The 63,324-nt window shown below is 48.1% G+C and overlaps 2 protein-coding genes across 2 annotated transcripts in view; one reads left to right on the top strand and one right to left on the bottom strand.

Annotated features, from left to right (window-relative positions):
- Nucleotides 1-2,692: 2,692 nt before the first annotated feature.
- Nucleotides 2,693-40,698, top strand: LOC311312184 (dynein axonemal heavy chain 11; the record flags this gene model as incomplete). Its single annotated transcript, XM_084442054.1, has 80 exons — nucleotides 2,693-2,749; nucleotides 3,297-3,493; nucleotides 3,603-3,813; nucleotides 3,914-4,013; nucleotides 4,113-4,324; nucleotides 4,726-4,947; nucleotides 5,076-5,243; nucleotides 5,768-5,884; nucleotides 5,983-6,233; nucleotides 6,384-6,579; nucleotides 6,673-6,777; nucleotides 6,873-7,268; nucleotides 7,367-7,699; nucleotides 7,798-8,052; nucleotides 8,151-8,320; nucleotides 8,428-8,650; nucleotides 8,815-8,931; nucleotides 9,051-9,137; nucleotides 10,060-10,218; nucleotides 10,440-10,523; nucleotides 10,657-10,815; nucleotides 10,951-11,073; nucleotides 11,171-11,293; nucleotides 12,003-12,227; nucleotides 12,316-12,407; nucleotides 12,495-12,621; nucleotides 13,027-13,173; nucleotides 13,377-13,610; nucleotides 14,496-14,627; nucleotides 14,784-14,944; nucleotides 15,115-15,271; nucleotides 15,413-15,558; nucleotides 15,950-16,066; nucleotides 16,169-16,307; nucleotides 16,381-16,473; nucleotides 16,557-16,751; nucleotides 17,293-17,370; nucleotides 17,473-17,605; nucleotides 18,299-18,426; nucleotides 18,653-18,801; nucleotides 18,896-19,046; nucleotides 19,204-19,335; nucleotides 19,766-19,939; nucleotides 20,532-20,736; nucleotides 20,913-21,078; nucleotides 21,177-21,279; nucleotides 21,371-21,610; nucleotides 21,746-21,907; nucleotides 21,996-22,189; nucleotides 22,297-22,459; nucleotides 23,105-23,228; nucleotides 23,420-23,562; nucleotides 24,109-24,270; nucleotides 25,828-26,061; nucleotides 26,335-26,481; nucleotides 26,633-26,746; nucleotides 26,834-26,977; nucleotides 27,411-27,593; nucleotides 27,961-28,062; nucleotides 28,186-28,320; nucleotides 29,776-29,949; nucleotides 30,122-30,357; nucleotides 30,573-30,695; nucleotides 32,445-32,649; nucleotides 32,758-32,922; nucleotides 33,236-33,376; nucleotides 34,070-34,240; nucleotides 34,640-34,762; nucleotides 35,009-35,202; nucleotides 35,300-35,448; nucleotides 35,561-35,688; nucleotides 36,109-36,336; nucleotides 36,485-36,676; nucleotides 37,534-37,653; nucleotides 39,131-39,373; nucleotides 39,471-39,653; nucleotides 39,768-39,883; nucleotides 39,975-40,087; nucleotides 40,190-40,330; nucleotides 40,451-40,698. 80 exons carry the CDS (start codon nucleotides 2,693-2,695, stop codon nucleotides 40,696-40,698), a joined length of 13,089 nt encoding a protein of 4,362 aa, XP_084298180.1.
- A 4,838-nt stretch (nucleotides 40,699-45,536) lies between these two features.
- The window catches only part of rapgef5b (Rap guanine nucleotide exchange factor (GEF) 5b), a gene marked incomplete at both ends in the record, with an annotated part of 23,121 nt that continues 5,333 nt past the window's right edge, over nucleotides 45,537-63,324 (bottom strand). Inside the window, 17 exons of the mRNA XM_084441903.1 lie at nucleotides 45,537-45,655; nucleotides 46,038-46,092; nucleotides 46,306-46,370; nucleotides 46,614-46,701; nucleotides 46,968-47,018; nucleotides 47,155-47,245; nucleotides 47,906-48,084; nucleotides 48,494-48,616; nucleotides 48,953-49,050; nucleotides 49,285-49,434; nucleotides 49,714-49,792; nucleotides 50,787-50,817; nucleotides 52,776-52,873; nucleotides 52,980-53,111; nucleotides 53,462-53,553; nucleotides 61,508-61,608; nucleotides 62,697-62,836. Of these exons, the coding sequence (XP_084298029.1) occupies nucleotides 45,537-45,655; nucleotides 46,038-46,092; nucleotides 46,306-46,370; nucleotides 46,614-46,701; nucleotides 46,968-47,018; nucleotides 47,155-47,245; nucleotides 47,906-48,084; nucleotides 48,494-48,616; nucleotides 48,953-49,050; nucleotides 49,285-49,434; nucleotides 49,714-49,792; nucleotides 50,787-50,817; nucleotides 52,776-52,873; nucleotides 52,980-53,111; nucleotides 53,462-53,553; nucleotides 61,508-61,608; nucleotides 62,697-62,836 (1,692 nt within the window). The remainder of the gene's footprint in view (nucleotides 45,656-46,037; nucleotides 46,093-46,305; nucleotides 46,371-46,613; nucleotides 46,702-46,967; nucleotides 47,019-47,154; nucleotides 47,246-47,905; nucleotides 48,085-48,493; nucleotides 48,617-48,952; nucleotides 49,051-49,284; nucleotides 49,435-49,713; nucleotides 49,793-50,786; nucleotides 50,818-52,775; nucleotides 52,874-52,979; nucleotides 53,112-53,461; nucleotides 53,554-61,507; nucleotides 61,609-62,696; nucleotides 62,837-63,324) is intronic.

Raw genomic sequence — 63,324 nt, 5'->3', positions numbered from 1 at the left:
TCCCAACGAGTACAAATTATGGTCCAAACCCAAGCGGAAGAGCCGGAGCTAATTGCAGGAAGCATTTTCAGGTGTCTTCATTATCTTGATGGTTTTGAGATGTTTATTTTCAGGGAAATGCTGCTATGATCAAACCTTTAGACATACTATATATTTCTCAGTATATTTCTGTATATCTTTCCACTGTAGTTTATTCATTAAAATTTCCAGTAAATAGCTCATGTCTATCATAACATGAGATATGATGTGGAGAGTAATTTTCTGTACAAAAATAGAGAAGTGGCTTAATAGTTTTTCTAAACAACATACTGTATGTATGCCATGTCCATCACAAGTTAGCGAGTGAATGTTGATTAGGGTAATGCAAATGCATGTTTCAAACATTGTCCTATGTTAGTCAAAACATTGGAGAGAATCATTTGCATTTATGGAGTGAATAATTACACAAGTACACTATATGAGGAATGAAGGGAGCAGCTCAGGTTAAGGCTGATTGACAGACGCATTGTCTGCTATGGCTTCACTTCATTTGGAGAAGCCCACAATGACCCCAGGCATTATGACCACAGGGGCAGTGCCAGTCTCTCAGGATGCTGATTAAGTGGGATAAACCATCCCCTCATACACAAGTGGCCTGGTCATCCTCAGGGGAGTCCCCCCGCCAACAGGTCTCTGTGGTCTGGTCCCAGCCTCCTACCACACCCCTGTCACAGCGACACACACACACACGCACGCACACACACACGCACACACACGCACACACACACACACACACCACGCACACACACGCACACACACCACGCACACACACCACGCACACACACTCACACGCACGCCGCACGCACACACACGCGCGCACACACGCGTACACAAAATGAGTACATGTTTTGTATCATAATAATCACTTATCACATTTATAACACTGGGAATCACTGCAATCTACTGTCATTAAGTCTAGTCCTATCTAGATAAGCCAAATATATTATAATAGAATATTCATACATGGATTTTCTCTGAAGTTGCTTAATCCCAAATAAAGCAGCGACACAAATACTCAGCATATGGTTGTAAAGCAGAATCCCATGGATTACACAGTTAGGCTATAAGGTAATGGTTGTCCTTAAATCTTTTGTATCTCAACAGAGGACCACTTAAAACAAGGCCTTTCAAGATAAGCGCCCCGGCTGTTGTAGGCTACTGCCGCTTACCCCGTCCCCCAGGACAACATATCCATCAACAGATGCCCTCGAGTGTGGGATAACACATTTGTTCGTTCTGAGGCTTACATAACACCGCGGGAGTCTCATAAGAGACCTGCATGGGGCCGGATCTGGAATGCTGATCTGCCCTACGAAATTCCAGCGGTATAAAAACTACCTGTTTGTTGTTTGTTTAGGCACGCTGTGGCTACAGGGGCAAACACAGAGCATTGGGGTTGATGGAGTGTAGTGGTGACTGGAGAAATGAACACAGGCTAATTTGCTGCAACTGTACGCTACACACTTTTCATCTGAGTGTAGGCTACCCTGTGCCCGTGGAAAGATGTTGGCCTACACCTTCAATAGGCTTACACGCGAGCCTATTCATAGGCGTACATTCAATCATAGGATATTTTCTTAATTTCCAATTACTTTAGTTTGGTAGGCTTTCAAAATAAATAAATAAATAAATAAACAGAAACCAAAACGGTATTGCCATATTATGCTTTGCAATGAGAGACCTACAGCCAGGCTATTGCTTATGGTCTATGAAATGAGCCTTGCTATGAGAAAGTAGGCTGCGATGCTGAATTTACATGAACAATAAGCACGTTTAGATTTTAAAACTCACCAACTTTATTTAACCCAGTGATGTAGCCGAGAAGATTTTGACGTTGGGTCTCAACTGTGGGGAATGTTTCTGAGGCAAGTTTCTTCTTGTGATGCAAAAGAGACAAGCCAGTGCCCTCTGCAGGTCGTGAGCGATATCGGGGTCCTCCTTTTCTCTGCCTGCTCTACTGCTTTCTTTTAAATTATAGCGTACGTTTTCAAGACATTTTAAAGCTCCCTTTTGTTTTCCCACGTGAAACGTTCCAATAAGCAAAATGTTTGAGCAATAGAAGAACTATCCCCTCACCCAAAACAGTAGGCTAGCCCTAGTGACCGAACCTGTAGAGGGCATCCTTGTAGTAGGCTAGGCTAGTAGGCCTTCCCTGCGTCCCAGTTGAGTCACACCACAATATTCTGAAGTATCTGCCTCGCCTCACTTCAGCCTACATCAAGCCATTTATTTTTGTGCCTGGAATATGTCTAAAAGTCACGTTTTCAAAAAAATCATAGTGTTATGGAATGGAGTTTTGTGGTGAATCTGCTCTGGAATGGCCTAGTTGTCTCATTTTATTATGTGTATGCTTCCTGATTTTCAGCAAATATAGAAATACAGCAAAACAATAGAAGTAGAAAACATATCAACACATAATTCCACTGTAACGCCTAATGTAACTGTAACATGTAGTTGTCTTTGAACTCCTACATATGAGCATGCTCGTCGCCATGGGAACGCGGCACCGCCCCCTAACATGTACAGCAGAGAAAAATCTTTGGTGCTCGTGCAGGAGACTTTACAAATTACCTCCAAATAATATCAAGCTACTTCCGAAATGATACACTGATGCACAAAGTGACACTGAAGTTGTGAGCTAAAAAGCTACAACATGTCTAGAGAGGGAACGTCAGACGAGGAAAATACCTCTTTTTCGGAGGACGACAGAGTAAAGTTTATAGGAGGGGAAGTTTGTCGAATATTGCAAGTGAAGCAGGAAACATGGGAGAAGTGTGTACAAATAGAAGAAAACCAGATAGTTCTTAAAAGCTTCTTTGAAATACAAAGTAATACTACGTGTTTTATCTCAACATCGACTTGTGGGCTAATTGCTTCCAAGGAGGTAAGACCGATAAAAATATCACTCTCAATTTTCGAAAATGTTATAGTGTCGAATGCTTAAGTAGGCTATTTGACATTTAAATTAATTAATTCTACTCTGTAGGTCCCACCTGCTCCAAAGAATAATGCATTCTATGTTCTTAAGAAGAAAGCTCTGCCCATTAATACTGAAAACTGCAGGAAACAACTTCTTTTTGGGCTCGTCTCTCCATCAACACTGCCACAGCTGTCAAACACACTCCAACAGGTGATTTTTCTCTCTTGACCTCTATTCATTAATTCCTATCTAACACAGTTGATAGTAGTGACATGAACTATGAAGGACATAAGATGTTGAGTTATCTTGTTGGTGAACGTATACAAATCTTGTCCAGGTGTGCGTGCCACTTCTGTCGAACAAGAGGAACCACCAGATGTGGCCTAATCTGATGTCTCAAGATATCAGTCAGCATGCAGAGAACATGAGGTGCAAAACATCAGTTGTGCTGGGCCACTTTCTGGGGAAAACCATCCTGCCAATTCCAACAGCAACAGCGAGTATAGAAGGGTCTCAGAGTCAAACTTTCAAAATGTAAGAAATACTCTCGCTCTCACAAATTCTGATTCTGATGTTGCCACAAACAGCTGCCATCTCATATCAACAGAACATGATGTCTTTGAGGAGGCACTCTAACACAAAGTGATTTTCCTATTTTTTTCTTTATAAATGGCTATGACAGGACAGTGGTCCACACCATTGAGTCTATGGTCATTAGTTGGACCCACCTGATCCAAAAGGTTTTGAAGGAGGATTCTGCAGAGCTCCTTCTGCAGGGGCTGAATCCAGGGCCCAGTGCAGAGCTGAACTTCTGGACTTACAGGAAGGATAATATACACAACATACATCAGCAGGTGTGTCCTTTTTTGTTGTGTCATAGTGCCATCAAGCGTGGAAGTGCCATCCTTATGAAATTTGTATGAAACTAAATGTATTTTTCACCCTCCATCCTAGCTTCAGAGTCCTATAGTCCAGAAGATGGTGAACATTTTAGAAATGGCAGAGAGCAGCTACTATCCTACAATCAAAACTCTGATTGGAGATGTTTTCGATGGTAAGACCTTGGGGTCAAGTAGGGGAGATGCAAATAGCAAACAGACTTTGCAGCAGGGCTGAAATAAACACTTTCATATTTTTTTTTAATGTAAATAAGCACTACGAGAAGCCCAGAGTGTTGAGCTTCACCTGCGGCCACTGAGTGCACACGTAACTCAACTGGAGAAGGCGCAGTTTCCACACATCCAGCCCCTCATCCCTCCACTGTTCCACCTGCTCTTCCTCATATGGACCCACAGCTCGTCCTACTGCTCTCCAGCACGCATTGTGGTGCTACTGCAGGAACTGTGTAATCTGCTCATCCAGCAGGTGAGACACATGGGAATCATACCAAGTCAAATGATTGTATGTCTTCTATACCGTATTGTTGTAGTATATTACATCACAAGTTATAGGCTATGTATTGAAATAGAGGTATTGCGGCCGGCTGGGGAGGTCCGCAAGGTCCTCGGTTCGATCCCAGCTTCCGGCAGTGTGCCTAAGTGTCCTTGAGCAATACACTGACCACCAAAATGGCGCACGTGCGGCACACCTACCTAGTACTGTCGCCTCACAGCAAGAAGGTCTCCGGGCCACTCTGTGTGGAGTTTGCATTTTGTCCCCGTGTTCACAAGGGTTTCCTCCCAAAGAATGCAATACAAAAAACATGCAGAAGGACAGACCAGAACTTGGACTTGGAAATGTAATTTGTCATTTGAACTGTCCTCCAGGCCACAGATTACCTTGCTCCTGAGCAGCTTCTGAGAGAGGAGGCAGAGGAGGGCCTGGAGAAGGTCCAGGTGGTGGTGAGAGTCTTAACGTGTTTCAGAAAGCGTTATCAGATTCAGCGTGACATCTTGGCCAGCCAGACCACACATGCATTCTGGGACTTTCCTTCCTCCATGGTCTTCACGCGCTTTGACAGTTTCTTGAACCGCGTCCGGCAGTTAGAGGTGAGGTCATGATCTTTGTGTCCCCTCTTAAAGACATCTTCACTGTGGGTGTAGTTGTGTAATGTGTGTGATTCAAGTAGCCTATGTTTGTCTCTGTGTTGATATGTTCTTCTTGTTATTTTTCTCAGGACTTGTTTAAGATTATACTGGATTTCCAGAGGTTGGAGAAGCTAGAGTTTGGTGGACTCAAAGGCAGAGTGCACAGTGAACAGGCCACGCAGTTGCATAGAGAGTTCCTTGAGCACTGTCAAGTGTTTAAGGACAGTGAATACAATCCACTTGATTACAACACTCAGGTGATGTTTTGTCTTATTTCAGAGTAATTATTCTAAATACAGTGTAAGGTGTTCTCCATTGGAATTGCTTATTGCATGACAAACAGTATGTTTATGGCAACAGGCCTGGTGTACTGTTGCTTCCCTCCACTCAGATATGGTATGTTGATTTAGGCCCTCATTACTGTTTGAGAAATCTGTAAACTGTATGTGTGCCCATAATCTGCCTTTGATCGGTTGAGATAAGATGCTGGAGAGACATGGTTGTTATCAGGCCAATAATCAGTAGGCTATGTCAGGACAAGTGCCCATGGCAATAAAATATGAACTCAGTCAATATTTTAAGCCAGTCAAAACCTAGCAACGTTTGTTACTAACAGCCATCTTTAAATTAGTTAGCTTTAAAGTTTTTGATGCTATTTCAGAAATGAAAAGCATTTCAATGACTGGACGTGCTTTTATTAGGGCAAGGACATGCAATTCAACCCATATTCCATGGTCTTAGCATTCCTTCTGTTAAAAACACATTTGTCTACTTTTTAAAGGAATTTAAAAATGACTATGAGGCGTTGAAAGAGAAGGTTGTGGACTTTGATCGCCGACTGGCCTCTCTTCTTTGCTTGGCCTTAAAGGATTGTTCAGGATTGGAATCAGCTTTCAAGGTGACACTAAGTGATGCTCACGATGATTAATTATAACTGACAATGTTGCCACTGTCATTTTGACTGACTTGTTGTTGTTTTCCCCTGTTGATTAAAAGCTTTTGGCTATTTTCGGACCGTTTTTGGAGAGAGGACTCATCAAGCAGATCTTCAGTCCCAACGTCCAAGTGTTGCTTCAACTTTACAGAGAAGAGTTGGAAAAGTGCAAACACTTATACAACTCCCAGTTACACGGTGTGATAATGGTGTCGAAGAACATGCCTCACATGTCTGGTGCCTTGAAGTGGGCAAAAATGCTGAGAGAACGAATCCAGACCCCTTGGGAAAGTTTCAGATTTGTACTTGACCTGTGAGTGTAATTATCTGCAAATAATCTTACAAACAACTATTAATTTCGCCAATGTGTCATGGCGACTTTATTTGCAATAGTGCATTAGAGTGGGATTAATGAAGCTCAATTAGAACCTTAGAACTGCATCCACAATCTTGTTCCACTCAGGCCAATGGAGGGTGCAGAGATGGAGCTGGTGTACCACATGTACATGGAGATGTCCACTCTCCTCGACCAGTACGAGCAGGACGTCTACTCTGACTGGTGCAGGGGCCTTGACCAGGTCTGTCAGTTCAACCTGGACAAGCCTCTCATCAACAGAAATGATACATCTGGCTTGATATCGGTCAACTTCGATCCTAAGGTAATGTCTGCTACCAATGAAGGTCAATGCAGTTGTTTCATTTTTATTCACCAAATAATGTTCCTTGAAATTGACTGTTTTTGTTTACCCTAGCTTGTAGCAGTCTTGAAAGATGTGAGGTACATTCAGGCTCTCAATGAAACCAACATCCCGGCTGCTGCTATGGCTGTGTATGAGAAGAGACACATGTTCATAAAGGTTTGAAACAGCTAGAGTATCCGAAACGACAACTAATTAGCCTAGAATTCCAAAATACATGCGTTTAATGTTTTTCACTCGGTTTCGTTTGACAGTACATGGGCAGTCTGCAGTTGTTGGTCCAGTGGTACAACACGCTGAAGCAGACTGTGCTGGAGGTGGAGTTTCCCCTCATCAGAGCCGAAATGGCGTCCGTGGACCTGCAGCTGCGCAGGGCTGAGACGGAGCTCACGTGGCAGGACGACGACTGCTGGAGCTTCATCAAAAGCGTTCAAGACGTGGTCCACGACCTGCAGCAGCGAGTCCAGAGAACCAAGGACAACTGTGACGCTGTCCAGACGCTCATGAAAGGCTGGAACAAGCAGGCCATGTTCTGTAGGAAGGACAACAAGAGAGATACTCTTCTACTGCTGGAGGACAGAAGTGACCGTGTGAGCAAGAGATACAGCTCCATGCAGCGGGATGGACACACCATCCACAAACTGATACAGGTAGTATATTCTACCAGTGCATAAGAGCTAGACTGGATAAATCAGTCAGTTGTGATGTTGTCCTAACCGTTGATTTGTGAACCTCCTTGCTTTACTAGGAGAACATGTCCCTGTTTCACGCTGAGCCCTCTTCAGAGTCGTGGCAGTCCTACCTGGAGTACGTGGACGAGACGGTGGTTGAGGGCTTCTTCAGCTCCATCAGCCGCTCTCTGGAGTTCTTTGTGGAGAACATGGAGGCAGGGCCGCGCCAGGCTCCTCTGCTCGAGGCTCACATGATTCTGAGTGGCTCGGCGGTGACCTTCGTGCCCTCCCTGGAGAGAGAGGCGGGGGACGGCTTGTATGAGCTGATGGAGGGTCTGGTCGGAGACATCTTTAAGACGTCGGGATGTGTGAGGAGGGTGGCAGCTCATCTGGACATGGAGAGCTACCAGGTAACGGGCTTTTGTTAGACATTTTTAAGGTAAAACATGTTTTGTGTGGTAATAAGCTAAGACTATGTTTTCTTTCTTCAATTATTGTTACTTGACAGGATGACATGGAGGACATGCTGGATCTCTTAGACATGAGACAGGAAGTCATGGAGCGAGTGGAGGAAGTCCTCAAGAAAGCTTTGGAGTACCAGAGGACATTTGACTGCTACACCCACTTGTGGCTGGACGACCGAGCTGAGTTTCTCAGGCAGTTCCTCCTCTATGGACACTCGCTGACCGCTGAGGAGGTGGAGGCTTATGGAGACGACGCCTTCCCACAGAGCCCGCCCACTCTCGAGATGTTCAGAGAACAGGTGGACCTGTGCTGACATTCCTTTGGCAAATCTCATAATTTTTTAGAGGTTTTCCTCATGCAATTTTATTTGATGCACACTGCTTGCTTTTTCTACAGATCGACTATTACGAGGACCTTTATACACAGATCAGCAAGCGCGAGGACTTCAAAGTGTTTGGGGGATGGTTTCGAGTGGATATCAAGTTATTCAAGAACAGTCTTCTGAACATCGTTAAGAAGTGGAGCTGGTTGTTCAAGGAACATCTCGTGACATACGTCACCGACAGGTAAATGTCGAAGGTCGCTGCCCTGTGCTTAGGATAGTAAACAGTATGGGCAAAGTGATAAATACGCTTTCCTCACTGTTGATACACTGCCCACGTTTCCCTCACAGTCTGAATGAGCTGGAGGAGTTTGTGCGAACCACAGTGGAGGGGCTGGGGCAGCCCGGGTCGAAGGTCGAACATCACGGCTTGGTGGAGGTCATGGGTCACCTTCTGGCTGTCAGGGACAGACAGGTGGCCACAGATAGGTTGTTTGAGCCTCTGAAGGACACCATCACCCTGCTGGAGAGCTATGGAGAGACCATGCCAGACCACATCTACTCCCAGCTGGAGGTGAGGAGCTGGAAAACCCGTTGGCGTATCCAAGTCGATTTGCGAATGTAACTTAAAGAAAGCATTTTGATCGTCTACAGCGGAAGTATTTTTTAATATCAATAATGGACATGGTCAGGAATTGGCTCAACACTACTTGAACGTTAAAACGTCTGTCTTTTCAGGAGCTGCCGGAAAAATGGAGTGGTGCCAAGAAGCTGGCTTTGTCAGTAAGGCATGAGGTGGAACCCCTGCAGAATGCAGAAGTGTCTGTTATACGGCAGTGGTGCATGGCTTTTGAGGTGAGGGAGCAGTGTTTTTTTTACTCATCAGACATTTCTTAGACTTTGCCTACAGTATTTGATCAGAATCTTTCCCTATGTGTGAAAGAGAGGCAGACCTTTTGCATGTCATTCCACAGATGAAGCAGAGCAAATTCAGAGAGAGGTTCAGAACGGAAGCACCCTTCAGTTACAACGCTGGGGACCCATACAGACGTCTGGAAAAAGTGGGTGTTCCAATGTTTAATATTTTTTGTGTTTAGACTGAGGCTGCTTGAAGGGCAGGGGCGAAAATACAAAAAGGGCCCCTACTGCTCGACATGAGGCCCCATGTGTATACACACAGCAGTAGGATGCAGGGTTACAGCTCAGACTGCATTAAGCACTCTCTGCCATCTGAACATTCGGGAAGGGGTGTGTCTAAAACTGAAAACATAATGGTGGAATAGTATGTTTTTAACAATGGGAATGAGTATTTTAACTTTATTGTTTCATCGTTCGCAACCATTTATTTTGTATTTTACTTTCAAATACAGTTATCCTAACTTACTGTACTCTAACCTAACCTAAATGATACATTGGAAAAAATAGGGACAGTGCGGGTGGAGAAACATCAAAATGTTATCATCGTCCCCTTGCAAAAACATAAAGATAGTTGCTAATGGCCATACAATGTGTTTTGAATGTAAGCGGGCTTTGTCTATTTGGCGGCACCCCTAGACTGTCGTCATGGCACCCACTTTGGGGAAGCCTGTCCTAGTAAGGGAGACTGCGGACAACTGCATCTCATTTTCTTCATTGGAATTTTTTTCTATTCATTGCAAGGGCACTTCATGTTTTCTCTCTTGGAAGGGCATCTAAGAGGGCACTTCATAACAGCTCCCCTTTCCATTGGAAGGGCACCCATAGGGAAGGTCAAGTTCAGACCATTGGAAGGGCACCATCACATTGTATCCACTAACAGAGCACTCATTAAGACACATAATTGAATTTTCTTGCTGTTTTCCCATGTGAAGGGCAGCCAATAGGGCACATCCTCTTGTTTTCACCACTCAAGACGGCGCTTTAGTGCAATGTTTTTCAACTGTGGGGGAACCGGGGGGGGGGCTACTGTGTAGTCCTGGTGACTGATTCCATGCTGTTTTCTAGTCCGAAAAAGAGATCCGCGCCCTAGAGAGAGAGATAGTCGAGCTGCAGGAGTCCACCAACCTGTTTGAAGTAACTATCCCTGACTACCGAGACCTCAAACTCTGCCGAAGGGAAATGACCGTCCTGAAGGAGCTCTGGGACATTGTTGTGTACGTGCAGGTAAGCAATCCAACTGGTACTGGGATACTAGTAGCCCTGGCAATGTCACTACAGTAGAAGGACTGGAAAGGGCATTGACCGCCTGCTTATTAACATTAACCAGCCCTTCTCAGAGCCTACCCTTGCCTCTGTGAACAACCGTGTAGCCTTGCAGCCTCCGAATGTCCTAATTTAGCATCCTCAACCCATTCACTTCTGCCGGTGCATCTTTATCTATGCAGTGCAGTGTGGAGGACTGGACAATGACCAAATGGAAGGAGATAAACGTTGACCAGATGGATGCAGAATTGAGGAGGTTTGCCAAGGTGAGGTCACCTAGCTAACACATCACCGCCACTATGGCCTCTGCTGTCTTGCATAATACACCCAGGCAGTGCTTGGAACAGATGTCCTGATAGCTGGGGTAATAATGTGTTTACCTACCTTCTGGCTGTGTAGGACATGCACAAGCTGGACAAAGAGGCCCGCGTGTGGGATGTGTATTCTGGGTTAGACCTCTATGTGAGGAACCTTTTGACGTCGCTGAGGGCTGTCGGTGAGCTGCAGAACCAGGCCATACGAGAGCGCCACTGGGCGCAGCTCATCAGAACCACCAAGGTGAATGAATAAGCAAGCAGAACTCTTATAGCGGTGTACATCTACGGTAAAATAAGATGTGATGAGTGTTTCTGGCCCGTATCCTGGGTGTGTATAAATCTGCTTTATGAACCACAAGCTACTTCTTCCATGTAGGTTGACTTCACTATGACAGAGAAGACTACCCTGGAAGACCTCTTGGCACTACAGCTCCATTTGTTTGAAGAGGAAGTTCGCAACATTGTGGACAAGGCAGTGAAAGAGATGGCCACAGAGAAGGTTCGACCGTTCGGTTTCTATTCATTATGCGCTTAACAGGATCTGCTATATTCAATGGCAATTTGCTATGTCTTATTCTTTTTCATTTTTTTCACAGGTTTTAACTGAGATCAGTCAGACTTGGGCAAAGATGGAGTTTTCATACGAGATTCACTATCGAACGTTGGTTCCTCTACTGAAATGCGAGGCCGAACTAATAGAAACCCTAGAGGATCATCAGGTGAATTTCAAATGTGCTTTGTGTAATAAGTTATTTTAAAAAAATTATCAACGTCAATGTATTACATTTGTAGTGTCAGTTGTATAGTTGTGGTGCTAATGTTATAGTATTATTGTTGCTGTGTTGTGTCACTGTGTCACAGTGTTGAGTGGAGATGAGATTGCACTGGGGGGGTGGTCTGCCTGCCTGGGGGGGTGGTCTGCCTGCCTGTCTCTCTCCAGAGATGGGAGTAGGGAGCTTCTTTCATGCAGCTCCTATTGAGTGGTCTGATTTATGAGTGCCCTGGGAGAGGGGTCTTTGTTAGTGTGTAGCTCATGTGCAGGGGGCTACACACAGCAATTAGAGATCCCCCCTCACTGTAAACAGACCATCACCCTCACCCGTTCTAAAAGGAAACCGCCGGTTCCCATAGTGATTCACTTCAGTGTCTTTTTAAATTCGGCTAGAAAGTGTTAAAAACAGAAAGCAGGGGTTGCAGTCAGAAACATTGTGAAATGTGTGAAATAGAACATTAAAACCACCAAAATAGATATTTTAAATTAATCAGAATCATAGTCTGTTTATTTCCATTGTATTTTTTCAACCTACTGTACTAGGAATTAGCTTTCTTTTATGTTCAACATTTGCATCCAAAGCTCCCTCCATGATGGGTTAAAGCCACTACAGTACGTAAGTCCTCCACAACTGTCCCCGTGTCCCGGTCCCTCAGGTGCAGCTCCAGGGCATCTCCCAGAGCAAGCACGTGGAGCACTTCCTGTCCCAGGTGTCGCGTCTGCAGGGCCGGCTGATGGCCGCTGACTCGGTGCTGCTGGTCTGGCTGGAGGTCCAGAGGACCTGGGCCCACCTGGAGAGCATCTTCATCGGCTCCGAGGACATCCGCCACCAGCTGCCCGACGACGCACGCAGGTTCCAGGCCATCGACGACGACTTCCAGGTACTCCCCACCTCCGCAGTGACCTGAAGTCACATTCCATTTACATAGCGTCACACATTTGCTTTATGTGGAGTGTATATCCTTCTAGGAACTGATGTTGGATAGCGCCAAAACAAAAAATGTCATTGAGGCCACCAACAAACCCCTTCTATTGGAGAAGATAGAGGATCTTCAAAAGAGGTTCATATTTATCCGTTTTGATTTATTTACTCTATTAACATTATCATTCATCTGTTAAAACATAAGTTCTACCTTCATCTTTTACAGATTGGCCCTGTGTGAAAAGGCTCTAGCTGAATACCTGGAGACAAAAAGACTTGCCTTTCCTCGCTTCTACTTCGTCTCGTCAGCAGACCTACTAGACATCCTCTCCAAAGGGAGCCATCCCAAAGAGGTGCGCGAGGATTCTCAAATATAATAAAACTCTGGTACTAGCCTACAGGGCAATGAAAGGAACAGCCCCTCCTACCTCCAAGCCATGGTCAAACCCTATACCCCCTCCCGACCGCTATGCTCTGCTCTTAAGCACCTATAGTATTAGTTTGCTATGTCTTCAGCACTAGATTATGCTCTTAGTCACTTGTTTTAGAAAAGAGATGCATTTGTGAGTTCTGGCAAGTGGTAGTACATTGGCTTTTCCTACGTTAAATGCAATTATTCTAAGTCACTTTGGATAAAAGCATCAGCTAAATGACTGTAATGTAATGTGATGTAATGTAATAATACCACTGCATGATTCTCCTGGCCTCATTTTGTCCATTCACGCTGGAGCTTTAATGTGATGTCTTGTGTCTCACAGGTTACGTGCCACCTCTCGAAATTATTTGATAACATGGCAGACCTCGAGTTCACCGGAGGACAGGAGTCTGACAACGTCACAGTAGGAATGTACAGCAAGGAGGGGGAATATGTTCCTTTCCAAACTCACTGCGGCTGCGTTGGTCCGGTAAGATGACCTTTTGATGTTCCGATAAATCATAGCATGAATACACTTTGTCATAGTTTTGACCAGCTGCAGCTCACCTGGTGTTCAACCACCTCAAGTAAAAGCATCTGCTAAATGACTGCAGTGTAATGTAATGTAATGACCATGTACCGCGAGACCAAACTGTACTATTGTGTAATGAAACGCCAGCTGTTATGCGGCAGGTGGAGGCGTGGCTGACCCGCCTGGAGACCGCCATGAGGGAGTGTGTGAGGTCCCATCTGTGGGACGCCGTGTCCGTGTACGAGGACAGGTCCAGGGAGCAGTGGGTTCTGGACTTCCCTGCCCAGGTGGCCCTAACCAGCTCTCAGATCTGGTGGAGCAACGACATGGCACTGGTGTTCCAAAGACTAGAGGAGGGCTTTGAGTCGGCACTCAAGGACTACAATAAGAAACAGGTGAAATACAATTTTTTTAAAACAACGCCATTTTTTTTATAACGACGCGACAGCCGTCAAACTGCAGATGTAGAAATTACAGAGATCAATCAAAAAAGCCTAGCACGGGGGGTTATGCGGACCTAGTTATTATTCCAACTCGAGTATTACCACATAGAGGAATTATCCCATCCACCTGTAGTGGAGGTAGGGACAGCTGTCAGAGCGCGGACACCTGTTCTATTATCTCACCCTGGTGCCTGGGACCTGTGTTGAGGAGGGTACGTGTGCTGCCGTGTTGAGAGGCTGCGCTCACAGTTGGACATTATCAGGGCTGTCAGTTTCATCAGGAGTACTTAAGGTTAGCGTGCCCTTGGCCGCTTTTTGAATAATCTCCCTCTTTCCCCTCAACCTACGCGGGACTGTACTGATTGGATCTCCTGTCATGCACAACTGGTGATAAATGCAAGCTTCCCTCTGTGTTTTACACAAAAGAGGAAGCCGAGATTACTTCTCATTTGCTTTACAGTTACATGGATGCAGAATACACTACTCTCTTTATATACAATGCACCCCCCCCACCACACACACACACACACACACACACACACACACACACACACACACACACACACACACACACACACACACACACACACACACACTCATTTACCTCAAGCACTTTGATTAATGAGACATGCTTATTTTGCCTGGAGACCAAAATATATGACCTTGATTTGTAAAAGCCAGTGTTCTCTCGGCCGAAAAACAAGATACCATGTTAATAGTATAGCCATCAGTAACCCATGCAGCCACTTCGCCCTGAAATTCAAATTGACATAACGATTGTAAATATCAGACATGTTCATTCAGGGTTGATCTTAAATCGGCGTCTTCCCTCTCCAGATCTCCCAGCTCAACTGTCTGATCACCATGCTGCTGGGGGAGCTGAGTCCAGGAGACAGGCAGAAGATCATGACCATCTGCACCGTAGACGTCCATGCCAGAGATGTCGTAGCCAAGCTCATTGCTCAGAAGGTGAAGACAGCTGTTGGAAATGACAGCAACCCTACGACCCACAATAATCAAGACAAAACTAGTCGTCAGTCCCAAAGGATGAGATGTTCAAAGATGGATATCACAAGTAGCTGCTGAAATCTAATGTCTTGTGTGTTTGTGATCGGTCTTGGAAAGGTGACCACGGCGCAGGCCTTCCTGTGGCTGTCTCAGCTCAGGCATCGCTGGGACGAGGGTGAGAGACACTGTTTCGCTAACATCTGTGACGCTCAGTTCCTTTACTCCTATGAGTACCTGGGGAACACGCCGCGCCTCGTCATCACCCCCCTCACCGACAGGTAGGCCACACCCCCCTGACCTCAGCCCGCTCTGTCAACTCTCAGCCTAATCTCCCAGATCCTCCCGTCCAATCACCTCACTTGGCGTTCGGGCATGAAAGACTAATTTTTTGTCGTCTCCTCCCTCTCCGTGTCGTTGTTGTTGCTGTTATTCATGTGGGCGTGTCCAGGTGCTACATCACCCTGACCCAGTCTCTACACCTGACCATGAGCGGTGCCCCAGCGGGCCCTGCTGGCACGGGCAAGACCGAGACCACCAAGGACCTGGGAAGGGCGCTGGGCGTCATGGTGTACGTCTTCAACTGCTCCGAACAGATGGACTACAAGGTAAGCATATGGAGAGAGAGCCCCCCTGGCGGTGCTGGACTGTCGTTCTGGAGGACAGTCACCCGTCACCGACAGTCGCAGATAACACCGAGCCGAAGGTTCACAGTCACCGCTTGTCACCTCACCGCTTGTCACCTTCAGTCCGTCGGCAACATCTACAAAGGCCTGGCCCAGACCGGAGCGTGGGGCTGCTTCGACGAGTTCAACCGCATCGCCGTGGAGGTCCTGTCAGTGGTGGCCGTGCAGGTCAAAACCGTACAGGACGCCATTCGCAATAAGAGGAAGAGGTGAGGATGTGAACACGACTTTCTGGATTTGGAAACACAAAAGAACAGTTTTCTGTGATCCACAGTTATCTCAGCTCAAGGGTTTTTATTAACAGCTCAACCAATACCGATTCAGGGAATTGGGAACTAGAGTAACTATATTATTATCAGCGGTAAATAAATAAATAAATACATGAATGAATGAATGAATGAATGAATGAATGAATGAATGAATGAATGAATGAATGAATGAATAAACGGATACATAAATAAATAAATAAATAAGCAAATGTATTCATGCATTATTAAGGTTAACTTGGACAGCCCTAACAGTTGTACATATACAGTACTTGGATCATAATCATTCTCAGCGTATACTGTCCCTCATCACTGCATTCCTGCAATCTCTCAGGTTCCTGTTCCTGGAGGAGGACATCGCCTTGAAACCCTCTGTGGGGATCTTCATCACCATGAACCCCGGCTACGCAGGCAGGACGGAGCTTCCCGAAAACCTCAAGGCCCTCTTCAGGTGGGCGTACGGTATAGCCCCAATGTTCCCATGTCCCCCATCTAACTCTATAGTCTGTCCACCGTCTCTCAGCCCTGCTGATTGCGTGTGACCTGTTTCCAGACCCTGTGCTATGGTGGTGCCTGACATCGAGCTCATCTGTGAGATCATGCTGGTGGCAGAGGGCTTCCTCGGTGCCAAGCTCCTGGCCAGGAAGTTCATCACTCTCTACACGCTCTGCAGGGAACTGCTCTCCAAACAGGTGACAAGTCTCAGAAAGCTCTTAAGAAAGTGTTGATTTTGACAGTCCTCCTAACCACCTCCCTGTGTCTTAGGACCATTATGATTGGGGTTTGCGTGCCGTCAAGTCTGTCTTGGTGGTGGCGGGTGCCCTGAAAAGAGGGGACAAGACGAGACCAGAGGATCAGGTGACTTACCGGACCATACGTGACGGACTGCATGTCCGACGTGCGGAACGAAAGGGACTTTCACTAAACAGCCGTGTTCCTAGGTGCTGATGCGAGCTCTGAGGGACTTCAACATGCCCAAGATAGTGACCGAGGATGTGGCTATCTTCATGGGGCTGCTGGGGGACCTGTTCCCAGGCCTGGAGGTGCAGAGGAAGAGGGACCCTGATTTTGAACAGGCAGTCCGGCAGGCCACCCTGGAGCTGAGACTCCAGCCTGAGGAGAATTTCATCCTCAAGGTCAGTTAGAGTTGCAACGTGCAGAAAAGGAAGATGGCGAGACCCATTCATTAAAGACGCTCTGTTCGATTTACTGCACTTTTTGTAAAAAAAAAAAAAAATCCAATATATGCAATAAATAGGTCCAGGGGAGTCATACAGTAACTATCTGTACAGAAAATATAGCCAACGGTGTAGTGCCTGTGGAGCAAATGCAGAATTTATTTTTATTATGAGCGAAGCCGGCCGGGCGCTGAGCCCCACCCCCTGAACGGCACCTATGGAGTGAAAACGCTCACTTGTTTATATCTGGGACACCACTGCCCCATCTAGTGGCCGAAAAAAATCGAACTGAGCACCTTTAAGGAATTAGTGCTGTTTATTAGTGAGGCTGTGAGTCTGAATTAGTGCTGTTTATTAGTGAGGCTGTGAGTCTGAATTAGTGCTGTTTATTAGTGAGGCTGTGAGTCTGAATTAGTGCTGTTTATTAGTGAGGCTGTGAGTCTGAATTAGTGCTGTTTATTAGTGAGGCTGTGAGTCTCCATCTTGTTGTTGGTGTCAGGTGGTTCAGCTGGAGGAGCTCATGGCCGTGCGTCATTCTATCTTTGTGGTGGGAAACGCTGGGACAGGGAAGAGTGAGGTAGGTAAAGATCCTCTACACTCGGGCTGAAGAAATTTCATTTGACATGTCAAAGTCCGTCACCAAAATCAAACCGACGTGGAACCTCTCTGCTTTTGACAGATATTGAGGACGCTCAATAAAAGCTACTTTAACCTGAAGAGGAAGCCTGTCTGGAATGATTTGAACCCAAAGGCAGTGGACACAGATGAGCTTTTTGGCTTCATCCATCCTGCAACCCGAGAATGGAAAGACGGTAAGCAAGGAATTAGAAATGGACTGAATAGCTGACTCTCTGTGAGAAAAGGTATCTACAGGCATACTAGTTAGACACTATAAATGGTGTTCGCAGAGAACAGACCTCCACCCATGAATGCATTTTGCGTCTCTGTGTGTGCACACACGTGCGTGCGAGCAGGACATGTTTGGTATTGATGCATTTGATAGGTCGAGAGCTTTATGCCAGTCCAAACCCTATGTCACTGTGATCTTCCCACGTCAAGATATGGCCGCCTCAATCCCCCCCATTGACAATGAATGGTGGTAGATTTTTCGTTCCTGAGCCAAAGTGAATTGAGGTGAATGGGCAGCCGTGGCGCCCCCTCAGGTGTAATGCGGGCTCACCCACACACACCCCAGTCCAAACACTGTCTCTAGCACCCCCACATGGAGAGCTGGCTTCACTCAAATTGTTGTTTTAGTTCGTCAATCTTCCCCTGTGATTCGGATCCACTCCAAAATGTAATGGGTTCTAAGTTGGCCCATCCTACACCCCTCCACCAAGTTTCATGAAAATCGGTCTGGTAGTTTTTGCGTAATCCTGCTAACAATCCAACCAACCTTTAATAAATAAACAAATACACGGCACCAAAAACTTCACAGTGGCCGTGGCGGAGGTAATACTCGACAGGATAACAATGGTAACAGGCACATCTTCTCCACGTGTCAGGTCTGCTGTCGTCGTTGATGCGAGAGCAAGCAAACACCTCACACCTGGGCCCTAAGTGGATTGTGTTGGATGGAGACATTGATCCGATGTGGATTGAATCTCTCAACACGGTGATGGACGACAACAAGGTACCTCCCTCCTGTTCCCTCATACACTAATGTACAGCATGTGCCTGGCAGTTGCTCTTGTCAGAGATAGATTCTCTCTCGGTGCTGTCTCTCTAAGCGATAATTCTGTACCGCAACAGTGGGGATCATGGGAAAAGTTCTATCATGGAACCGCTGCTCATTGCTGTGATTTGGCCCTTCATGTCAGGGTTCCGGTGTGTGATATCCCCCTTTGTGTGTGCCTCAGGTGCTGACTCTAGCCAGCAACGAGCGGGTGCCTCTCACCCCCTCTATGAGGCTGGTGTTTGAGATCAGCCATCTGAGGACCGCCACGCCTGCCACCGTGTCCCGGGCGGGGATCCTCTACGTCAACCCCCAGGACCTGGGCTGGAACCCGTGAGTAGCACTCGTCCTCGGAGGAAACATACTCCGGGAACACATTCGCGACACAGTTTTACGACGCGAGAATGTTTTTTGCCTCCTGTCGCAGGTATGTCGCCAGCTGGATTGACACGAGGGCCGGTCAGACAGAAAGAGCCCACCTCACCATTCTGTTTGATAAGTACGTTCCTCGCTGCCTCGAACAGATGAGGAGCACCTTCAAGACCATCACTCCCATCCCTGAGAGCACGATGATCCAGGTACTCCCTCGCTCTCTCCCTGATACACACACACACACGCACACACACACACACACACACACGCACGCACACACACACACACACACACACACACACACACACACACACACACACACACACACCGATAATGACCTCTGTATTATCTCCTTGGCTGTAGACCCTATGTGCATTGCTGGACTGTCTTCTAACACCAGAGAACATTCCCTCCGACTCTCCACGCGAACTTTACGAGACGTACTTCACCTTCGCTTGCATCTGGGCCTTTGGTGGGGCTCTGTATCAAGATCAGGTATGATGATGATCTCCAACATGATTTTAGGTTGAATGAAAGAAAGAAGAAGGAGCGCTGCTCCTTTAAGTAAAATTGGTAAAACAGGTGCTCTTTGGTAAGGGTGCATTCATAGAAGCTAAACAGGTTCAAGTGAGTCCTTGCACATACACAAAAATGGGGAGTGTGAGAGTGGAATGCAGGATAAAAAACGTGAAAAATCCAAGGCAACTCTGTTATATATTGAAAGTTAAAAAGCCTTTATTATGGCATGGCTACAAAGGTAGAAAACTGGACCTACGCGTTTCAGCTTAGAGCCTTCATCGGGGTAAAAGTGGTATAATGATATTATGTTGTTACTGTAGATGTGTCAGATGCATTGTTCTGGTGCAGAGTTGTCAAGTAGACTGTCAAACCCGTTCCATGTCGGTGTCTGGCTCTGATTCTGCAGCTTTCTGACTACCGGGCTGAGTTCAGCCAGTGGTGGACCAAGGAGATGAAGACGGTGAAGCTGCCAGCCCAGGGCACTGTGTTCGACTTCTACCTGGACCCTGTGTCCAGGCGCTTCCTGTCCTGGAGTGACAAAGTGCCACCCTTCCACATGGAGCCCGACTCTCCACTACAGGTGAGAACACCACAATTATTTCTGTTTGTGGGGGGGGGGGGGTAGGGGGGAGTAACAACTTTTATAAAGTGCCTTAAAATACACTGTTGTAGGAAGCGGCGTTCTTTTGAAAACAATTGCAAGAAATGAACAATGATGCGGTCATATTAAAAATGTGCGAACGCTTCAGTGACCATAATTGGAAGGGGCAGAGCCACTCTTCATGAGGTCACGATGGGGGTCCCGGAAAGTAAGACAGACATGCCACCGTGTCTGATTACCGTCTAGTGCGCCACATACCAGAGTGTGTGGGGGTAAAGGCAACAGAACCAAGACTGACTCTCACCCACGCGCCATTGTCTCTCCTCAGGCTCCTCCCTACAGCTGCTGCAGCTCCAAAGACTCGTGCTGAGCCGTAATTAGCGGGGTTTTGTTCCAAGCTAATGATGCTGTTATGACAGAGTAGTGGCAGTGTACAGAGGAAAATATAAGAAATTATAAATTATGAACAATTCACTGAACACGCGTCTGTCAATAAATCCCATTCGGCGCGAGCAATAATAGCGGAGCGTGTTTCCACACTCTCTCTCTCTCCCTGTTTCCATGACTGCAGGCCGTTCTGGTCCACACGGCGGAGACGGTGCGCCTGGGGTACTTCGTGGATCTGTTGCTGGCGAGGGGGCGGCCCCTGATGCTGGTGGGCAACGCGGGAGTGGGGAAGACCGCTCTGGTCAGGGACAAGCTGGACGGTCTTCCAGACGGCTACGTGACCACCAAAGTGCCTTTCAACTACTACACCACATCCCTTATGCTGCAGAGTGAGTGTGTGTGCGTGTGTGTGTGTGTGTGTGTGTGAGAATGTTGTACGTTGTATGGTACAGTACAGTTGTATATTCACTGACATGATCAAAACAGGAGCACCATCTGCTGGTAATATTACGAGAAAAGGAGAGAGGAACTGTAGTTGTGATCAAACGAACCGTGGTCTCCCCAGCGGCACTGGAGCGGCCATTGGAGAAGAGGGCGGGCAGGAGCTTCGCCCCTCCGGGAAACAGGAAGCTCATCTACTTCCTGGATGACCTCAACATGCCAGCGGTGGACAGCTACGGGACGGTGCAGCCTCACACCCTCATACGCCAGCACCTCGACTACCAGCACTGGTGAGAGGGGAGGACCCACAGAACACGCAGCTCAAGAACATTACACAGATCTGTTATGAGCAACCTCGATCTCGGTTCTTTCTCACACGCCGATACAGGTATGACAGGCAGAGGTTGACCTTGAAGGAAATACACCACACTCAATATGTCGCGTGTATGAATCCAACAGCTGGGAGCTTCAATATCAACCCTAGACTCCAGGTACTCATCGTGTCAATAGTTCTAGTGAAGAAACATAATTACGGTCCCAAAACCTCAGTGAAACGTTGAACCTGCCGCCTTCCTCCCTCAGAGACATTTCTCGGTGTTTGCCGTGAACTTCCCGTCGTCCGAAGCCCTGGAGTCCATCTACGGTCAGATCCTGAGCGGCCATCTGCAGCAGCACGCCTTCGGCGCCGCCGTTCTGAAGACCGGCCCGTCCGTGGTCCAGGCCGCCGTCGCTCTCCACCGCAAGGTGGCCCACAACTTCCTGCCCACGGCCGTCAAGTTCCATTACATATTCAACCTCCGCGACCTCTCCAACGTCTTCCAGGTAGCAGTGACAGTGAAACACGGACTCACGGGACGCAGTTTCAACTCATTATCGAATCTCTCCCAGACACTGCAGATGGGAGAGGTACAGAAAGAAATGATCTTGTTGCATGTGGTCGTTTTGGGTGTGTTTCAGGGCCTGCTGTTCTCTGGAGCGGAGGGTGTGAGACACAGCGTGGACCTGGTGCTGCTGTGGCTCCACGAGTCCAGCAGAGTGTACTCAGACAGACTGGTGGAGCCCGCGGACCTGCAGCTCTTTCACAAGCTCCAGATGGACACCCTCCACGAGTGCTTTGAGGTGCCGTAAACACGCCGCGTCCTCTCGCCCCGACGGTACATACGACCTCCATCGCCACCGCGCGACAAACCTCGTGTGTGTGTTCCAGGGCGTGGAGGAGCAGGAGGTGACGCGACAGCCGCTCGTCTACTGCCACTTCGCCCGGGGAGCGGGAGAGGCGCGCTACTCGGCCATCAGAGACTGGGCCGCGCTCAGGACCGTCCTCACCGAGGCCCTGGACCGCTACAACGAGCTCAACGCCGCCATGAACCTGGTGCTGTTCGAGGACGCCATGCAACACGTGTGAGTGGAGCGACGAGCTCAGAATAAGTGATCGGGGGATGGGGGGTAATCTGTTTCAACTGACGGCCGGTACAGTGACTAATTGGGTTGTGTTGTGACGGTGGCAGCTGTAGGATCAGCCGTATCCTGGAGTCTCCCCGAGGACACGGCCTGCTGGTGGGGGTGGGGGGCAGCGGGAAACAGAGCCTGACTCGTCTGGCGGCCTACCTCTCCTCCGTGGACGTGTTCCAGATCACCCTGAGCAAGGGCTACAGCACGCAGGACCTGAAGGTAAACAAAAGCTACGATCAAGGCAACTTGCTGCCAAAACATTGGCGAATACTTTTTTTTTTTTTTTTATTGCATCAGAGTGTGCCACCCTCTCTCTCAATTTCAGGTAAACCCTTGCTTCTCATAACAGCACATAACAGCACTTTGATGGCAAAAGGTTGAGTAGTGATTACAGTGTGATTGAACGTAAATTTAGTTTTTACTTTGTTCTTCGAAACGCCCCACCCAGTCGTGATCCGTTAGCTTGTCCCCATGAGCTGCTCTCAGCCAAGGAAGAATAATGCAAAATGGCTGTGATTAATTAACAAAGATCAAGGTTTCTTTTAGACAATGTTCCCCCAGATCAATATCCCTGTGGCCTCTTGCAGGCTATTGATCTAATTTAGTCGTGTTCACCCTCTCCACTGACTCATGAAGGAATAATTGTCAGATGCTATTAAAGAGCCTAGGAAAATATTTCAATACCTCATTGATGAGGCCTCTCTCATCCGTTTAATCATCTGTTTAAAGATCAGAGTTCTGAGTGAGTTTGCGCCACTCCATTGATCACACCTCAATACTCCTCAATGGGCCCAGCGTTGAAAGGCAACCCTGGCCTATAACACAGAACACGCCAGCGCTCCACCTCTGCGTTTGTCTGTCTAGGTGGATCTGGCCGGTCTGTACGTGAGGACAGGGGTGAAGAACCAACCCACCGCCCTGCTTCTGACCGACGCCCAGATCCCCGACGAGCGCTTCCTGGTCATCATCAACGACCTGCTGGCATCAGGTGGGGGACGTCAACAAAGGAGTCCCTACGACTCACAAACATTAGTTGTATGGAAAATGCTAGAATGGGAAATATAATGGATAAGGGGTAGCATTAATGACATTGTGCATGGATATTTAGCATTGCTTATTCATTCTGACTCTCCTCGACTCTTGTTGACCCTGTGTCTGTTCCCCCCCCCCCCCCTCCAGGCGAGATCCCTGAGCTGTTCAGCGAGGAGGAGACGGAGGGTATTGTGTCCGGGGTGAGGGCTGAGGTCCGGGGCTCGGGGCTGCTGGACAACAGGGAGAACTGCTGGAGGTTCTTCATCGACCGCGTCCGTCTGCAGCTCAAGGTCCGGGCAGCCCCTCAAACGCTCTTCATCTTAGCGGGGGGTTGGAAATGACATGTGTTGGGAGGGCGAGCGTTCAACAGTTCGACACGCTGTCGCTTGTTGAACGTCTTTTGGCCGGCTGGGGCGGACCGAGCCAGACAGGGACCCCGGGTGGCCAGAGGAAGGAGATGTCACATGTGCCTGGTCCAGCTGACCCGTGGGCCAGGGCTTCTGGTGGCGTGTCCGTCTGCTAGATCCAGCAGTATGGGCCTACTCATGCCAGACGCCCACCAGGATGGCAGTGGAGAGGGAGAGCGGGAAGCTGCCAGTTTGTTCCCTCTCGGACGCATCTGCTATATCACTGGTCTATGACTGTGCGTTTGGGGATGGCACGCGTACATTTGGCAATGCCCCCCTCTCATGTGTGTGTTTGTGTATATGGGGGCATATGTTTGTGGGGCGCGGTACGTTTGCCAGCATAGCCAGTCGGGCGTGGCGTGGCTCTTGCGAGGCCATGTGCTTCCTGTGATGGCGTCTGCCTCTCTCTTCCTGCTTCCTGGCCCGTAGGTGGTGCTGTGTCTGTCCCCCGTGGGGTGCGGCCTGCGCGTCAGGGCCCGCCGCTTCCCCGCCCTGGTCCACTGCACCGCCATCGACTGGTTCCACCCGTGGCCGGCCGAGGCCCTGCGGTCAGTCAGCCTCAGGTTCGTCCAGGAGATCGAGGGCATCGAGGTGAGGCCGTCAAAACCAGCCTATGGTACTAAGCAGTCAATCAGAGGTCCTGCTAATGATGCCGATCTGTTTGCACTGTTCTTCATCAAAGCCTTCGCCTCACACCAGAACCGAGTCCACTCCCTCTTCATCTGCTCTCTGCGATATAATCCGGGCATCGTTAAAAGTAAAAGTTCTCCCCTATTACAAAACAGCACTTTCGGCTTTTTATAACCATGTAATAAACAAGAATAACTGTTGACACGGTCCTGTGTTTTGGCATGTCCTCCCTAATGAGACTCTAAAAGAGGAAGACTTAGTTAGTTAGACTTTTAATGAACATCTTGTAATTACCACAGTGCAGCTGTATTAACTTCCCCATAGATCCCTCATCATTAGTTCCCCACTGAGGTGCTGACACATCGCTGATCACACGCATGGGGACTCCAGTAACTGCAGACGTATCATTGTTTTTCCTCATGGCGGTGGAACGATCAGCTCCCAGGATCATTTATGTTAATGAGAGCGGAGTGATTAATAAGCCCATGACAACCCTCTCCGGAGGCACAGCTGTCACTGCCGGGAAGTGCCATCACATGGTGCGGTGGCCATGTGCCAGACAAGCAGGCTTGTACTTTATACCCAAGCGGTGTGTGTGTGTGTGTGTGTGTGTGTGCTGTATCATGTTTCTATAGCAAGGCAATATTGTTATCCATTACCAGCGAACAGCATAGCACCGGCTTAAACCCGAGATTTTAGATGGTGTGTTTATCAATAGAACATACTGTATGTAAATGTACCTTGTATGAGGAATTGAAAACATTAAAGCGCTATTTGTGAAAAATTATGTCCAAAGCAATCGATATCGTACAAAAAATCCCCAGATTGTTTATCTTGTTAAAGTAGCAGGCAGACAGCAAATGAAATGGTCATCTATTTAAAGTTAGAAATGCACGACGCACAAATAGCTGATGCACAAAGCAAAATCAATAAGAACTTTGCTGGCATCTCAACTGAACACGCATGCTTTGTCAAACAGCATTATGCCAGGTCTTAATTAATAATGATTTTTTCTTACTGAATCCTTGATCATTAACAATGGCTTTTTGTGAGTTATGTTCAGGTTTGATCCCTGTTTTCTGTGCTCATTTATTTTGTATTAATTGATCCCTAACAGTATGATTAATTGAGGCGCTGTGTCATTGAGCACCGTGTGATAAATCCCCCAGCATGGCAAAGCTTTCTACGCAGAGTGTGGAGAAAGTTGGAGGACATGAAGGATAATGTAAACAGTGGCCCTGCTTACAAGCTGCATGTCAGGGGCTTGGAACGCATTATTTTCACAGTGGTTTTAAAGCCTAATCATTCCCGCCCGCTGCACCTAAATTTTAGATTGAGTAAGTCGAGGCTAGCCAAGTAAAACGGCAAAACTTGTAGATGAATTCGGAATTTATGAAGATAATATTTCAGTCCCCATCAGCTTGGGATGTTAAACTCCACTCAATCCAGAGCGCCATGTGCACCCCCCCCCCTCTCCCCTCTCTCCCCTCTCCCCCCCCCCCGCGCTTATGTTTACAGCCCTCCATCCAGGAATCCATCAGTCTTTTCATGGCCTACGTTCACACCAGTGTCAACCAGGCAAGTGAAAAATACCAGCGCAATGAGAAGAGGTACAATTACACCACCCCCAAGAGCTTTCTCCAGCAAATCACCTTGTACAGGAGCCTGCTGGGGAAGAGCCGGGCTCAGCTCCACGGCAAGATGAGCCGACTCGTCAGCGGCCTTCAGAAGCTCCAGACCACGGCCTCTCAGGTGGGAGAGCCCCTGGTTCATATCAGAATCCAGTCACTCTCAAGGCTGAGGCGTGACATTGGCACTGCCCTCCGCCCCAGATACTGTATTACTGTGTGTATAATGCCTTTTGCCCCCGAGCTCTGATTGGATGCTGATAAACCTTGAATATAAATCTTTTTTTTTTTCAGTTTTACTTTGCCAATGAAGACATACTGTATGAATTAATATAAACTAAATGTATGGTCGTGTTTTCAAATTCTGCAGTTGACATTATTGAATCTCTCGGTTCAGGTCGAGGATCTGAAGAGCAAACTGGCGTCCCAGGAAGCTGAGCTCACCGCCAGGAACCAGGATGCAGAAGCCCTGATCACCAAGATCGGCCTGCAGACCGAGAGGGTCAGCCGCAAGAAACAGGCCGCGGACCTGGAGGCCCAGAAGGCGAGTCCTTCCGTCACACACACACACACACACACACACACACACACACACACACAGACACAGACAGACACAGCCACGCAGACGCACGCCTGGTCCCTATTGGATGGACAGAGGTGACATGGCTGACAGCGTGACTGTGTTTTCCGCGCAGGTTGCCGTCATCCAGGCGGAGGTTTCCCTGAAGCAGCAGGAATGTGAAACGGACTTGGTCAAGGCAGAACCAGCGCTGGAGGCGGCCACAGCGGCCCTGGACACCCTCAACAAGGTCCTGCTCTGTCCACGCCCCCTCCCCCCTGAGTCCTGTGAGTGTAGCGAACTGACCGGCTACTCCTGGGTGTGATTTCCTCTCCAGGTGAATCTGACAGAGCTGAAGACCTTCCCCAACCCGCCGCCGGCGGTGATCAACGTGGCGGCCGCCGTGATGGTCCTGCTGGCGCCGCGCGGCCGCGTTCCCAAGGAGCGGAGCTGGAAGGCGGCACGGGCCTTCATGGGCAAGGTTAGCCTGTCAGCGCGTCAATCACATCCGGCTGATTGATGCCAATCTAATCTGCGCGCGGGCCTTGACCCTGCCCCCCCCCCCCCCCTCCGCCGAGCACGCCCCCCCCCCGCCCGCCCGCCCGTGCGCACGCCGCGGCGGGTTGGCTCGCTGATGAATATGCTCGCTGATGAGGGGAGCGACCCTGTCGGACCGCCTCGCCATTGAGCCCCCGGCGCACGGCTCATCGACCCCGCGGCGTTCCTGTGTGAATACCGTCTAGTTGATATCTATATCCCACAAGTAAAGATAAGCTCACGAAAGATTACCAGAGTGAGATTAAGACCGAGTAAAATAAAGATGAATTCGCTAAAGGTACCAGAGTGAGATTAAGAGTTACCTACCGTATCCAACGATAAATAAGGCGGTGTCCTCGTGTTCCTCCCACTGCCAGGTGGATGACTTCCTGCAGGCGTTGGTGTCGTATGACAAGGAGCACATCCCCGAGTCCTGTCTGGGCGTGGTCAAGCAGGAGTACCTCAGGAACCCCCAGTTCCACCCTGACCTGGTCAGGACCAAGTCCACTGCAGCCGCTGGCCTCTGTGCTTGGGCCATCAACATCGTCAGATACTACGAGGTCAGAGAGCATTCTGGACAGACATCATACAATACATACATACATACATATACATACATACATACATACATACATACATACATACATACATACATACATACATACATTGATTGAAACCTTTATTTATACTCAGGTGAGCTCTGAGGTGAGGCCACCTCATTTGCAGAGCTGCTGAGTGTACAACAAAATACATACATACATACATACATACATACATACATACATACATACATACATACATCATTAAAACACTTCTAAGCCTTGACTATTTGCATTCATGTGTGCTGAGAGCTACTGTATGTTGTTACTATAATATACAGTAGCAATATCTGACGATATCTAATATTTGTTTCCCTGTGCTCTGTAGGTCTATTGTGAGGTAGCACCAAAGAGACTAGCTTTGTCGCAGGCTAATGCAGAGCTAGAAACTGCAACAGCAAAACTACTGACAGTTCGGAAGAAGCTTGAGGTATGTGGAATCCTTAGAATTATGCTGGTTCAAAGTATAATCTCACAAGGTTTCAGAATCAAGTCCCATAGCGACTGGACTGGTCTCTGTATCGTTTATCGTGTATCGGGTGGGTATTTGCAGGACTTGGATGCGACCCTCCAGAACCTCACAGCTCAGTTTGAGAAGGCTGCAGCTGACAAGGTCCACTGCCAGGAGGAAGTGACCCACACCAACCAGACCATCGAGCTGGCCAACCGGCTGGTCAAGGGCCTGGAGGTACGAAAGAGAGATGGAGAAGGTTGTGTGTGTGTGTGTGCGCGCGACACGTGTGTGCATGCATTTAACGGGGGTGTGGTCATAGTGGCTGACCTGGCATTGGGTGAGCGGTGACAATGTCAGACGAGTGCATGGAGAGGTGATGTTGACAGAACGGCATGGCTAATCTGGACAGGGATCTGTTATGTCCTGGTGAAGTGACCTGGCTCTGGCCGGCTGTGGCGTGGGTAGCTTTAGTGAGCAGGGGCTCCTCTGCCCTGGCTAAGCAGTCAGCTTTGGGAGGCAGGTACAGAAGGATGGAGGGCAGCAAACGCATGGATGAACTGGGCAAGTGTCTGTCTGGCTTACAGCCTAATGGAGGAGGGAAGAGAGATGGCAGGAAGGCTATACAAACGGTACACTCAAGCTGAGCAGCAGACTGGTCTGGTGGAGTGTGTGTGTGTGCGAGTGTGGGTGTGTGTGTACACTGTGTGTGTTAGTGTGTACCCTGTATGTGTTAGTGTGTACACTTGTGCGTGCGTGTTTTCTCTTCTGGGTCAACAGAAAAAGAAGTGTACTATTCTCCCAGCCTTGTAATGCTTTTGTTAGATCTGTATTAATGCAAAATGGCCAGTGAGAATGGATTTGAATAATTGCGGTTGCGCTGTCTTTTATTCATTTATTTTTATTTTTATTCTGTGGCAACATTTCTGTTCTGTCTTCAAGTTCCCATCTTTTTCATAAGTGGCCCTAAGAGTATCCAAAATCTTTGTTTGTTAATGCGAAATAAAATTGGAGTAATCGTTCTTTCAGTGGCTATTTTATACATTCGACTTTCTTATTCCCACAACAAATAAATGTGGTTTGCATTAGACAGCTTGGCTTTTAAAGATATCAAGATAAATGCTTTGTCTTTATGGCATTGACCTGGAAGCAATAGTGTTTAGACTAATAAATCAGACCGTCTATATTTAATCATTAACTTACCTCAAAACCTCAACAGCTGTTGGAAATTAAAAACGCTTCACCCCAGACTGAGTGATATTACAGGCAATCCATAATGCATTAGGGTAAAATTATAGTGATTTTTAACTGTCTGGGAATTTATTATGCGACATATTCTGGACTCACAGCCCGTTGTAAGGAAATGCCATGCATGATTTATTTGTTGTTGGGTTGTCACAGTCATACTATTGAGGGTCGAAATGGATGCTAAATTGACGCTGAGTGAATTTGCAGCCAGACTTTCAAAGCCAGTTAAAGGGAATTGCGGTTGTATACTTTATCGTGCTCCCATTCTCCTAGTTTGTGTGCAATGGTTGGCAGTCAACACATACGGTCTCAGTCTAGATTAAAGGCCCGATCTTTTTTGGCTGAGCAGAGGGGATGGGGGGTGGGGAAATTCACAGTAAACTACACTCAAATGACCAGCCGTCACTGTCGAGGCTAACCACTGCCTGGTTGTGTGTCCTGCAGTCGGAGAAGGAGCGCTGGTCCGAGGCCGTGGTCCAGTATGAGAATCAGCGTGAGACTCTCTGTGGCGACGTGCTCCTCACGGCGGCGTTCGTCTCCTACGTGGGCTACTTCACCAGGCCCTACCGCCAGGAGCTCCTCTACCACGCCTGGATCCCCTTCCTCCGCTCCCAAAAGGCAAGCCGTCCCCCGAACCGTACTCTTTACACACCGGTCACTCAGTCGTCATGCCCTCCCGTCGATCTGGCCCGTCACGAAACGTTCAGCGTCGACTGAACGCGTCCGAGTCCGTGTTGAGTCGCCACGTGCGGCGGGGCCCCAACCGTCACTGACCTCTCCTCTGTTCCAGGTCCCCATCCCCCTGACCGACGGGCTGGACCCCGTCCTCCTGCTTACAGACGACGCCGCCGTGGCCGCCTGGCACAACCAGGGCCTGCCAAACGATAGGATGTCCACGGAGAACGCCGCCATCCTGACCACCAGCGAGCGTTGGCCGCTCATGATCGACCCGCAGCAGCAGGGCGTCAAGTGGATCCGCAACCGGTTTGGGCCGGAGCTGAGGGTGGTGCAGCTGGGCCAGAAGGGGTGAGAGAGGCCCTTTTACTGAAAACAGTACTGATTAAATTATACCCAGATAGCAAGCGGATGTGTAATGATTCAGGGCCAGATCTGGCCTGTATATGGCCCAGATCCGCTTGCTATCTGGGTACAGTACGTCATTAAAAAAAATAGAGAATTGTACTTGAGACACTGTGGTGTTTATTCTACTTCTATCCAGTAAATCCTTCTGTCGTTTCCAGATATTTGGAGGTGATTGAGAGAGCACTGGCGTGCGGGGATACAGTTCTGATTGAGAACCTGAGGGAGAAGGTGGACCCCGTCCTGGAACCTCTCCTCGGCAGAAACACCATCCGGAGGGGAAGGTTTGTACGCTAGCACTGACCACGGAGGGATAGAGAAACCGCTAATGAAATTGACTACTGTAGTGGTTTTAAGCACATAATTCTTTTGACTGTACTGTACATACAGAGCAAAAGCCACTTCCATTAAATATGTGTTAATGCATTAGATTCCCTATCTGAACATTTCAAATCGACCTGCGGCTTGTCGCCTGTATCCCTGATACCTGTCAATACAGCCACAGCATGTGTAACTTCCCGCCAGCGGTACGAGACAATGAGAGAGGATGAGGCTCGGCCAGCGCCGAAGCGCCACAGACACATGACTGAATGCGATGTGATTACGCGCTCTTTAGATTATGGATGGATTTGTTGTGCGTGTTCTGAATCCCAGAGGCAGACATATCGATCGGCCCCTCAGAGCTGGTGATAGATGTATATTTGTGTGCTCATATTCTTTATGTGTGTTGAATATTGAGCAGTTATTTTTCAGAGTTACGCCATTGTGGGAAGCCACTGTGGTGTGTGAGGACTTTGCCTATTGCTCATTAAACAGGGGAAGAACACTAGAACAGTTCTTAATCGTTCTATCATTACCCTGTCTCAAACTGTACAGTTCTGCAGCCAAGTCTCATGTAGTGATCATTATACATTTAAGTAATTTGCCACTATTTATATTCAGGTATGTGAATTATAAAAAAGCACTGAGCATGGAATGATGCCAAGTTATGTTTTATTAATGAACAAGCGATAACACTGATGTTCAACACCAGTGCAGGTCTTTTAGAATCAGTGGAGCAAATAATTCAATCCCAAAGTATTAATTTAGCACAGCACCACCGTTTTTATCGTGATTATCCATGTTCAATTACCAAGGCATTACCCTGAGTGAACAACATACTCTTTTCAAAAGATTTCATAAAACGGCTACTAAGCTGCCGAATGGAGAGAAAAATTAAAATACCATAAATCGACATCTTCACAGCCGCGGGAACACTTAGCTACATCTTCCCTAGCTCCTTTCCCCGAGCGCGACTATTGAACATCTGAGGGGACGCTTATTGAACTCCTTCTAGAGTCCTGTCTGTTGACCTGTGACGATTCATCGCGGTAAATCCGATTATAAGTTTATTCCTTGTAGATGACCCACACACTTGTTCCTGCCTGTGATTAATACAGCCTGCTGTGGTCGCCATGATGGATCTGGTGGGGCTCCGCAGCTGAAGTTCATTAATAATTGGAATGTTGTAGAGTGTGAAGTAATGAATACTAATTATTTCTTTCATGGCTGACGGAAGACTACAAGCCAATCCATCAGCAGGGACTTTAATTTGGTGGAGTAATGGTTCTATCAATAGTACATTAATTCCGGCTTGTGAAGATATAGAGTTGAACCAGACTTAGGCCATGAGGAACCTGTGCTGTAAAATTGGGGCCTTGTCTGGTCATCGGAGGGGTAATTAGAGACAAATAAAAAGCCAACGTGTTCGTCAAGCCACTCTCAATTTAATTGAAATGCAGGAATGGATTGCTATTGGCGGGCCTTCAGATAATCTTTCAAATCTATTCAAGATTATTTGTCCTCGGATACATTTAACCAAAGTAAAGTCTGACCTTCCGACCCAATTTCCGACTCTGGAAACAATGTGCTAAACGGTTTGGCTGAGTTGCACACTTGGAAGCGCTAGAGGACTTACTACAGTAAGCCGTACTACAGTGAACATACAGTACGACTATGATATCATCCCTATCCCCGTTTGTCCTTGCATGCAGGTACATTCGTATCGGGGGTAAGGAGTGTGAATACAACGGCAGCTTCCGGCTCATCCTCCACACCAAGCTAGCCAACCCCCACTTCCCCCCAGAGCTGCAGGCCCAGACGTCCCTCATCAACTTCACAGTGACCCCTGTAGGCCTGGAGGAGCAGCTGCTGGGCCAGGTCGTCACCAGAGAGAGACCAGACCTAGAGAGCCTCAAGGTAAACCAACCGTTGATTTTCATCGGCGATAGCGAAGCACTTTAGGGGATCGCACTTGCTGTGGATATGGAGTTAAACTTGCGTGGCGTTCTCTTATCTGGACCCCAGCTGGAGCTGACCACGCAGCAGAACCACTTCAAGATCCAGCTGAAGAGCCTGGAGGACGACCTGCTGGGCCGGCTGTCCGCAGCGCACGGGAACTTCCTGGGAGACATGGACCTGGTGGAGAAACTGGAGAGCACCAAGACTACGGCCGCTCACATTCATCACAAGGTGAGATAAGACCAACGCCGTGTCCTCTGCACGGGCTGCTCTCTGGGCTACAGAAGCATTGTTACTGTAAATGAAAAAGGGTGCAGCAAATTGCTGTTGGCAGGGTCTAAGTACAGTAGCCCAAGACCACATGTGCGTGTTTTTTCATTCAATATTCAACACTCAAATGTAGTAGTTCAAAACTCCTAGATGGACAAGCGCTTCGTCCCACGGCGTGAGCCGCAAACGATGTGTACTTAAGGACAAGTGTAATGGAGGAGATGTGGAGCATGACTGAGAGGCTAATAGCTCACGGTGTAAGTGGCACGCGCAGGTGGTGGAGGCCAGGGAGAACGAGACAGAGATCAACGAGGCTCGCGAGCTCTACCGCCCAGCAGCCCGGAGATCTTCACTTCTCTACTTCATCATCGACGACCTCCACAAGATTAACCCCATGTACCAGTTCTCCCTCAAGGTGACATTCGGGGGGGGGGACTCGCTTAGAAGGGCCTGGTATACCATTTGATGTGGGGTATTTGTATATCGCTGCATATCAATCTGCATTTTTCATAGCGTTCGGAAATGATTTGTACTTGTATAAACTGTATTAACGTCCATCTTTTTAGACCTTCAAGTGTCAAGCACGTGGAAGTAAACACAGCTGTTAACCGCCTAGGGATGTAATAATAACCGGTATTATGATAAACCGTGATAAAATTCCATTTAATTTATCATGATAAAATTATCATTAAAACTGTGTTTGATTTCTGCGCTTTGAAAAACTCACTGTAAATACTGTCCAGTGTCAACCAAAGTCGGCAACAGTCTCCAAGACACATTAATTTAAAGTTAATGCAAACAAAAAGTGCATAGTGCTGCTAATTTTATCTGTGGTTTTCAATATAACACTTTATTTTGTTTATTATTATTATTTATTATTTCAGTGTGTGTATCAGTAGTTTTTAGTACATTTTCAGCACATTTTATAATACCGCGATAATACTGATAACTGTGATAATTTTGGTCACTATGATGGTGATATGAAATGTTCATACCGTTACATCTCTATAACCACCATTACGGGTCACTTTACCCCCCCCCCGCCTCCCCGCCCCGCCCCCCACACCCCCACCCCCCTGCCCTGCCCCCCCATGTGTCTGTGGTCTAGTCCTTCCACACGGTGTTCCACAAAGCCATGGGCCGAGCCGAGTGGGACGAGGATGTGAGGACCAGAGTGCTCCTCCTGACGGAGGCCATCACCTACTCGGTATTCCTGTACACCAGCCAGGGCCTGTTTGAGAGGGACAAGTTAACCTTCTTGTCACACACCGCCTTCCAGGTACGGGGCCCCGGGGCCGCCCAAAGGTTGGCCGCCCTGTCATCCTCATCAGTCAACAGCATTTTTCTGCCCGCGCATTAACTTCAATTAAAAACAGCCAGCAGGACCATACGCTCCTATTGATTACCTTTCACACCTGGCCTCACCGCTGCTGTTCGGTCAGTTGCCTCTGACAGGGGGTGTGTTTTGATGGCATAATGCAAATATCTGTCATGGCGCCAACTGTTTTCATCTGTAGTCGCTGGGCTCTAAAGGCTGTCCTTCATCAGGGCGTGTCACGCCAGACTCGCTCGTTCAGCTGTCTGTTAGTGTTGATAGTAGTACGCTAACGTTTAATACTCACTCTTAAGCGTGATACATGGTCATGATGTTAATCCTGGTTATCTCCGTCCTGCCCAGATACTCCTAACACGGGGCCTGATTGATGGTCAGGAGCTGGACTTCCTGTTGCGTTTCCCCGTGGAGCCCAGCAGGACCAGCCCAGTGCCCTTCCTCTCCCCGCTGGCCTGGGGGGCCGTCAGGGTACGTCTCTCTCATCAGCCCTGCCCCAGATAGCAAACGGATCTGGGCCATATATGGGCCGGAACTAAGCCACAAGGGCCAGATCTGGTCTGTATATGGCCCAGATCCGCTTGCTATCTGGGGCCATTATCAACACGATCGTGGTGGTGTGTGTGTGAGAGTGTGTGTGTGTGTTGAATCGGTTGTTTTCTTTCCGTCGAAGAGCGAATGAGACGCGCGGTAACGAGGGTCCGTTTTCGTCTTCAGACCATATCCGCCCTGGACGAGTTCAGGGGGCTGGACCGAGACATCGAGGGCTCGGCGAAGCGCTGGAGGAAGCTGGTGGACTCCGAGTGTCCTGAGAGGGAGAGGTTTCCTCAGGAGTGGAAGAGCAAGAGCTCGCTCCAGAAACTCATCATCCTGCGAGCCGTCCGCCCTGATAGGATGACCTACGCCCTCCGGTAAGAGCAGCCTGGTACTAGACAGAAACTGACCCACTCACCCTGACCATGACGAGTATGCCGCTAAGCGTATTACTTGTGTTATTATCATGAAAAGGAACTATGTTGAGGAGAGTTTGGGAGCGAGGTACGTAGAAGCCGCTCGGACGGAGTTCGAAAAGTCTTTCGAGGAGAGCAGCCCGTCAACCCCTGTGTTCTTCATCCTGTCTCCTGGAGTGGACCCTCTTAAAGACGTGGAGAAACTAGGTACAAAGCTCAGAAATACTACATCGTGACAGATGGTTCGGCTCTACTCTTAATACTCTGTTATGTACAGAATGAGAAAGTGTCCAGTCTGATGCTCTTGGCTGTGGTGCAGGGACGAGACTGGGCTTCTCCATCGACCAGGGCACGGTGCACAACGTGTCTCTAGGCCAGGGCCAGGAAGAGGTGGCCGAAAAAGCCCTGACCAAGGCCTCCCAGCAGGGCCACTGGGTCATTCTACAGGTAGGCAACACGCCTGACGGGCAGAATACAAATAACTCGGCCTGGGTACCAGAGAAAAAGGGCCGTTGTCGGAGCCAAGTACCCGACTCTGCAATTACCTCACCTCCTGAGCCTGGAGAAACAAACTCAATTTGGTTCAATCAAATCCATGATGAGTTAAATCAGCTGCAATCATGAGAGGCTGGAACTGAAGCCTGCAGCTATTACAGCCTTACGCGGATAAAGACGCTTGATGGCTTTGTTGATAATATCATTTCCATCAAAACAACGTCCCTGACAAACAAACATAAATGCAAATAAACAAACGTTCCTTTTATTTAAATGTGATTACTTGTAGCAGCAGAGGGGGTCGAATGGCTTTTAGACGTGGGTAGAATAACAACGCTGTAACCCGGACTCCCTGGCTCTCATGTCGTCCAGAATGTTCACCTGGTGGTGCGCTGGTTACCCACCCTGGAAGCCCTCCTGGAGAGCACGGGGGCGAGCAGTCACCCGGACTACAGGGTGCTTATGAGTGGAGAGCCCGCGCCCAGCCCTGACCAGCACGTTATCCCCCGGGGCGTCCTGGAGAACGCCATCAAAATCACCAACGAGCCTCCCACGGGGATGAACGCCAGCCTGCACGCCGCCCTGCACAACTTCTCCCAGGTCAGCGGCCTGTCGACGACCCGTGGAGTTATTATTCAATAAGTCCCTGTTCGCTAGGCCTTTGCAACATTCTAACTGAAAGTCTCTCTCTCTCTATCTCTCTCTCTCTCCCTCTCTCTCTCTCTCTCTCTCTCTCTCTCTCCTGTAGGATACTCTGGAGATGTGCTCGAGGGAGCAGGAGTTTAACGCCATGTTCTTCTCCCTCTGCTACTTCCACGCCTGTGTCACCGAGAGACGCAAGTTTGGCCCCCAGGGCTGGAACCGGAGCTACCCCTTCAACACAGGAGACCTCACCATCTCTGTCAACGTGCTCTACAACTACCTGGAGGCCAACACTAAAGTATGGTTCTCCCGATTATATATCAGATCTACGCTGTGTGCGTGGAAAAAGACTGACAGAAATAAACCATACAGTACGGCCATTATCTTGGGAACCGTTAAGCATGATAAATGTTCAGTCCTATCTACTTTATAATACTACATTTCCATGGGTAGGGCCACCAATACCCAACCTATAATTTTACTTGATATGAGAGAAAGACAAAGAATCCATTATGACCCCTGAGAACTCGTAATGTGCTTCTCTTAGAACTCCTATTACTCTGGTCACAACCAATTATGTCTCCAGGGTAGTCTGCCCTCCAAAAACGAATGTCCTTCATTATGTTAACCAAACACTAACCTGTATGTGCGTATACAGAGAATTCATTAGGAGGGCAATGAAGCATTCTCCTAAATGTAATTACATGCAGCCAATGTGACAGTTCACAATACTGCATAAGTGATCACTGCAATTAGAGCTGATGAAGGAAGCAATTTGCGAAACAATACAGGTACAAATGATTGTGATCCTCCAGCTTTTGTCACTTGTCCCCGAATCCACAGTTATTTTCTCCCTCCTTCTCCCTCTCAGATCACAATCTCCTGCAGAGAAAGAGACAGTTCTGTCATAAATAGTCTAAACATGCGTTACAAAACATCCCTTTGTCTTAATCTGGTTTGAGGTGAGATTAGGGCTCTGGAGATATGACTGCTATAACAACGTGAATGAATGATTTGAAAAGCAGATCATAGTATTATTATTATAGAACAGAGGGGATATTACTAGTTAGATATCTTTTGGCTCTGCTCATAACATATACATGTATTGTTTAGTGTACTGTATATCTGTATATTAACTCTGCTGTGTTCCTCCAGGTCCCCTGGGAAGACCTGTGCTACCTGTTTGGGGAGATCATGTATGGTGGACACATCACAGATGACTGGGATAGAAGACTGTGTGGGGCCTTCCTACAAGAGTACATGCATCCTAATATGGTAAATTAAATGCAGTTGATCTTTATTATTATTATTATTATTAATAACAACAATAATAATAATAATATTGTTGTTGTTGTTCTTCTTCTTATTGTTCTTATTGTTGTTGTTGTTATTTGTGTCAACACCATTGCCAAAGTGATTAACTACCCTCTTCATTGAAAATAAACATTGATAACATGAAATGTAATTATACGCATATTGTGTGTGAGCAAACAAGCATGTTTAAGCCTTTCATCATGCAGTCTTTTTAATATTACAATGAAGACATGGAAATTTGACAGAAAATCCCAAAGAAGCATCATATCCTGGAGGTCTGTACTGAAGCTAAAGGGTGCCCTCTTGGGATGTATGTACAAAATTACAATTTTCCTCCTCCTCATTGTCCATATAGATCCCAGCACTTCTGCTTAAATCCCTCTGGAAATGTGTCATTTTGTTAGCCGCAGGCTGCTACCATCCACCAGACATCCACCAGACAGTGGGAACAACAGGCGTATAACAACAGGAAGTGTTCAGTGCTGATGGCTCATGTGTCATGTATATGGCCTGGTGGCTCTCATGCATATGGCCTGGTGGCTCTCATGTATATGGCCTGGTGGCTCTCATGCATATGGCCTGGTGGCTCTCATGTCTATGGCCTGGTGGCTCTCATGCATATGGCCTTGTGGCTCTCATGCATATGGCCTGGTGGCTGTCATGTATATGGCCTGGTGGCTCTCATGTATATGGCCTGGTGGCTCTCATGTACAGTATATGGCCTGGTGGCTCTCATGTATATATGGCCTGGTGGCTCTCATGTCTATGGCCTGGTGGCTCTCATGCATATGGCCTGGTGGCTCTCATGCATATGGCCTGGTGGCTCTCATGCATATGGCCTGGTGGCTCTCATGTATATGGCCTGGTGGCTCTCATGTATATGGCCTGGTGGCTCTCATGTATATGGCCTGGTGGCTCTCATGCATATGGCCTGGTGGCTCTCATGTATATGGCCTGGTGGCTCTCATGCATATGGCCTGGTGGCTCTCATGCATATGGCCTGGTGGCTCTTTGCTAGCCATTGTTTGAGTTGATAGTGACAGAGGAGTTTCATTTGTAATTCCCCTGCTTCTCCCAGTCAGTGTGATTATATCCCTGCGGACGCGTGTACCTTCACCAGGCAGGTATGCAGCCGCCCGGCCTCCCACAGTGCTATTAGGCCCCCAGCGCTATCAGCCATCAATCACTGTGTTTTGCTGTATACCCAGTAGCATTTGTCTCACACATCCACCTCTGTCCCTTATATTGATTACCACCTTATTAGAAATCTGTTACAAACACAGCTTTGTCCGATCAGCGCGAGCCTCACTTTCGGGTGAGCTCGAACCATCTGAGTGGAACAATCGAAATGCATTCCCGTGCATAAGTTCTTGTATATTAGAGCGTGTTGTTATTAGACTTTGCTGATGTATAGACCGTGTGTCTTCTGTTTGTGTAGTTGGAGGGGGAGCTGTTCCTGAGCCCGGGGTTCCTGGCCCCTCCATACATGGACTACAGCGGTTACCACGGCTACGTGGATGACAAGCTGCCCCCGGAGAACCCCGCGCTGTACGGTCTGCACCCCAACGCGGAGCTGGACTTCCTCGTGGTCACCTCGGACTGCCTCTTCAGGACGCTGCTGGAACTGCAGCCCCACAACGCCTCCATGGGAGAGGGGCCGTCACAGAGCACGGAGGAGAAGGTACACTGCTTATCATGACGACAACAACAACAACTGAGTGTCAACAACAGAGCAAACATTGGACTGTTTAACTTGAATCCTGTACTCTCTGCTCAAGGTCAAACAAGTGCTTGACGAGATCTTGGAGAAGCTTCCCGAGGAGTACAACATGGCCGACGTGACGGCAAAGTCCGCGGAGCGCAGCCCCTACATCCTGGTGTGCTTCCAGGAGTGCGAGCGCATGAACGCGCTGCTGGCGGAAATAAGGCGCTCCCTCAAAGAGCTGCACCTGGGGTTGAAGGTGCGCCGCCACTTTTTAACTGCCTTCGCGTACGCCTCGTGTTCCCATTCCGCCAGATACAGTAACGGATACAGTATGTGTTTTTTTAGGATGAGATTTTGTGTTTTCTCTCAGGGGGAACTGACCATCTCCTCCAACATGGAGACTCTCCAGTCGTCTCTGTTCTATGACGCTGTCCCAGACTCCTGGACCAGGCTGGCGTACCCCTCCACCAACACCCTCGCACAATGGTGACTAACGGAGCCAAATACGGAGCACTTTACCGTTGAAAGCAACGCACTAAGTGAAAGAATTGGAGTTGAAAGTATACCGTACTTTCAGGTTCAGCGATGTCCTGTGTCGCTGTCGAGAGCTGGATACGTGGAGCCAGGACCTGGTCCTCCCTGCTGTGGTCTGGCTCTCAGGGTTGTTCAACCCCCAGTCCTTCCTCACCGGTGAGCTCCCTCGCCTCTCTACCCCCCCTCCACACACACACACACACACACACACACACACACACACAGTCATCGTGATGATGAACACGTGTGTGTTCACAGCTGTCATGCAGAGCATCGCCCGTAAGAACCAGTGGCCGTTGGACCGAGTGACGCTGACGGTGGACGTGACTAAGAAGAGTAAAGAGGACTACGGACATCCGCCCCGGGAGGGGGCCTACGTCCATGGCCTCTACATGGAGGGTACGGGGGGTGGGTGGGGGCTAGCTCGCCACACGAACGCCGCCGCGCTCTTTTTTTTATGCTGCCGTGTGTTTTACTTCCTAATCCGGACTGTGGTTGTTTGATATGTGCTCCGCCCAGGCGCCAGGTGGGACAGCCAGGCGGGCGTGGTCTCGGAGGCGGTCCTGAGGGAGCTGACCCCGCCCATGCCCGTGCTCTACGTCAGGGCGGCGCCGGCGGAGCAGCTGGAGCTGAAGAACGCGTACGAGTGCCCGGTGTACCGCACCAAGCTCCGCGGGCCCACCTACGTCTGGACCCTCCATCTCAGAACCAAGCAGCCTCCCGCCAAGTGGGTCCTGGCCGGAGTGGCCCTGCTGCTGTCCGTGTGAGCGCCAGGGTCAGCCTACAGGTCAGAGGTCAGGTAGGCAAGCCACAGGGTTAGCCTACAGGTCAGAGGTCAGGTAGGCAGTGAGCCCACAGTAGACGCACTACTCGCTGCAGGAAGTGTAATGTTTCAAATCCCTCCTTTGAGACAGAGTTTAGCAGCTGTAGAACAGATGGTTTACATTCTGGAGTTGTGATATTTAGGGAGTCGAGTGCTAAACAGGATTTATTGAAGATTGGAGATTATCATGGTTGTATTACAGGTTTATCGAATTGTGTTATCCAATTTAAAACAAAAATAAGTGTTATGGTATTATCAATACATGTTTTTAATTGCTTTCAGTATTATGCATTTGAAAAGTATTAGTCTTTGACATCATGTTGGCTACTACATGTTTCAGACAAAAATAAATTATAAACAAACCTTAACGCACGGGTGGCTAGCTGTTGGTGAACTTGTTTATGCATGTGTACGTGTGAGCGTGTTGAACTTCTCCCCTGAGACTGAGGAGTCTGGGAATGATTTGTCGCGAGCTTATGTCTCCATTTAGACCATGTAATTCTGGATGGGGAGCATATTTTATTGGAAGGTCAAGATTAAAAAAGCTCTCGGGCTGCCCTCTCCTAACTGAATGATACACAATGCCGTCTGGACGAGTCCCAGCTTGAATTCCCAGGAGATGATGTGCATGGCTGCTATTGACTTTTAAATGAGGTGCATTTGACATTGACCTTTTGTACGCCAGAGGCAGAATACTAACAGAGTAGTGTAATTCATTCTGCCCCACTAGAGAAACCTATTGAACGACTCCTACTGATATCCCTCTATGAGAGGAACATTAGATTATCCATCCTTTCTCTCTCAGCACTGTGTTAGCCTCTGATTAACCTGATAGGGACAAAATAAAACCACTCACACAGTAACGAGTCGATGGCGATCGTATAGCCTGATCCCCCAGCGCATAGAAATGTAAACATGACCTCTGTGGTGTGGCACATTAATTTGATTCCTAAAAAGATAATCAAATTACCCAAATATGTTAAACCCGGGTGGTCTAGCTGCATACACAACGAGGCGCGTTCCCAAGGTGTGTCGTGTGAAAGGGTGATTGATACCGTCGGAGCCGGAGTGTGTGTCAAAGCAAGGATGAATTATTACCCCGGGGTCCCGAGTCAAGGTCCTGAGCATGATCCACCCGCTGGAACTTACTTTTTAATCTACAGTGAGGAGCTGAGTGCCACTGAGATTAAAATTACATGCAATAATGATAATCAACTGTGTCCATAGCTGATTTGCACTTGCTCTGTGCTGAATATATGTATAGGTTGTCCGCAATGCAGTTCACACACTGTGTAGCTGGCATCGTTTGTATGTCAGGACCTCTTTGAATTGTGTGTAGGTTACATGTGTCTGTGTTCAATCTATGTCACCGTTGAACTCTTGATATGAGATCATGTTGGGCATAGCAGGGCAGTTATAACATGAGTTAAAGCAGCTGCAGATAACAGCGACTATGACGCCATCTGTTGGTGCTTTATCATAGTGTATGAATGATGAACACATCTCTAACAGCACTTCCTCAGAAAAGTTCTACCATTGCAACTCTGTTTGCATCTGCATATTGTATTTGAGAGTTGTGGGTTCAAATAGCTGAGCTTAATTGATGTTGCAATTAGTACATAATTAGTGTGCACTCCAATCAAGAGAAGAGCCACTGTTTTAGCTGTCAGTGTTTGAGTTTCTAATTGCTTTGAAATAACAAAAAATAGTTGAATTTTCCGTCATTTTTAAGGCTTTGAGAGCATAGACCGCTCTTCGGCAAACAGATGCAGTCTGTGATTGATGTATCTGTTGTATTAATCTCCACCATTTTATAAGCTTATGACCATGTCGCCAATTGAAGTGAATAATCACCCCCACTGTTATCCCCAGTGCCTGAGATTGAAAGCCTCTTAGATACAAATAGCCGCTGTGTTGTTCTTAATTTCTTCCTGGAGCCAAAGTGGCTGCTACTGGTGCATCATCAGGGCCATCACCAGATGGCAGGACTGAATCTGTGTATTGTATCTTCCAGGGGGAAATGAAGACTCAGCCCTCCTCTACTTAATCTTGGTCTGTGCCTGCTCTTCCTCTCATTAGCACGCCACGGCAGCGAGCCGGTCATTAGGTGACAGGGAAATGATACAGCACTGGGAGTGTTGTGGAGGAAATGGCAGGGTACAGGGCTCGGCCCAGCAGGGGGGCCATGCCACTGATGGGCACGTTAAACGCCAATCAGGGCACCTGGTTAAGGTCTACAAGAGCATCTGGGGGCTCCAGCACTGCACTCTGGGGACTGTTGTTTTATCGTGTTCTGACAACTACATGGCAGAGATTCTAAAGTTGTTTCATAAGATGAAGCACATGTACAGGGCATTAGTTGTATTAAAGGGGACTTGTTATTAAAAAAATACACTTTTTCAGTGCTTGTACACATACATTTGGGTCTCTGATGGGCATGGGCCTACTAACACAAACTGTGAAATAAAAAGACCCAGTCAGGTCAATTCTGAAAATGTGATTCAACAAGCCATTCAGATTTTGCAAGGGGACTCAGTATTATGCTGCCCCCATCTGGAAAAAAAAGTTGACCTAAATTGCTAACTAACTATTCAGAAACGTCCTGCATCATTTGCATTGTTTGAATGTCTGGAGGCGTGGTCAGAGTGGGGGCGGGGAGCAGAAGCTCATTAGCATTATTAAAGAGACAGACACAGAAACAGCCGGTCCAGAACAGGACTGAAACAGAGGAGTAGAAAGGCATGAGATTTTTAATCTCAGTGATATTTCCTGCAAAAATATTCAAAGACATGTTTTGGGGACCCCAGAGACCCATATTAACTTGTTGAAAAGGAGCGTAATAGGGGACCTTTAATCTGTGGTACAAATTAAAACTACCCCCCCACACACACACACACACACACACACAATGTGTACATTTCTGTGCCTTTTTGATACATTATTGTATTGTATTGTATTGTTTTTATGTGTTATGTTAGTCTCACAATGGCAGACTTGAGCACAGCGTTTAGAGACCGACTCATGAGTGTAATGCTATGTATACCTTTTGCTGCAACAAAAATTATTTTCCTTTGGATATGAATCAACTTAATATCTGTCTGTCTGTCTGTCTATCTATCTTGGGTGCAAAATTAACAAAAGTAATACCTTAACTATGACACTAGGTGGTAGTGGAGGCTTGACAATCACATCAAGGTCTGAATCAACCTCATAAATAACTTCATAATCATGCTGAAAGGCATGAGAAAAGCATGGACTTACTGGCTGGCTTGTATTGCTTTATTACTCAACAAAGTAGAATTCCATCATTTTAGAGTCATATACAATCAGAGCTGTTTAAAAAGAATGCTTAATTACATGCACATTTGACTTGGAGGTCAATCCATGGCTTCGCCATGTCATGCAGACCAATCAGATCCATGGTAGGAACGTAAAACATCTCAGCCGAAGGGAAAAATAAATAAGACTGAAATAAATATGTCCATGTCCACCCAGCGAATGCACAGCCGACTGTATGTACAGGTCCAGGGAATCTCTACGTGATCGTCTTTAACCACACACATCCACGGATCTCAGGAACCCAAAACTGGAACACCGCTACAGTATTTCTAAAGGACTCCTACACTTTTGTCATGACCTATTTTATTTTATTTATTTAGAAAATGTCACGACACATTTTCTACAAGGATTCTGAGAATAGGACGCATGGAGTACAATACACTTCACAAAGCCTATTTCAAAAGTCTATCCTGAGGGCGGAGCATTTAAAGTTGACTCAATACTGGACGGCAATTTCTATAGGATCTAAACACTGTCCTTGAAACTAGATAGGCAAAGGCATTTTGACTTCACACAATACAGTATGTCTCTAAGTTTCCAAAGCCTAATGTTTCACTGTACTGAACCTTTGACTTTGCGCTGCTATTGCTGTCACAGTTGTACACAGAATACAGACACGCCAGTTAACTGTTGACTACATTACTGCTTTGTGTCACCTCTCTTTGATTGTCCACAGCTAAAGACAAAGTAGACAGATTCAGCATTCCTACTTGTACATCTAAAGAAAAAAATAAAAACATTTTCACTTAATTTTCATTACTTTTGTGTCATATGCGGCACTGACTTTGTGGTTGAGCGACAGTCTCTCACACGCGTGCGAACACACAACAGTATCCAGCCACAAGACCTGTAACACTGAGGGGAGCCACACTCCTTCATATTGTTTTAAAGGAGAGTCTGTCATGATGTCGTTTCTGGATTTGTTTATGGGTAAGGACACGGCATGTAATAAACATCCTCAAATACCGAAAGATAATATTTAACAAAAAAAAAAAAAGATGATGCACTGCAACTTATAAAACCTTTTTGCTTCTAATTTACCAACCATCTATTTGCAGAGTCACATACACAGTAAGTCACACACACACACACACACACACACACACACTGTAACAACCAGTCTGGAATCTCTCAAGAGTTGGATGTCTCAAATAGGCATGGTTATCATCACTGAAGCAGATAGGTGTGTTGTCAGGAAAGAATTGCTAAACCTTATTATTTTAGTTCTTTGGTTATCTCTGTCTAAGCATCACTTTGAGAGAATCTCTCTCTCTCTCTCTGACAGTGAGTTGTCGCTGTACAGTCCATGTTGACTTGGGACTATAAAACTCGTGTGGCTCCCTCTAGTGTCTGGTCGGGGTACTGCGGGCTGCTGCTTCCTGTGACGAGGGTTGGGGTTGGAGGTTTCCTGTCCCTATGACGGTCCGACTGGGAGTGTGTGTTTTAAGCTCGTGGCTCCAGCCTGTGTGACAGCTCAAACAGAGTCTGCTGATTGTCAATGACGTGAAGGTTATCGACGAAGGTCCGCACCTCTGGGCTGCTCTTCTGGGTAATACCGTTTCCTGGAAGGAGAGAGAGACGGCCCACGTTAACATGTTGATGTGTCGGGCCGTCAGCATCCATGACGATCAACGTTATTGCACTTGTCTTCAGTACGTCCGCAGAAAACGTGCACCATAGGGGCTTCTCAATATCTATTCCAGAGTCCCTATGCAGTAACAGGTAATTACGTTATTGCTCTTCGCTTGAAAACTGGGGCCCTGTTCGCTACAGTGCAGACCGCAGAGACTCGACATCGACCGCACCTTCACCAGACTGTCTGCAGGTGAGTGATTGATTTGGGCCGAAGCCATACAAACGCTCTGCTGCCTACAGTGATGACAGAGTCATAATGACCACAGCTCTGAGACCGCTGGCCAGTGTGAGAGTTGGTTGAACACCCACCCATAGGATCTTCTTGACAGAGGCGGATAACGCGGACTGTGTCAGCGATCATGTGCTGAGAGAGAGAGAGAAAGAGAAAGAGAGAGAAAGAGAGAGAAAAAGAGGGAGAGAGAAAGAGAGAGAGAGAAGGGGAGCAGGAAAACAACGTCACATATCGTCTCCGCTCCTCGGAGGTCAACGGCAGACCCAGAATGTACTGTATATACTGTATTTATTTACTGTATTTATTTACTGTCTTTATTTCCCCGCCACAGTTCCGTTCGCTCACCAGCTTTTCAAAGTTGACCAGGTTGTCGTGAAACGTTTTGTTGCCCTCGTGGATGAACGTGATATCTAAGGGATGAGAACCATTTCTGTTTCGTTACAAACATGTGACATGGTATTGATACTCTTCATGGTACCGATACACTGATTTTGCCTGAAGAAGACTCAGTGTGGTCGAAACGTTACTCATCAAATAAAGTATTGGGAGCCATAATCCCAGTGTGCAGATTTCCTATCCTCTTAAATTGATACTCTTCACATCAGCGCTGTAGGATTCAATAGACCACCTGTGTCTGTTTCCTCTGAGCGTACCTTTCAGTAGCAGAGGAAGAAAGGGGATTCTAGGCGCCTTCATCTTCTTGAAAGCGTCCCTGTAGGCCTTGTGGTTGAGAGAGGGATCCTGCGGAGACACGTTGAAGACTGAGTGACATGCTGGTCCACAGGGAGAGACCTGCGAACGGTTAGGTCTCCCCACAAACACACCGCCATCTGGTTAGGGTCCCCAGGGGCCGGGGGCCTAGCCGTGATCTTCACATCTAGTGCTTTTATTAGCTCAGCTGTGACAACTCATTTATAATGGCTTGATTAAGCAATTGGGGCACTGCAGTATTCAGTGATGCATGCAGTGGTGTATGCAACACGCACAACCTGACAGTTTAAACTTACCGTCAACATCTCCAATTCTGAAAAGAGCTTCTTGAATTTTCCTGGAACTTTCTAAGGGAAAAAAGAGGACGAGATTATTGGCAATCTTGAATTCAAACAGCTGGTGTTTACAGTAAAGGGAACAGAACGGAACACAGCTTCTTGATAAGTGCGGACGACAGACCGTGATTGGACACGGACTCCTCACCTCCCATGTGAGACTGAGTCTGCTGACCGCTGACGCATTGAGACCCATGATGACGGCAAAGAAACAGTTGAGGTTTCTCTGTGCCTTGCAGCTAATGGACGGAAAAACTGATTCAATGAACAACATAATGACATTATGACATAACGATAAAGTAGAGTGTAGTTACAGAGATCCACCACAAGAGGGGGCGTAAACCTTACACTGCCAATAGGCTCTGTGCACCAACTTCACTACTTTCTGAAAGTCACTTAGCTTCATTTCCTGTCCAATATGATTGGATTAAGTGATTAATCAGGTGTGCGCTGGGTCTGCCGCACACCTGATTAATCACTTAATCCAATCATATAGGACAGGAAATAAAGATGCCAAGTGACTTTCAGGAAGTAGTGGAGCTGGTGCACAGAGCCTATAGGACTTCTGTGGGACTGTTGTGAGAGTGACCTACAGTAGTCTGACATTCAGACTGAGGCCTTGTTTACATGTAGCCGGGGATCTGGGAAAACGGTGATATTTATATGCGTTTGTACCTGTCGTTTACACAAAAAATTTGGTTTTAACCCACTGAAAACAAATGTTTTAAAAACTCCGGCCAAAGTGGAGATTTGGGAAAACTCAGTTTTTTCGTTTGCATGTAAACAGGATGAATTCGTTCCACTATCGCCGGGCTAGAACTACAGGACGATGCAGCGACTAGGTACAGGGCCACTTTGGCATGTTCTTATGGTCAAACGCGTGAAAGAGAGTTTCTCACTGGGCGGCGATCTTGATGAACTTCTTGATGAGCTGGACGCGTTTGCAGAGCGTGGGGCAGAGCAGCACCTCGGTCATCACCCACAGCTGGACCTCATCGCAGCGCTGCAGCAGCAGCTCCAGCGCCACCGTGTGGCCGCGACTGGCGTGACGGCTGAACGTGAAATACACCAGCTCTTGCTGTGAAAGAGGAAGGCGGCGTTGTTATACAAGTAACCCAGTATTACTGGCGTCGACCGTGCCCTTCTAATCACCCTATACAGCACTTGTTTTACAGGAACACTCCTGGACGACTTCCTGTTGACCTACCTCGTGTTCATGTCAACCAGTGACCTGTGCCAAGCTCTGCTGGGACAATATCCTTCTACTGTATATTATTGTATAGCACACTCACGCTACACTGACCCTCATGTACACATACGGTTGCTTACAGCAGGACATTTTGGGACCCCTTTACAACATATACACGGATAAAACAGTGTATATATATAGTGTTTTTCAAAATGTCCATTTTAATCAACTTGATAGGTGTTTTGAGCCAGAAGAGATGGACTAAGCTCCCATGATGTTCACCCCTTATGGGACTTACCTCATGTATAGAGTTGAAGATGCTCCAGTCGAAGTTGGTGAGAGCGACAGCAACGTCCCACGTGTTCATGCTCAACATGCGGGCTGACCTCATCTGGAGCTCCGCGCTGTCTGTGAACGGGTTCTGGAACGATATCACAAGGTCATAGGTCATCTTAACATATAAGGTCATGGGTATTTTTGAGGCAACTAATGGATCTAAAAGTAGATTCCCTCAGACTGCAGAATCAGACACATACTCCTGTTATTGTGTTATTTCCCAGATAGCAAGCGGATGTGTAATGATTCTGGGCCATATATGGGCCGGAACTAAGCCACAAGGGCCAGATCTGGCCTGTATATGGCCCAGATCCGCTTGCTATCTGGGTTTAACTTCCAAAAGCCGGTGTCCTCTTACACCTGCCAGGTTTGGCATTTCATACAGATGATGACTTTTGTGCTGCTGAATTGGTATTCCTACCATGATTTCGCTCAGGTCCTTTCTGCACATGTGCAGCCTCCCCACTGCTGTCAGCGAATCAGAGTAGATCCTGTCCTGAGGCTGTAGGAGGAGCTTCCCTACAGGGGGTAAATATGGCACACGGCGCCACGCGGTTAAAAGTACGTCTGCCGGCGCGTCGCCTGCTATCTGCCCCCAGATAAGACCCTCGGCGTCGGGCTCCGCTCCGCCACAGTCAGTCTCAGCAGGGGGCTGATAACAGACCGACGACAAACTCGGAAACGCTAGCGTCTCAACTCCCCCCCCTCCCTCCCCCCCACTGCTGCACTAACACCCGGGGTACAGCGGTTTACCTCCGGGGTAGGTGACAGCCACCAGGACCACGTCCTCCAGGGAGACGTCCATCCTCTCGGCCAGCGTCTGCAGCAGCTCCTGCGCCACGACACCGACGGGCGTCCTCACGCTCAGGTACGAGTCCATGGTCACGTACACGTGGCACGACACTGGCCAGGGAGAGAGAGAGAGACAGGACTCTCGAGTGAGACTTTAAAGGATGGCCAAAAGGCCAAAGTACGCGCAGGGAAGGGAATGTCTCGTTCATTGTTCTGCTTCACGCTCAGGGTTTCATATTGTTTCTGACACAGTGTGTTCCTTGAGCGCATGGCTGTGGAATTCTGCCTGCCGTCCGTAATAATCATACAGAATCCCTGGAAGCAAAGCCCGATGGGAGGAATGTGTGACAAAAGACATTTTTAGGACCGAGGGGGAGTTTTACGACTCACCTTCCTTGGTCTCCCTTTGTGTTCCTCTGAGCTGGAGCCCGTTCTCTCGGAGGCTCAATTGGTGGAAAAGGGCTTTGCTCTGGGATGGGTGAGAACAAACACATTCATATCGTCTGAGAACATTCTCTACTTCTCTCCTGTGAAAATGACTTTTACGGGAAATAAGAGGACAATAGTCCTGCGGTCCTAGCGGACAACGCTATTCAAATGCAGGGTAAACAATTTCTCCCAGTGCACTTGACATAGAGGTCTGTACAGTTCTGTTCATACTTGACCGTGTAGCGGGTCAGGGTCAGATAGGGTCACGCCTCTTGATAAAGAGTAGAGATCCACACACTAGAACGCTCCCGTTAAGAATGGTTTTATTGCAGTGACGCTTCGAGTGTGACCGAGTAGCTGGTGAAACTCACTCCTCAAAGGAGCGCTGACAGCCCCTCCGAGAGGGACGCCCCCCCCCCCCCTATTGGCGTAACTGTCAGCGTGTCCGCCTCGCAAGCGGGGGGAGGATGTGGATGTGTGCCGCCCTGGGCATGCCCCTGAACATGAGCACACCAGCTTTTCCTCTGACTTCACTCATCATCAGAATTCACTCTTCATCACACTTTACTCTTCATCACACTTCACTCTTCATCACACTTCACTCTTCATCAGAATTCACTCTTCATCACACTTCACTCTTCATCAGACTTCACTCTTCATCAGACTTCACTCTTCATCAGATTTCACTCTTCATCAGACTTCACCCTTCATCAGAATTCACTCTTCATCAGAATTCACTCTTCATCAGATTTCACTCTTCATCAGACTTCACTCTTCATCACACTTCACTCTTCATCAGAATTCACTCTTCATCAGACTTCACTCTTCATCACATTTCACTCTTCATCAGAAGTCCGGAAGAAGATCCCAAAGTGCTCGAAGCGTCACTGCAATAAAATCCTTTCAAACGGGAGCTTTCTGGTGTGCGGATCTCCACTCTTTATCTACACATATTTTCTGCTACAGCACCCAGCCTACTAGGGATAGTGGAACATGTGTGTGTTTTATCTTTTCTACCAGTTTGCGCCTCTTACCTTTCTTTGAGGTGAATATTCATCCACTGTGCTGAGGAGAGAAACCAGATCAAACGATTTAAGTCAGCGTTAAAGGAGCGACAATCATACTGTAATACTCGCCAAGGACAGCGCATTCTTCTTGGGACATGACAGGAAAACAAGGCAAAAACCACATGAACAAAACGCCATTTACAGTACACCATGGGCAAGGTGAAATAAAAAAAAGTGTGTGATTAAACCTCTGTGTCCAGGCCTGATGAGAGTGCTCTGCAGATAGAAGACCTTCCCCATCTGACCTCCTCCGTTAATCACACCGGTCTCATCAGCTAGGCCCGGTCTAGGTGATGGATAGCCGTGAGTGCGTACTCATCCCTCAGAGCCCACTGAGCTCTGCACCACGATAGGCACGGTGGCACACACCCCAAACCTGGAGGTCCCCCCCCCACCCCCCCCTTGACCAGGCTGCGTTCACTCACTAATGAAAAACCTGATTTCTACTGTCACCTCAACACAGGGCTGAAGATCTAATCCTTCTCCCCTAGAACGGAGTGAATGACAGAGTGGCCTGCTGGTCTGTGTGTACTGACGGTATGACGAATGAGAGAGAGAGAGAGAGAGAGGGACAGAGCGAGAGCGAGAGATGGAGAGAGAGAGAGAGAGATGGAGAGAGAGAGAGAGGGAGAGAGACAGAGCAAGAGATGGAGAGAGAGAGAGAAGGAGAGAGAGATGGGTGAACTTGGCATTCTGGGACCTTTTGATCCTGGGAAAAGGTTTCAAAAACATTTGGCCGTTGTGCAGCAGGTGAGAACGCTACCACAACACTGCTCCCCCCCCCCTCCCCCGTGTCTCTCTGAAGCTCAGGTCACCGGAGGCTGATGGTGGTTGATGGGAGTTACAGAGCAGGTTAATAACCACTAAGTCTGCTCTCAGTAAAGAGACTCCATTTAGCTTCCCCTGTCAGAAGCCCCATCCCCCCAGAGCGGATGTGTCTGCTACTGACAGACACACACACACACACACACACACACACACACGGCCCACACGGCGAAGGTAAGGTGCGTTGGAACTGTCTGCCGCCGATACATAAAAATGAATGAAGCAGCCTCAGATAATGGCAGAACGGTCGGGCGGGGTTATACGCGTGGCCCTTTAATGGGCGTCAGGTCGCATCACCCCCCCGGGAGCCGGCCCTGGGTGGGGGGGGGGGGTAGACGGGGGCGTGGCGTCGCTGCGTGTCTGCCGGCTGATTTGACAGGAGGCGGCGGCTTGTTTACACACGGAGGTCAAAGTGCACGGCAGGGCTTATCTTTATTAAGCCTTTATTCAACAAGAAACTCGCCTTGACGCAGAGCAGTTCATGCCTCTGGCATCAGCCAACCGGCATAAAGGGCAGACTCGCTGCTTACCACTGAGACGAGTGTTGACAAGAAACACCGTCTGTATGCTCGCCGTTGTTATTGACTTTTGCCTTTGTAAACAAGGGAAAATACTTTTTAATGCCATCGTCAAGAGCAGACTGGCTTTGCGGTGACATTTTGTCCTGTTTCATCCATTTCTGAAACTCTGCATGTCTCCGATAAAGTAGAGAGGGGAACTCAGTGACTGTGACCTTCATACTCAGTACAATACACCCCACAAGACAGCAATTACCCCTCAGTAATTGAATGGGTCCTTTGATGCAACTGGGATCCTAAAAACAGCTGCCATATGTTCCCAACAGTGGATGTTTTGGGGAAGATGAGTCAGAAGAGACTCTCATTGTGCTGCCATCTAATTTGTATTCATAAGTGTTTTCAGAACTGCCAGTAACTCATTTTTATACCAAAACATATTTCCTGTTTACACCGCTCACACAGAAATACACAGTAGTCTGGTAGCATGTATTACTGCACATATATATTCAATATACATATTAAAGAACTATCTTTACATTCATATACATATTTAATAACTCTACATTCATGATGACACACATACGGTAGAAAGAGAAAGGGTGATGTCACTCACTGTCTGCGATGAAGTCGTAAGAGTCTTTGTAATTCTGTCAGATCCTTCTCCAGGCTCGGGTATTCATATAGGTCATCCAGCACGTAACGATACAGGCTCTGCAATCACACGTCGGTCCTAATTTAGAACTCTCTCTCATCCGCCCGACTAACCACGCCGCCGACGCGTTCCATCTTTGTCGTCTCCCGCTGTCTCGCGGCGTACCTTCATGAAGAGTTTGACGTGCTCGTCCTCTCGCAGGAAGTCCCTGTAGAGCGTGGTCCACTGCGAGACCAGGTGCAGGACTTTGCGCTTCCTGTCCAGGGCCTCCTTCCCATCCTCTTTCCCCCGGTGTCTCTTGCAACAATAGGTGGGGTGGGGAGTTAAGGCCTCAACACAGCTGCAGAAAGGGTGTTGGGGGTTGCTGTTTTGCTGGTAGCCCCCCCACAGACGGCACCCTGCAGTGAACTTGACAGTGTGAGCTCAGAGGGAGAATGTGGAGGGAGATTGTTTGGCTCAAAACACCTATCAAGTTGATTCAAATGGACATTTTGAAAAACACTAGACTTTGTGTTTTATCCGTGTACATGTTGTAAAGGCGTCCCATAATGTCCTGTTGTGAGCGACCGTATGTGTACAGTACTGTACAGTAGAGATGTCATATGATGAGGGTCAGTGTAGTGTGAGTGTGCTATACAATAATATACAGTAGAAGGATATTGTCCCAGCAGGGCTTGGCACAGGTCACTGGTTGACATGAACACGAGGTAGGTCAACAGGAAGTCGTCCAGGAGTGTTCCTGTAAAACAAGACACGTCATTTAGAACCAAATTCTGTCCTTTGTCGTGCCCCTTGTCTCATGTTACACTACTGTCTTCTATGACATCATTAGCCCAACATCATTAGCTCCTAGTTACGTACGTACTAATTGCATTTGGTCATCACACCAACGTACATATAGTACAGTACTGTAGTTCCATTTCAGGCTAGTACATGTGACAACCTAAATTAGGTGGCCTGTTTTTCCCAAGGGTTCCAACATCCCGCACAAAAGGTCAAAAAGGTACATAATCTATACATTAGTTTTCCTAGCAACCTGCATAATTGAGGAAAACAGGCCTAGCAACCTACAATAATTGAGAAAAACAGACGCCCTCTCCTTCAGATAGAGTGTACATAGAGACATATTATCCAATTTATACTTGTACACTACAGAGAATTTGTTACATATAAGAACATAATGAATAAAACATGAACCCAATTCTCTCAAAACCCCTTAAGTTGTTAATTAGCTAAAAGTATCCTATACTTTTAACCTATAATCCTATAACCTGTACCCTGTATGGTTATACAGTACCATTACTGACCAAGCTACTCACACCAATTACTAAACATTACATCAGTAGGCCTTACCCACAATTGTATAATCAAAATATATCTCCCAAGGTCTGGTTCAGGAATTATGAAAATCTGTGTTTTTCACCATTCGCGTGGACATCGATTCAATATGGCCGCCAAACAAACCCCATAGGGCATTAGTTGACCTGGGCAACAGACACAATTCTAGACACCATTAGGGTCCTAAAAAAACAGGCTACAAAACAAATGTCATGTGGGTACATGGGAACCTATTTCTCCTAGTAGACTATTATGGCCCTATCCCCAAGACACGAATATGCCCCTGAAATATTATCAGCGATTTCCACCTGTTCCGAGCCAATAACATCACCTTTCTTTCCATGCATTAATCTAAACCCTCCCTCGGTCTGCTAGCATCAGCTGCACACCCCATCCATCACTCCTCCCTGCCTCTATACCGAACACACAGCAGCCTCTTAATGTTCACGCTATATGCCCCTGGAAAGGAGAAGGGCTAATTTACTGGTGACCTTGAAAGCTGCTGTGGGCGCATGCTTTTAATCTCTAGACGGTCCACTTCAAATAATGTCTCATATACAGTAGAACTGCCACTGGAAGTGCTCAAACCTGGCAACCCTCTATGTACAGAGAGGGAAGATGATAGACTATTGTTTGAGACTCTTTGAAAACGAATGACTCCCATTAATCTCCCAGATAGCAAGCCTTTACGAAAACATCTCCCTCACTGACTCGGCTTTACAGTAGATTAATATGTAAAGTGCTTAGAAGTATCCTATCATTAATGCAAAGTGATTCTAATTAGATAAAGGTGACAGAGCTCACCAGATAAAAGTAATTATCTTCATCAATTAGTAAATCGCTCTGCTTACGCAATGTGAAAATACCTATAATAAAAACACCAGCCTAAGATTTCAGACATTAATATAATTAAGACTTCAGTGAAGAAACAGGCTACATCTGTCTGTCTGTCTGTCTGTCTGTCTGTCTGTCTGTCTGTCTGTCTGTCTGTCTGTCTGTCTGTCTACCTACCCATCCATCCATCCATCCATCCATCCATCCATCCATCCATCCATCCATCCATCCATCCATCCATCCATCTATCTATCTATCTATCTATCTATCTATCTATCTATCTATCTATCTATCTATCTATCTATCTATCTATCTATCTATCTATCTATCTATCTATCTATCTATCCATCCATCCATCCATCCATCCATCCATCCATCCATCCATCCATCCATCCATCCATCCATCCATCCATCCATCCATCCATCCATCCATCCATCCATCCATCCATCCATCCATCCATCCATCCATCCATCCATCCATCCATCCATCCATCCATCCATCCATCCATCCATCCATCCATCCATCCATCCATCCATCCATCCATCCATCCATCCATCCATCCATCCATCCATCCATCCATCCATCCATCCATCCATCCATCCATCCATCCATCCATCCATCCATCCATCCATCCATCCATCCATCCATCCATCCATCCATCCATCCATCCATCCATCCATCCATCCATCCATCCATCCATCCATCCATCCATCCATCCATCCATCCATCCATCCATCCATCCATCCATCCATCCATCCATCCATCCATCCATCCATCCATCCATCCATCCATCCATCCATCCATCCATCCATCCATCCATCCATCCATCCATCCATCCATCCATCCATCCATCCATCCATCCATCCATCCATCCATCCATCCATCCATCCATCCATCCATCCATCCATCCATCCATCCATCCATCCATCCATCCATCCATCCATCCATCCATCCAGGCTATCAAGAGAGATCTTTCTCTTCAGAGCAGTAAGGGAATAAGGGAATGAGAGCCGGTCCATGGGGAAAGGAGAGCCCTCTCTGTTGGCCTCCACCCGTAGTGGACTCATAATCATTCAGTAGTTAATGACTCGCACGGCACCACTGATGATTGCTCCTCTTTAATTTGCTCCCTGCGGGCACTTCAGGTCCACAATGTCCTTTATATGGCTACAACCTCACCTTAATAGATCCTGGAATGTCCTCAGTGGCCTGCCATACCAGTGGAGATAAGCCAATGAGCTCTTTGCACAAGCTCCACTACTTCCTGAAACTCTACAGGCATATTTATTTCCTGTCCTATACTATTGGATGGAAGTGATTAATCAGGTGCGGCACACCTGATTAATCACTTCCATCCAATAGTATAGGACAGGAAATAAAAATGCCTGTAGAATTTCAGGAAGTAGTGGAGCTTGTGCAAAGAGCCTATAGCCTGTGAACAAGCAGTCTAGACCCCCCACCACCACCCCCCAGAGCAGTCGCTGCTCTCAATCTAATCATTTTTCGAACACAGTCACTGGCCATCTGATATTTGCGTAGCGTCGCCTTAATGCGTTTCCCAGAATCATAGCATTGGTCGTCAGCGTATCCTTGCGTGGAACCATTTCAAGGTGACAGGAAATCTCGCTCCTTGATATGTTTTCATTTCATTATCTCTTTCACAGTGCTCTGACGTTGATCCAATAAACAATGCAGGATTGGCAATTATATATTTGGCAATGCGTTTACCATTTGACACTGTGATGGGGACAAAAGGAATTGTGTTCCAGTTACACTCCTGAGTGGATTTGACCTATTACATCCATCCACTAGCCTGACTTGAAATGATGACTTTCTTAATGACTTTAAGAAGTTTGGAGTTTCTTCAACTTTTCCATGTTCGTCATTGCTCCTTATGTAATCATTAAAAGTCCTCAGAAGACATTTGGAAATGAGAGCCTAGGGCAAGTTGACATTCTCAATTGTGCAGGCCTATTCCTGTGTCTGTCATCGACAGAGAGAGAGAGAGAGAGAGAGAGAGAGAGGGGGGGGCGGTGTAAGATACAAATCCTATTAAGGAGAACCTCTTCCCTAGCTCTCTAGGTATGCCTCACACCCAGCATTGTACATTAATTTCCCACCTTTAATTTCACACTTACCTCCCAAGCGTTAAATGCGTTCAGAGCCAGAGTACTACTTCCTCACATCATTATGGTAATCCACAGTGTGCAGCTGTAGACACATCACTCACTGCCTTAAGATCAACATACTGTACTATACACTCACTGATACAACACCCACTACCATGCATGGCGGAGTAATACAACACAAACCCCATTAACACAAACAAGCACTTTCATATAGACAGAACCCATGTCCAAAGCAGCATTAAAAGAATATCCCCTTGTGCAACCCTGTCTGTTCTTTCCAGATAACCCTAACCCATGCACAGTCTTAGGAGGGGCCAGCCACACACTGCTCCTTAAGCTGTACGGAAGGCAAGTCATTTTCACCGAGAGAAAAACGGCATGAATATTTCATTAACTAGAAAACCTAGAGGCTTACTGTAGTAGGTAGGTTCTGCTTTCCAATAAAGCATTTCTCTGTACAGCATGAAATTCTCATTACTACCACAGATAAAACATTTTTGTGGAGGGGGCTTTTTTTTAATTGCGTTGTTACTTATTGTTATTCTGCTTCAGCTCATACAAAAATATGTACTAGAATGATAATTCAGGCTGGTCTGGAGCCTTGTATGCAGTGAGCGGCTGGATAGGAGTGTTCTTAGATTCCCCAGAGCATTAACTACAGAGGTGCCTTTCCTTGCTCCCAGCTGTTGTCATATACAGTACTCATGCAGTGCGATGTCTGAGGGAATGGAGCATGGCTTCAGGCTTCATTCTTAGGAATCTCATTAATGAACTAGAATCTGGAAGTCTCTTTGTCACTTCTCGTCTCCTCGTAGCACACAGCTCCCACTGTTACCCATGGGGCTTGGCCAGTGAGATGAATTGAGGACATGGTCCATATCTTTCTCTTGATAAAGGTTTGAGAGGCGGAGTTGATTCTCTGTTCTATGGTTTAAGAGGGTGATCTTTGGGGGATAACGGGGGATAATCTTTCCACCTAGAATGTGTAGTTGGCAATATTGCGCTGTGTCAGACTATTCTATCACAGAGTACATCTTACCCAGGCTCCCACATCAAAACCAATTGTATGTTCCAATTACAAGGAACCCTGCATGGGATGAATTGATCCAGTCAATCAATTGATTGCGCAAGGCACCAACTCCTCAATCAAACTAGTCTGTCTGCATTTCAGTGAGCGGTCTTCAGATTGATCAGCCCAGGCCCTGAAGCAAGAATGTTCATTCATCAGCCGAGCCGTTCTCAGCGAAATTGCAAGGAAGCAACACGAACTGTACTGCATGGTGCAATGCCTTGTTAAGTATTACTGCAGACCTGCTGCGTCTTTGAAAGTCACAGAAGCAGTTCATCCCAGAACGACTGAGAATCAAACCGTTTCGTTTTTAGATCTCCCCCCTGTCAAGATACATAAACAGAATGTCCCCGTGTGGAATGTGTTTACTGCTCGGCGTGGCGCTCCAGGCGGGATGTGTGTATATAACGTTAGTGTTCTACTGTAGCTGCGCTAGGAGTGAATCTGTGTCAAGGCAGAATCAACAATAGGCCAGGCAGCACTCAGGGACTTGGCCCAGGGAGGGAGCTACTGGACACATCACACAATGCACGGCAGCTCCCAGGGGGACGCGTCACAGTGTGTGGAACGCATACCGACAACTGCGTTGTACGCTCACGTAGATCGCATGTTCCCTTCCGCAAACATGCCCGTGGTGTTATATGAAAGTGCAATATCACAGAAACACATGCCTACTGTACCTACTTTATGTACGGGCCGGGACATGTTGGACCTCAGCAGCTGCATGGATGTACAGTGTAATACTCAGTGATATATTATATGCTTGGCCTACAGATCCCCCTTGACATCTGCAGTGAAGGTAAGGATGGCAGCACAAATGCACCTCACCGGGAGCAGTTCGCACTGTAGTAATGGTATACATTAATAATAGAAATGGTCGTTATCAAGCCTGAGATCGCAGGGTGCCATTTCCTCTGATCAGTCAGTGGAGACACAGGCAGTGTGGGGGGGGGGGCTCCAGGGGCCCGGCTCCAGCAGCCCGGAGTAGCACCAACTACGGGGCCGTATACAAACAGAAAAAGGGGAGTGAGTGATAGTGCAGCAGGGCAGCCAAGGCCGAATGCAGTCCTACTGCTACTGCTGAGCATCCCTGAGCCCAGATCAATGTCTCATTGAACGGAGCCGATCCCCTAGCTGTCCAGAACCGCAGCTCTGTGACCCTGGGACATCACTCACCGCTCGGGCTTGGCCCGGCCCGGTCTAGCCCGGCCCCAGCTCCCAGTGGAAGCCTTCACACTGACTGGGAGATGAGCTAATCCTGAGTGATCTATTAGCCAGGCACAGTTCCACCCTCTGGGAAATTAGGGGAAATGGATGGATGTGGACATGGTGATCCATGCAATCAAAACGATGGACCTATTAAGAAACTTCATTTACAGCCTCTGTGTTGTAAACTAATGGCGTGTTTACTGTACGTACGTTATCAACAGATGACTGTTCTGTCTACGATTCGTTAAAACTGCTACGACTGATTGAACTGCTGCATATGAAATGTGTCTTTTATCACCGCATCACTTTCTGATCCACGCACACGTGCCTCTGTTGAGATCACTCATGCATCCCCAGAGAGAGAGAGAGAGAGAGAGAGATAGATAGATAGATAAATAGATAGAGAGAGAGAGAGAGAGAGAGAGGGAGAGAGAAAGAGAGGGGTTAGATAGATAGATAGAGTGAGAGAGAGGGGGGGGTTAGATAGATAGATAGATAGATAGATAGATAGATAGATAGATAGATAGATAGATAGATAGATAGATAGATAGATAGATAGAGAGAGAGAGAGAGAGATAGAGAGAGAGAGAGAGAGGGTTCAGATCAATTCAGAGCCTCACGACACGCTTTCCTCCATCAGAATGAGCAATGATCTCCGGTCTGGGGGGAGAGAGAGAGCACGCGGCCTAGGGGGAGAGAGAGCACGCGGCCTGATGGGAGATCATCTGTGACGACATCCATCTCTCTCCTCCCAGGAGCTCTCTCTCTTTCTCTCTCTCTTTCTCTCTCTCTCGTTTCTCTCTCTCCCTCAGTTGTAACTGTCCCTATCTATCCATCTTCAGTAAACGGCGCGGTGCTCTGCCCCGGCAGTGGAGTGGTGACATGTTCATCTAGCTCCTGAGAGGAAGCGTGTTGATTGGCTGTAGCGGTGAGGCGGCAGTGACACCGGACTGAGCGTTTTACACTGTTATTGTCACCCTCCGTTTCCCGGGTGCAGGCAGGCGCATGTCCTGTCTCTCATCTATCAGGCGAGCAGCCAGACGCCTCCAGACCCCTCCGAGGAGGACAACATGTCATTAGACCCAGCGCTGAACTGTACCATCTACTCTGGGAGGGGAGGGGATGGGGAGGAGAGGAGAGGAGAGGAGAGGAGAGGAGAGGAGAGGAGAGGAGAGGAGAGGAGAGGGGAGGAGAGGAGAGGAGAGGAGAGGAGAGGAGAGGAGAGGAGAGGAGAGGAGAGGAGAGGAGAGGGTGGGGAGAGAAGGGAGGAGAGAGGAGGAGCACAGAGGAGAGGAGAGGTGAGGGGAGGAGAGAGGAGGAGCGAAGAGGAGAGGGGAGGAGAGGGAAGGAGAGAGGAGGAGAGGAGAGGATAGGGGAGGAGAGGGGAGGATAGGGGAGGAGAGGGGAGGAGAGAGGAGGAGAGAAAAGGGAGGAGAGGGGAGGAGAGAGGAGGAGAGGGTAGGAGCGGAGGGGGAGGAGAGGGGAGGAGAAGAGATGAGCAGGGAGGAGAGGAGAGGGAAGGAGAGGAGAGGGAAGGAGAGGGGAGGAGAGGGGAGGAGAGGGAAGGAGAGGGGAGGAGAGGGGAGGAGAGGGGAGGAGAAGAGATGAGCAGGGAGGAGAGGAGAGGGAAGGAGAGGAGAGTGGAGGAGAGGAGAGTGGAGGGGAGGAGAGGGGAGGAGAAGGGAGGAGAGGAGAGGAGAGGAGAGGAGAGGAGAGGAGAGGAGAGGAGAGGAGAGGAGAGGAGAGGAGAGGAGAGGAGAGGAGAGTGGAGGGGAGGAGAGGGGGGGAGAGGAGAGGGACGCAGACAGGATAGCACACATGCACTGATTAACCAGGATGCATCAATACACCTCCTACAGAAAAGCAAACAAACAGCCTTCCTCCCACAACTATGAGCCCCAGCTGTCTGGAGACCATTTTCATTATCCAGCAGATAACGACAGACCATGTGAGACCATGAGAGACCATGTGAGACCATGTGAGACCATGTGAGACCATGAGAGACCATGTGAGACCATGTGAGACCATGTGAGACAATTCAGAAAAGGAGTGTGACGGTAAGACATATGCTGAATACGTTGTGAAACGGGGGGGTAGGTTCTGCTGCACTGACCTGCCTCCTTGGTCTGCGTGCTTCCCTGGTCCAGGTCCAGCCTCAGGTCAGTCAGCAGGTGTTCCAGAATCTTCTCCGGGGTCCCGGACACCACCACGTACCTGTCGGACACGACAGAGTCATTGGACGAGTCCTCCTCCATGGAGGACAGGGACCGGCTGCTGCTCCACTCCTCCTCCTCGTCCGCCTCCTCCTCCGTCCCCTCCTCGTCGATGTAGCGGAAGTAGGGGACGTCGAAGGTGGGCGCCCGTCCTCCGCCGCCGCTCTCCTCGGAGCCCGGCTCGTCCTCGTCCACCTCCTCCTGCTCCACCAGGGCGGCGTGGAGGAGCGGCGGCGCCCTGTCCTCCTGCTGTCTCCCCCGGGTGTCCATCCTGTACGGCCGCCTCAAGCCCGCCGGCCCCCTCCCGGACCCCCTACCCCTGCTGCCCGGCCATCCGTCCGCCTGCGGCTGTCACGGTCGCGGGGAGCGTTGCCGCATATCCCGGGGACCGCCCAGCGTCCGGCTCCCCCCAGCTCCCCCCGGCGTCTCTAGCCCAGGAGGAGCTCTCCTCGCCGGGCTGGGGGAAGTGAGGAGCGCGCCCTCTCTCCCCCTGCGTACGGACGACAGACAGCCAGCCAGCCGGCGCTACGGATCGCTGTCCACTCCCTCGGTCGCTCGCGCCTGTACAGTGCGCTCACTCCCTCCGTGAAGGTGCGAGCGTGTGTTCTGATGCGTCCACACGTGTGTGTGTGTGTGTGGAGAGCGAGCTGGAGAATGATGAGAGGGAGGGGGCGGAGAGAGAGAGAGAGAGAGAGAGGGGGGCGAGCGAGAGAGGGAGGAGAGAGAGAGACAGAGAGGAAGGGGGAATCAAGAGAGAGAGAGAGAGAGAGGGTGGGGGGCGAGAGAGAGGGAGGAGAGAGAGAGACAAGAGAGAGGAAGTGGAAATCAAGAGAAAGAGAGAGACAGAGAGAGGAAGGGGGAATCAAGAGAGAGAGAGAGAGAGAGACCGAGAGAGAGGAAGGGGGAATCAAGAGAGAGAGAGAGAGAGAGGGAGAGAGAGAGGGAGAGAGAGAGAGAGAGAGGGAGGGAGAGAGAGAGAGCAAGAGAGAGAGAGAGAGAGAGAGAGGGAGAGAGAGCGAGAGGGAGAGAGAGAGAGAGAGAGGGAGAGAGAGAGAGAGAGGGAGAGAGAGAGAGAGAGAGAGAGCTTACCTCCGGTCCCTCTCCTCGGTTCTGCCCCCTCCCCTCCCTGATGCAGCGAGGGCTGGCTGCTCTGACGACACCCTCTGGAGGACCAGCACGTCCCGGCCCCGCTCCCTCGTACACACACGCACTGCCTCGTCACTCAGGGGCTGGAGAGGGAGGGGGGGGAGGGAGGGAGGGAGGGAGGGAGGGAGGGAGGGAGGGAGGGAGGGAGGGAGGGAGAGGTGGGTTATCACCAAGGAGATTCCCTGTCTTTTCTGCCACGCTCACAAATCACCAGTGATTTCCATCACAATGCCTCGTCAAATCCAGCACAGCGCATGAAAGAGCATTTCCATATATCATTATTCTTTTTTTTTTTATCAGGACATCCCATTCAGGAATTAGCATAATAAAAGCTCATCCATATTCTAATTAAAGATTGTACTTTAGAGGGTAATAATTAATGAGTGGTGTCTGGTGATGATTTATGTATTTTTCAGACAGAATCCTTGAAGATTTGTTTCTCAGTGAGCTGATTGTGCAATAAAAACACTAGGGTTGTTATGGCTCAGTGCTCGACTGACTTCAGGAGGTGCTGGTGCAAAGGAACACTAACAAAGGAATAGGAGGTGGTGTACGCACTCACACACACACA

This window comes from Borostomias antarcticus (assembly GCF_949987555.1).
Source record: "Borostomias antarcticus genome assembly, chromosome: 8".
NCBI classification, from domain to species: Eukaryota; Metazoa; Chordata; class Actinopteri; order Stomiiformes; family Stomiidae; genus Borostomias; species Borostomias antarcticus.
The sequence above is the reverse complement of the archived record's forward strand: the minus strand, read 5'-3'. Positions and strand labels throughout refer to the sequence as shown.